This window comes from Triticum aestivum, chromosome 6D (genome assembly GCF_018294505.1).
Source record: "Triticum aestivum cultivar Chinese Spring chromosome 6D, IWGSC CS RefSeq v2.1, whole genome shotgun sequence".
Lineage (NCBI taxonomy): Eukaryota > Viridiplantae > Streptophyta > Magnoliopsida > Poales > Poaceae > Triticum > Triticum aestivum.
In genome coordinates, this window is record NC_057811.1 from 2,221,661 (window position 1) to 2,275,360 (window position 53,700).

Here is a 53,700-nt window from a genome sequence, read left to right on the forward strand (position 1 = left end):
TCCCCATTGGTCAGGTACCCTTCGTCTCGCTCTCGTTTGACCTCTCCAAGAAAGTTATATAGGTAGAGTAAGCTAATTGTGTTTTCCGGGTGTTGTATAGGATACTACGGTTAAAGATTGTTCTCATTTATGTTGATGTTGCTGATTATCAAATCAATGGCTGTTATCTAGAGTGCTTCTCCTTCAGATTTGATGTACTATGTGTTCCAGCTTATACTGTATATGATTTCTTTCCATGGTTTTAACTAATTATGGATATGTATCTAATTGGTATGTTATTTTGGTCAGTCCGCGTGTTATTTTGGCATCAACGAATTACTCACCTAGCATTTATTCTGCTATATGGAAACAATCGGTGCCTATTTCTTTTTGATCTGAACTCAGACATAATTCTTCTATATGTAAACAATCATTGGTTCTTTCTTTTCTATCTAAACTGAGAAATAACTCTAATCAGTTGTTTTTTTATTTACTGTCTAAGTATCATTCTTACCTAAAACTTGTGCCAAAACTGTTTTTTCTTTCATATGTGCCATAGATTATCCAACCCCCTCTGCTTCTGTACAATTTTGTCGACTTATCTGGCATTTTCTCGACAGTGTGGAACCAGCACATCTACCTGCGAATCTCCAGGCTATGGTACCAGCAGGGTGGCTTCGATGATGGCCCTATCAAGAGTATACATATGGTCATAACCGACGAAAAGGTGAGTGGTTATTTTGTTTCCTTTTTTCCTCTTAACAAAGCATATACTGTTTACACGAGGGGTGGATGGCTCTTCTATACATTGTTGTCTCCTTAGGAGATCCAAGAGCTTCTCTTGGTTGCGTATAATCTAAATAGGCTAAATTGTAGCTTTTTAATGCTGATGGACTGTATCTTTTGGCACTGCTCTCTAGGGTTATATGCTTCTTGCTGGTTGTTTAACATATTCTGCATGTGTGCTCTTCTATGGGGAAATCATGCCAACGAGACGGTGCCTAATGAGGTCATAGACATGTTTGTGGACAGCTTTGCATGAGAGAAATTTATACAAGTGTGCCAGGATCCATGTGAGGTTCCCTGTAACAATTTTGAGGGCAGTGGAAGGCACGTATACGTTATGGTTCACTAGATCAACAATTGTCCATCACCTTGAGGGTGTTCCATTTGGTCATGTCTGCTAACATGCTTAGTTGCTTCTTCTTTATTATGTTTCTGCTCCAATAACTTTCTCATATTATATCACTTTTGTTATTAACCATTGTATCGAATGGCTGCGCTTTTGATTTCAAGCTTCCTGTCGAGTGACCTTTTTTTAATCTAATGAACGAGTTGAGATCGATTATGCCTTATAGCTTCATGCTGGTACTGAGTGGTATTATGTCTTACTTCTATGACATTTGAATGTTTCTCTTTCGCTGTATGAATACATATGATATACATGTATTGCTACTGGCTAAGCATTCCCTAGTTGACCAAAAACGTTTGGACCGACACCCTCTCGTCAAGGCGCGATCCCGATCTAGTATATAATATAAAGTCATACGGCCAAACCGATACAGGGATATGAGAAGATCCTGGTACAAAGCAGATCAGACTTAGAAAAAACAATAGAACAGGAGAATTCACATCCTACCACAAAGTAACCTAGAGTACCGACAGAAGACGAAACAACGCCTCCAGAGGAGAAATCATCGGTCCTAGTTATGCAACACTAACAACCAAGTTGTCGCCAAGCCTGCCTGCCTACGGACATCGAGGAATAGGAGTGTGCCAATGAGGACCCGTGCAGAAGATAAGGAGGTAAGTGCAACCATTCCACGCCAGCGCCGAAGAAGCTTCAAGGCAGGGTCTGAAAATGTCCGTCGATGGCGGCGCGGCACGTCGGAGACAACCTGGGCTCCACTACAATGCTCCCGGGAGAGAAACGACAACAACGTGTCGCCGTTGCCGAGACCGAAGAAACGGTCGGGGGGTTTCACCTAGAGCCCTGGCCTAGAGAGATGGACCGCGGCAACGCCCCCAAGAGGGATACGACACCCCATGGGTATCGCCTGCCGCGCATCTTTAATCATCTTGGCATTGGTTGGGCCTGGCCCAGCAGAAGGAGTTGTTGGGTCACTCACGGGGTCCTCAACTCCTCATGTAAATGTGGTGGACTCTCCCCTCAAAAATTGAGTCTTGGCAAGTCCAGCCGGCGGATCCATTTCCATTCCCACCTCCACTCCCCCCACACGCTCTCCCACGCTCCTCGCCCGCCGGCCGGCCATGGCGGCGATGCCGATGCCCAGCCCCCGATCTCTCCTGCTGCTCCTCCTCCTCGCCACCCCCTTCCTCCTCCTCCCCCTCGCCGCCTCAGCCCCCACCTCCAACCCGGACATCGACCTGGAGTACCTCATCAAGAACGCCGGCCTCGACGACTCCACCCCTGCCACCACCGCCACCGACCCCGAGGACGACGGCGCTCCGGACTTCCCCGGCCTCGACGCCGACTACAAAGACGAGGACGAGGACCTCTTCGGCGACGACGACGGGCCGGAGGAGTCCTCCCACCCCTCGGCGGCCGACGAGGCCCACGTGCTCCTCCTCACCGCCGCCAACTTCACCGCCGTCCTCGCCGCCCGCCGCCACGTCATGGTCGAGTTCTACGCGCCCTGGTGCGGCCACTGCCGCGCGCTCGCCCCCCACTACTCCGCCGCCGCGACGCACCTCGCCGAGCAGGGGGTCGACGTCGCGCTGGCCAAGGTGGACGCCACCGAGGACCACGACCTGGCGCAGGCGCACGGCGTGCAGGGCTACCCCACCCTCCTCTTCTTCATCGACGGCGTGCCCAGGGACTACTCCGGCGAGAGGACCAAGTGAGCAATTTCTGCAGATCCCCAATTCCCTCCCTGTTCCAGCTCCGCAGCTGCTGAGAATTTTGTTTTTGCTTTGCTGCAGGGACGCCATTGTGGCTTGGATCGGCAAGAAGCTGGGCCCTGCGGTGCAGAACCTCACCACCGTCGACGAGGCCGAGAAGATCGTCACCGGCGACGACGTGGCCGTGCTCGCATTCCTCGACCACCTCTCGGTACGAAATGAATGCGCCTTCTCCAGTGGCAGCAAAGTCAACCAAACCCAAAATTGGTTCAATTGCAAACCCATGTTACCAACATTGACACAAAATTGGTTCAATTGCAACCCATGTGACCCAGATTGACCCAAGAATACAATGCTTGAATTGTGGCCAAACCGAGAACATGTGGCCATGTTACCCAGATTACAGTGCACCTAGTTTTCCCAATGCCTTGATTCTTCTGCTTGCTCACTACTAGATGAAATGTCAACCTGCATTTGTCTTTCCATGTTCTGAGAACATATCCGAGATGCGCTCGTATGTTTAGCTATCGGTACGCAAGGCACCTAGCACCTTCTCCAAGCACAGCAAAGTCAAGCAACCCAAACTGCTTCAGTTGCATCCCATGTTACCCAGATTGACCCAGAATACAATGCTTGAATCGCAACCGAGCCGCCCATGTGGTCATGTTACCCAAAATTACAATGCACCTATTTTTCCCAATGCCCCGATTCTCTTGCTTGCTCACTTCTAGTAGTAGATAAAATGTCAACCTGCATGCTCTGTTTCCATGTGCTGAGAACAAATCTGAGATGCGCTTGTATGTTTTAATGTTTACCTGAATTGGACACTACATAAAAACAGTATGGTGATGGATCTTAATTGCTCTGTCAACAAATGCTGTAGGGTGCGCACAGCGATGAGCTTGCTGCCGCCTCGAGGCTGGAAGATACAATCAGCTTCTACCAGACCACCAGCCCTGACGTAGCCAAGCTTTTCCACATTGACCCGGAGGCAAAGCGCCCATCAGTAGTCCTGCTCAAGAAAGAGGAGGAGAAGTTGACCGTTTTTGGTATCTTCGCCTCCAAGTTGCTTTAGCTTTCAGCACCAGCCTTTCCTTTCCATTTGTACACAGGGTTTGGTTTGACCATTCAATTGAATAATAATGTACTGTGTGTCATGCAGATGGCGAGTTCAGAGCTTCTGCGATTGCCGAGTTTGTTTCGGCCAACAAAATCCCATTGATCACCACACTCACACAGGAGACCGCCCCTGCGATTTTCGACAATCCGATCAAGAAGCAAGTATGTCCTACTGTCTGCCATGGGGTTTAATTTTCATCGTGTTGTCGGCCCATGTATTACTCCTTTGCTGATCTGCTGTCTTCTAATTTCAAAATCAGATTTTGCTATTTGCTGTTGCGAAGGAGTCCTCAAAATTTCTGCCCATCATTAAGGAAACAGCAAAGTCATTCAAGGGAAAGGTATTTTTTTCTGCTGATCGGACCGGTGTTTCATGAACTTCTTTCCTTGTCGTGTTCACGTTTTGTACTCAAATCCAAGCCATCACTTATTTCCTTTCTAACTCGTGTGTTTGCTGAGGTGGAGTCTCACTAAGCACTGACATGACCTGTGTCTCAAATGCAGCTTTTATTTGTCTTTGTGGAGCGTGACAACGAGGAGGTTGGTGAACCTGTCGCCAATTACTTTGGAATTACTGGAAACGAGACCACGGTAACACCTCTTTTCTTTTTGTCATGTTTGTCTATGCATTGATTTATTGCACAGAAACAGCATGCAGCAACTTGACTTCTGATTTTGTACATTCTGATTCGATTACTTTGCAGGTTCTTGCTTACACTGGGAATGAAGACGCTAAGAAGTTCTTCTTCAGTGGTGAAATATCACTGGACACCATTAAGGTAATTGCTGAAAATACTTTTGCAAATTCAGTACCAGATTGGAAGTAAAATCATAAGAATATGGTCAACAGTTGCAAGAGAATATAGTAGTATGTTAGCAATATAACGTGTTTTTGCTTTTTGTTATTTGATTTATGGTATATATAGTCTTTTGGTTAGCAATATATAGTCTTTTTTATACCACTGTATATTTCTAATGGTATCAAGTATCATTGTTCAAGAAAGTACAATGTTCCTTATAAAAATCTTTCTACTTCTTGTTAATACCCAGGAATTTGCTCAAGATTTCCTGGAGGACAAGCTCACACCATCCTACAAGTCTGACCCAGTACCTGAATCTGTGAGTCGAGAAGAATTATCTGATATCTACTTTCTTTATCATTATTTACACGAGAATGAGACATTCTTTGTGTTCCCATGCAGAATGATGAGGACGTCAAAGTTGTTGTTGGCAAGAGTCTAGATCAATTAGTTTTGGATGAGTCAAAGGATGTCCTTTTGGAGGTAAGTTCAGTTCTTGCCAGGTAGGCATTTGAGAAGATAAAAATTGTGTGTTGTCCTTAACGCCGCGGCATTTTGGACGCAGGTATATGCACCATGGTGTGGGCATTGTCAGTCGCTGGAGCCTATCTACAACAAGCTGGCCAAGTATCTCCGTGGCATCGACTCCCTTGTAATAGCCAAAATGGACGGCACAAACAATGAGCATCCTCGTGCCAAGGTCTGTGTCGCTGTCTGTTGACTTCTTCAAACTGGATATTACTTGCTAGACTAGTCTGAGTGCCGGGCCATCAACAGTCATAGAACCTCTACATACATTTTATATGAAACAATACTAGTTATAAAACGTGCAGAAGTTATTTTTAACACTTTCTTCACTTAAATGTGCAGTTGTGATTGTTTATGGTGCACAGAAAGTATAGGTCCATTATCTGTCTGCCGCCATCTAGTATATGTGCTGAATATATTTATTCATCACCTATTTATCCATATGCTACAGTATCATGGTACAGTCTGTCTAATGGGTTAAAGAGGTAACCCCGCCCGTGCGTAGCAAAGTGTTAATAGGCTATTGCCAGATTTGGTTAGGATGATAGAGATAGAGATAGAGCTCGAGTCTTGTGGAACAAGTCGAGTTGAGCCTCAGTGACGAACAGTGTCGCCAGGTTGTTGAAGGATAGTGCCATATCCCCCCTGGTTATCTCGCTGAGTTCAAGGTCCGTAACATCTTGAAATAGTGCAACAGTATTACGATCACGACTGTTACGCAAAGGATCTGATTCCCTGATACAGAAACTTTAAAGTTGCCTTTCATTTAGCCCTGTTTCCCTTTTGATGAACTTTTCTTAAATTTATACATGGAAAACTACCATGTAGACTTTTCCAGAATACGGATGGAACTGACACTTGCTTCCTGTTACATTACAGCCCGATGGATTCCCCACGATACTCTTCTATCCAGCTGGGAAGAAAAGCTTTGAGCCTGTAAGTTACTTGATTGACGTTTTGCTTTTTATTTAGCGACGCATCTGCTAGTATGTGTTGTCTTTCAGTTGGCAGCAATAACACTATCCTCAGCTATCTCCTTGACACGCTTTTGGCAGTGATACCATCTACGCTTCGTTAGAACTGTCTCTAGACTCCTTAATAAAACTCTTCAGTGATACCATCTACGCTTTGTAGATATGTAAGGAGAACTAGCTAAGCTCAGAGGTGCTGAAATTGGCATCCACTGATTCAGTTTCTTCGCTTTCATTTGGCTAAATAAAACTCTTGCAGATAACTTTCGAGGGGGACCGGACGGTGGTGGAGATGTACAAGTTCCTCAAGAAGCATGCCGCCATCCCTTTCAAGCTGAAGCGCCCGGACTCGTCAGCGGCACGGACCGACGGCCCAGGCTCGACGGCCGAGGGCGAGAAGAGCTCCGGTTCGAACCCGAAGGACGAGTTGTAGGGGGTTTACATACGCCATTGACAAGCACGAGGTGCTGCTGTCGAAAGCAGGAGGTGGATAACAAATAGCTAGGTATCAACTCGGGGAGTAGAATTCAAAGCACGGCAAGCTGGGGCGGAGTTAAGGGTGCGGCAGAATATATAGCTATGGCCAGCTGAGGGATAGTGGAGGTCTGAATCTGGAACAGCAAGACAGAAGCTGGCCCCGCACGCAGAGCGTCATCACTGGTGGATAACATAAAACTTGATCAGGGGTAAGAAATCGAAAATATAAACATCTACTCCCTCCGTTCCAAAATAGATAACTCAACTTTGTACGTATTAACTTGGGAGTATATCTGAATCTGCCCTTTAAGAGTTTAATAATAATTTCTTGATGCCCTGCTTGGCTGCAGCTACTCGAGATCATGGCGGAATTGGGCCTGAGTTTTTTATCCAATTGCAAGTCCAACATCAACTCGCAATTGGATCGAATCCTTTTACTTGCCCGAGTTACAAGTCCATCATTGACATGCAACTGGGCTCTTTGATCATTTTTTTTTCCATGTTTGTAAGTCCATCCTTTGACTCACAATCGGGCCTGGATTTTTTTGCCTAAGTTGCAGGTCCACCATCGAATCGTAAATAGGGATGGTTTTTTTTGCCTCTTAGGGCATGTACAACTGCATCTAATCAGCCGTCTATAACGTATGCCACCTCACAATTTTGATTACGTGGAGGAGAGAGAGCTAGGAGAGAGGAGGGTGTCGTTAATTTTGCAGACGGTGGATATCCCAACAATCTTGCTACCAATAGCCTCGTCCCCGTTGTATTAATTTGCGGTTTGCATGCAGCAGTCTGCCCATGTTCTGGCCAACAAGTACACGAGACGATCGACGTGCTACAGATAGCAAAAAAAGCAGACTATTGTAGATGATGTTTTTACTGCTATCCATAGATGCCGTGGACGATCATTACAGACTGCAAGTGTCTAAACTGATGTACATGCCCTTACGTGGCTAAAAACTACAATTCATTTTTTGAATGTGGAAGTATTTTGTTATGCGTAGGACACACAGGAAAGATGCCATCACACATGTACATGTATTAGTTGATCCTTAGATGAGCTTTGCATGTGCATGCATGTCAAGGTATGTACTGGAGTACATGCATATATGCACTGAGAAACTTAAATGGTTCACCACACACTAAAAAAGTTTAGTTTGTTAAAGGAAATGTTCATCGCATATTAAAATTAGTTCTTCCTACACTAAAAAGATCAGATTGTATAAACAAAATGCTTTGAATGTTCGAACATGTTTCTATTAAAAAAATGTTCATGTTCTCATTGAAAAGTTTAGGTTTTCAAAAAAAAATGTTTTGGAATTTCAAAAAAGATCTTTCCATTTCTGAAATTTGTTCGTGTTTTTGGGGAAGTGTTTTTCAGCAAATTTTCAGAATTTTCAAAAAATCGTTCACTTTTTGAAATAATCCAGAATTTCAAAAAATGTGTCGTAAAAAATGTGCAGTACAAATAGTGGTTCCCACTTTTCAAAAATTATTCAACATTTTCAAAATTATTCACAATTTTTCAATAAATGTTAAAAAATGTTTCGGATCTTACGCTGGTATTAAACATTCGCGTTTATCATTTGCCACTAACAGCCGATAGTAACATGCAGAGAACCAATTCAACTAGCAACACTACAGCAGCAAACAGAACAAGTAACCAATGCAAAGCACACCAAAAATCAGAATGCAAATAAGAATCGGGCAACACAAATCGCAGGCATAAAAAGCGTTCATTCATCAGCTGTAACGTCTTCTCCGCCAAATATATAAACACGGAACTGCCGCATCATCTCGGTAAAACCCTCAAGCATCCACAGACCATCAGCCACCGCAAAGTTCACTACCGCTACTTACTACCAACACATAATAAAAAGCCAGGCATGACATCCCCCATCCAACAAGCGTATCGTCTCTGCGCGCTAGTATCGCCAACCGACAACACACGCATGTCTCTCGATGCCAAAAAGACACTGCCAACACTTAACCAGAGTTTTTTTTGTCCTGCTGATCGCAAAAACCGTCGGTCACGAGGGCCCATGGGGCGATCACCGGTTCCCGTTCATCTTGGCCATCATCTTGGCTATGATGGGCCCCACCTTGGGGTTCGCCTGGTGCTTGGCCAAGTTGGCAGGGTTGCTCATCACTGCACCAAACAGAGGGTCAGGTCACTGCAAATGAAGTAATGAACAAGAACACAGGCTGCAAAACAACCCTAAAGCATCGGGCGTATAAGCAGAGATGCAAGATGATTCTGTCCTAATAATAACATTCATGCATTTACTATTTATAAGAGATTACAGTTCATGTCAAGCATTATAACCAAGTTTAGAGATTACAATTCGTATAAGCACTATATCCGAGTTTAAGAATACTGCAAGGTTCAAAGATTTAGTATAGCTCGTATAAAATGGTGCCTCCCATCTAAGTATTTGAGCCATGCAAACCTTGACCAGCAAGAAAGTACAGGACTAGAACAATGTACACACATATCCCTAAAGCAGCAAATACATGGTGGTACAAGCAAACAGCTCTGTCCTAACAATTAAAACCTCCATGTCTTGACAGAAAATTAGTCCGGCCTTCTCTAGACATGGACGCATACCAGGAATGTCAGAACCATGAGTACTAAGCTGAATTATTAGAATATATCTACTGATCTAGCAGCATAACAACAAGGATATCATGTCGAACGCATAACATAACATAGTGGCCTCTAGTGATAAAGAAATGATCTACGACACCAGATTTCAGGATTGAAAGTACATCACTAACATGCTTGCATGTTCAGGATATTCAATCAAACTAATCCACACCTTCCATAACTCACCAAATATGACCACTCTACTCTAGATACAGACTAAATACTTTGGAAAGAAATATGCTGCACCTATGACCACTGCTATTATTAAGAGAAAATCTATGTTCAGTCCGCTGTTTTCCAGCACCAGGACTTGGCCAGGAAGATCAATTACAACAGGCAACTGTACTATAAAGTAAATGGGGATTTGAGAACTAGTTGGGTAGAAAACTGTACCATCTTGAAGGGCCGCCATAACCTCTGGGTCACCAAATGCTGCCATCAGGTCAGGGTCCTGTTTCAAAGAGAAGAAAGAAGAACGTTGTGTAAATCAGGTTTCTCCAGTATCAAGAGTTATGGTTACAAGGAAGGCAGACACTGGCCAAGCACTTACATTCAAGATGTCACCCATATCAACATTACCAGGAGCACCTCCAGCTCCAGGCATACCACCCCCCATTCCAGGCATACCGCCTCCCATTCCTGCGGGCATACCGCCCCCCATTCCTGCGGGCATACCTCCACCCATTCCTGCAGGCATACCTCCACCCATTCCTCCAGGGAAACCACCCCCCATTCCTCCAGGGAAACCACCAGGCATTCCACCCATGCCTCCTGGGAATGGGAAGCCACCGGGCATTCCACCAGGCATGCCTCCTGATGAGCGGCTTGATGATTGCTCCTTCCTCTTGGCCTTTTCATAAGCAGCCTGCGAAAAACACAAGGCATTGAGCTTCAGTATGAATCCTAAACAGTATCCCTGGAAAGCTCGTACCGCAAGTGGAAAAATTAGTATGATGATGAATCCACCTGTGCCTCGGCACGGCGACGAAGCCTGTCACGCTCAGCTTTCTTCTCCGCCCTCTCTTTCCTCAGCCTGTCATACTTCCTGCGATGCTCCACTATCTTGTGTGCATTAGGCTCCACCTGCAAGGCCACCAGCATCAGGATCGTTGATATGAGCATGTGCGTTGTGTCCAAACATATATATAGAGAACATAGTTGATGTAGCAACATCCCACCTTCTTGAGCACAGCATTGATCTCATCATCGTAGTCAATGTTTGACGCGGCATGCAGATCACGAGCAGCTTCCTCCCACTTGCCAAGCATAGCATTAGCCATCCCACGGGTCTTGTAGCCCTTTGCAGAGTCTGGGTTGATCTGAAGGAAATACACAACAGAAGGATGGGTAATCAGATAAAGAGCATCATGTCCTGCTTGCGATCAACATAAATGCTGTATACTCAACCCATCATCCCTTTACACTCCAGGAAACTCTGCATCTAGGCCTCAGTTATGGTGCATGAGACAGAACAGGACAGTAAAATAAAGGGACAGAAGGGGAACAGAATCATCACCTCCAGAGCAGCATTCGCATCACGGATGGCAGCAGCAGGCTTCTTCATTTTGATAAACACAGATGCTGCACAAAACACAAGGATTCCACAACCCAGTCAGGTGCTGCTAGTCACACGGGCAGCGAGTAAATGTAGATCATCCATGAATGATTGCTGATAGTGGATTTAACCAACATAAGGAATGCTTCTGTACAGCAACAAGAGGAGAGAATGCATAAGTGGCAGCCATATCATTTATACCTCTGGTACCATACATGATTGCCGAGGTTGGATTCAGCAGTATAGCCTTGGTGAGATGCACAACGGCCTCTTCCAGTTTCCCTGACAAATTATAATAACACAGAGCAACAGATCAGAGACCGAAGGAACAGAGCTGATGCCAGCCAGACAGCTAGCACAGAGGCAAACAACAAGGCAAGAGTGAGTACTACCTTCTGACATTGCTTCCATTGCCTGGCCCTTTGCTTCCTGGGAGGCGTCACGGCTCTCCTCGGTCACCTCGACGGAAGAGTCTCCCATCTGTCAAACAAAATCAGCACATCGGTCAAGGGATGTGGTAAGGGCTGAGATACAGCTGTATTGAAGAAGTAATCGCGCACTAGAAGAAGCTACTGCATTATGTGACTGGATTACGCAGAACTGGACTAGAACAGGGCAGTTGAGCTTGACAAATTGCAAAGAAGAAAACGAAGGAACATCCTTGGTAATAATACAGTTAGACTAGGACAGGGAAGTGAAGCTTGACAAATTGTAAAGAAGGAAAAAAAAGGAACAGCCTTGGTAATAATAAAGCTAGACTAGAACAGGGCAGTGATGAAGTGTGATATAAATTATACAAAAAAGCGTCGTAATCCTGTGTTTGTCAGGTAACAACAAAGTAGAGCAAGGTGGGATGGTTATGAACAGCTAGACTAGAACACTAACAGGGCAGTGAAGCTTGATGAATTATTAAAGAAGAAGAAAAAGAACATCCTTGGTCGTAAGGTCATGATAAAAGAGCTAGACTAGAACAGGGCAGTGGATTGTGAGTAATTACAGAAGAAAACAGCATGATCCCGGGCTCTAATAATATAACAACAATCTAGGCATCTAGTGCAAGGCAGCAGGGTTTCGCCAGAGGAAGTTGGCACATTTCCTGCATCGGGTCAGTCCACCGTGATCCCGCGACGGGGCCAAGAACAGGAGCAATAACTAGTGCTTGCTGTGATGCGAGTTGACCGCGAATCTAGACTAGCAGAGCAGAGCGGCGATGGAAACAAGGGGACGGGGCAGAGGAGGGAGCAGGGGAAGGACCTTCTGTGGCGCGTCGTCGTGGTCGGGGTGGACGACGCCGTCGTTGTCGAGCTCGAGGTCGGACTCGACGATGTCCTCGTCGAGCTCGTCGGGCTCGGGGGTGGGGTCGCGCATGTCCTGGTCGTCCTCCCCCTCCTCCTCCTCGTCCTCGTCGTCGTCGTCGATGTCGTCCATGGACCTCGCCTGCCGGTCCAAATCCAACCCAAGAAAAGGGATCAGACAAGAAAAGAAAGGAAAGAGAGGATCGGGGCCGGGGAAGGGGAAACGGAAGGGACGCGGAAGATCGGACCTTGGGGGCGGGCTTGGCTCCGGCGGCGGCGGCGGCGGGGAGGGTGGCGCCGAGGGAGGCGAGGTAGTCGCGGAAGAAGGCGAGGGCGGGGTCGGCGAGGAGCGCCGGGTCCTTCTTGCACGCCTCCACGAAGGAGCGCAGCTCGCCCAGCTTGGACGGATCCATGGCCGGCCTGGAGCTCTAGGGTTTGGGTGGAGGGTTGTAGAACAAGTGGGAAGTGGGGAATGGGAAGGGGAGGGGAGCGCTCCGGTCTTATCACAAGGAGGGAGGGAGCGTGCGGTTAACTCCACATTTCCTCCCCGACGTTTCACGAAATTGGCAAGATGAGAGGGAGGCTGGATTCTCCATTACACATGGTAGCATATATATTGAATCCCAAATATAGTTATGCTGATTCAAGCATCTTCATAGATGCAGAGGTTGTGGTTGCGTTTATGGAAGTGATGGAGACATTTTATTATGATGATGACAAAAAGCAAAATGTAGTGCTTAACATGGACTTCACCAAGTTTAAGAAGAAAGATGGCATGTTTGGGAAGGTGACAGCCATGAAAGCAATTAGCAATGCCAATTTCGATGTTGGTAAGCTTGTTCTCAATGCAAAACTTTCCATTACAACATTTTTCAAGTTATTGGCTTAATGAACATTGTTTCTTTATTTCCAAACTACAGCTGAATGGTGGGGAACTTATGGACTACAAACTCCTGCATTGCAAGAAATGGCCATACGAATGCTCAACTTGACCACAAGTTCATCCGGATGTGAAAGAAACTGGAGCATTGATACGTCTCCGTCGTATCTATAATTTTTGATTGTTTCATGCCAATATTCTACAACTTTCATATACTTTTGGCAACTTTTTATACTATTTTTGGGACTAACATACTGATCCAGTGCCCAGTGCCAGTTCCTGTTTGTTGCATGTTTTTTGTTTCGCAGAAAATCCATATCAAACGGAGTCCAAACGGAATAAAAACTGACGGAGATTTTTTTTGGAATATATGTGATTTTTGGGAAGAAGAATCAACACGATACGATGCCCGAGGGGGCCACGAGGCAGGGGGGCGCGCCCCTGACCCTCATGGACACCCCGTAAGGCGGTTGGAGCCCTTCGTTCGCTGCAAGAAAGCTAATTTCCGGATAGATATCGTGTCCAAAATTCAGCCCAATCGGAGTTACGGATCTCCGGTTATAAAATAAACGGTGAAGGGCCAGATCTCAGAGCGCAGAAACAGAGAGAGACAGAGAGACAGATCCAATCTCGGAGGGGCTCTCGCCCCTCCCACGCCATGGAGACCATGGACCAGAGGGGAAACCCTTCTCCCATCTAGGAAGAAGGTCAAGGAAGAAGAAGAAGGAAGGGGGCTCTCTCCCCCTCGCTTGATGAATTACTATGATTGGTTTAATTTGCTTGTGGTTATGTTGATGTCCTTTGGTGCCCATCATATGAGCGCGCGCGTGGATTACACCATAGGGTTAGTTGTATGTTGATAGGACTATGTATTGGAGGGCAAGAGTGACAGAAGCTTCTACCTAGCATAGAAATTGATGCATACGGGATTGAAGGGGCACCAGTATATCTTAATGCTATGGTTGAGTTTTACCTTAATGAACGTTAGTAGTTGCGGATGCTTGCTAATAGTTCCAATCATAAGTGCATAGAATTCCAAGTCAAGGATGACATGCTAGCAATGGCCTCTCCCACATAAAACTTGCTATCGGTCTAGTAAAGTAGTCAATTGCTTAGGGACAATTTCGCAACTCCTACCACCACTTTTCCACACTCGCTATACTAACTTTACTGTGTCTTTATCTAAACAGCCCCTAGTTTTTATTTACGTGCTCTTTATTTTCTTGTAAACCTATCCAGAAACACCTACAAAGTACTTCTAGTTTCATACTTGTTCTAGGTAAAGCGAACGTCAAGCGTGCATAGAGTTGTATCGGTGGTCGATAGTACTTGAGAGAATATTTGTTCTACCTTTAGCTCCTCGTTGGGTTCGACACTCTTACTTATCGGAGGCTACAATTGATCCCCTATACTTGTGGGTTATCAAGCACTTATGAAATGGTAACACTTAGTCACTCTCAGTCAATCAAATCTGAACATTCTTGCTTCTTGCAAAAATTCTAACTATGCTCCCATTTGCACTTTATAGGCAGATGCAAAGAGGAGAAATAGACTAGATGTGGTCCGAAGGGACAACATGGTTTATGTCCAATTCAATGGAAGAATGATGGATAGAAGAAAAACAAGTTATCCTCTTGTAGTGATCCTCTTCTTGGTGAAGATGCATCACAGGCACAAGATTGGATATGCGAAGGTACATACGTTGATGAGGAGATTGATCCTGTGACGGGGCTGCCATACAATATTGATGATGAAGCAGAGGGTGCAACCGAAGCTATGGAGCCTCGTAGGGGTGCAAGAGTGAGAGAACTACATGAAGTTGAAGAATTTATTTCCGATGATGATGAATCTGATCTGGGGGTGTGGATATGGAGGAAGACATTGATTTCGAGTCTGATGATGATGGTGTGATGGCAACCAAAGATGATGATGAGGATGAGGACACCCAACAACCTTGAACCATTTATGATCCATAAGAATAAGACCTTATTTTGCTACTTTATTATGCACTTATGCAGTTATGTTTGTGATGCGACTATATGAGTTGTGAGAACTATTTGAGTATTTGTGGTCTGTGAACCTTATTACCTATTATGCTATTTGTGTTGAACCTTGTAGTGAATTATTCCATGTTCACATGTGTGGCTGCTAGTTATCTTGTTATGTGTGGCTGCATATTGTCAAGTTGTGTGGCTGTCATTTTAATTTATCTTATCATGTCTCATGTGTGGCTTCTTGTTGTCACATGTATGGCTGTCACTCATTTATCTTGACAAGTTTAGAGCATATACAAATGCATATCTTGTTGGAAATATGCCCTAGAGGCAATAATAAAATGGTTATTATTATATTTCCTTGTTCATGATAATTGTCTATTGTTCATGCTATAATTGTATTACCTGGAAACCGTAATACATGTGTGAATACATAGACCACAACATGTCCCTAGTAAGCCTCTAGTTGACTAGCTCGTTGATCAATAGATGGTTATGTTTCCTGACCATGGACATTGGATGTCATTGATAAAGGGATCACATCATTAGGAGAATGATGTGATGGACAAGACCCAATCCTAAGCATAGCACAAGATCGTGTAGTTCGTTTGCTAAGAGCTTTTCTAATGTCAAGTATCATTTCCTTAGACCATGAGATTGTGCAACTCCCGAATACCGTAGGAATGCTTTGGGTGTACCAAACGTCACAACGTAACTGGGTGGCTATAAAGGTACACTACAGGTATCTCCAAAAGTGTCTGTTGGGTTGGTACGAATCGAGACTGGGATTTGTCACTCCGTATGACGGAGAGGTATCTCTGGGCCCACTCGGTAATGCATCATCATAATGAGCTCAATGTGACTAAGTAGTTAGTCACGGGATCATGCATTACGGAACGAGTAAAGTGACTTGTCGGTAATGAGATTGAACGAGGTATTGGGATACCGGCGATCGAATCTCGGGCAAGTAACATACCGATAGACAAAGGGAATTGTATACGGGATTGATTGAATCCCCGACATCGTGGTTCATCCGATGAGATCATCGTGGAACATGTGGGAGCCAACATGGGTATCCAGATCCCGCTGTTGGTTATTGGACGGAGAACGTCTCGGTCATGTCTGCATGGTTCCCGAACCCGTAGAGTCTACACACTTAAGGTTCGATGACGCTAGGGTTATAGAGAATAGATATACGTGGTTACCGAATGTTGTTCGGAGTCCCGGATGAGATCCCGGACGTCACGGGGAGTTCCGGAATGGTCCGGAGGTAAAGATTTATATATGGGAAGTCCCGTTTTGGCCACCGGAAGAGTTTCGGGCGTCACCGGTAATGTACCGGGACCACCGGATGGTTCCGGGGTCCACCGGGAGGGGCCACCAACCCCGGAGGCCTGCGTGGGCCAAGTGTGGGAAGGGACCAGCCCCTAGGTGGGCTGGTGCACCTCCCACAAGAGGCCCAAGGCGCAGGGAAAGGGGAAAGGGGGAAACCCTAGGCTCAGATGGACCTAAGGCCCACCTAGGGTGTGCCCCCCTCTCTCCCCCTCTGGCCGCCCCCTTAGATGCATCTAGGGCTGGCCGCCACCCCTAGGGGGGAACCCTAGAGGGGGCGCACCCTCCTCCCCTTCCCCTATATATAGTGGGGGGTTTGGGGCTGCCATAGACACGAGTCTCCCTCTCTCTTGGCGCAGCCCTACCCCTCTCCCTCCTCGTCTCTCGCAGTGCTTGGCGAAGCCCTGCTGGAGTGTCACGCTCCTCCATCACCACCATGTCGTTGTGCTGCTGCTAGACGGAGTCTTCCCCAACCTCTCCCTCTCTCCTTGCTGGATCAAGGCGCGAGAGACGTCACCGGGCTGCATGTGTGTTGAACACGGAGGCACCGTTGTTCGGTGCTTAGATCGGATTCGGCCGCGATCTGAATCGCTTCGTGTACGACTCCACCGACCGCGTTCTTGCAACCTTCCGCATCGCGATCTTCAAGGGTATGAAGATGCACTCCCCTCTCTCTCGTTGCTAGTTAATCCATAGATTGATCTTGGTGATGCGTAGAAAATTTTGAATTTCTGCTACGTTCCCCAACAGTGGCATCATGAGCTAGGTCTATGCGTAGATTCAACGCACGAGTAGAACACAAGTTGTTGTGGGCGTTGATTTTGTTCAATTTGCTTACCGTTACTAGTCTTATCTTGATTCGGCGGCATTGTGGGATGAAGCGGCCCGGACCGACCTTACACGTACTCTTACGTGAGACAGGTTCCACCGACCGACATGCACTTGATGCATAAGGTGGCTAGAGGGTGTCTGTCTCTCCCACTTTAGTTGGATCGGATTCGATGAAAAGGGTCCTTATGAAGGGTAAATAGCAATTGGCATATCACCGTTGTGGCTTTTGCGTAGGTAAGAAACGTTCTTGCTAGAAACCCATAGCAGCCACGTAAAACATGCAACAACAATTAGAAGACGTCTAACTTGTTTTTGCAGGGTATGCTATGTGATGTGATATGGCCAAAAGGATGTGATGAGTTATATATATGTGATGTATGTGATGGGAACGTAGCAGAAATTCAAAATTTTCTACGCATCACCAAGATCAATCTATGGAGTAATCTAGCAATGAGGGGAAGGGGAGTGCATCTACATACCCTTGTAGATCGCGATGCGGAAGCGTTGCAAGAACGCGGATGAGGGAGTCGTACTCGTAGCGATTCAGATCGCGGTTGGTTCCGATCTAAGCACCGAAGAACGGTGCCTCCGCGTTCAACACACGTGCAGCCCGGTGACGTCTCCCACGCCTTGATCCAGCAAGGAGAGAGGGAGAGGTTGGGGAAGACTCCGTCCAGCAGCAACACAACGGCATGGTGGTGATGGAGGAGCGTGGCAATCCTGCAGGGCTTCGCCAAGCACCGCGGGAGAGGAGGAGGGAGAGGGGTAGGGCTGCGCCAAAAGAGAGGAAGTCTCATCTGTATGGCAGCCCCAAACCCCCCCCCCCCTATATATAGGGGAGGAGGAGGGGCTGCGCCCCCATCTAGGATTCCCCCCCCCAAGGGGTGCGGCCAGCCCTAGATGGGACTTGGGGGGCGGCCAAAGGGGGGAAGAGAGGGGGGCGCCCCACTAGATGGGCCTTAGGCCCATCTTAGCCTAGGGTTTCCCCCTTCCCCCCCTTCCTGCGCCCTGGGCCCCTTGTGGAGGCGCACCAGCCCACCTAGGGGCTGGTCCCTTCCCACACTTGGCCCACGCAGCCCTCTGGGGCCGGTGGGCCCACCTGGTGGGCCCCCGGGACCCTCCCGGTGGTCCCGGTACGTTACCGATAGCACCCGAAACTTTTCCGGTGACCAAAACAGGACTTCCATATATAAATCTTTACCTCCGGAGCATTCCGGAACTCCTCGTGACGTCCGGGATCTCACCTGGGACTCCGAACAACATTCGGTAACCACGTATATCTATTCCCTATAACCCTAGCGTCATCGAACCTTAAGTGCGTAGACCCTACGGGTTCGGGAACCATGCAGACATGACCGAGACGTTCTCCGGTCAATAACCAACAGCGGGATCTGGATACCCATGTTGGCTCCCACATGTTCCACGATGATCTCATCGGATGAACCACGATGTCGGGGATTCAATCAATCCCGTATACAATTCCCTTTGTCAATCGGTATGTTACTTGCCCGAGATTCGATCGTCGGTATCCCGATACCTTGTTCAATCTCATTACCGGCAAGTCTCTTTACTCGTGATCAACTCCTTGGTCACATTGTGCACATTATGATGATGTCCTACCGAGTGGGCCCAGAGATACCTCTCCGTTTACACGGAGTGACAAATCCCAGTCTCGATTCGTGCCAACCCAACAGACACTTTCGGAGATACCTGTAGTGCACCTTTATAGCCACCCAGTTATGTTGTGACGTTTGGTACACCCAAAGCATTCCTACGGTATCCGGGAGTTGCACAATCTCATGGTCTAAGGAAATGATACTTGACATTAGAAAAGCTCTTAGCAAACGAACTACACGATCTTGTGCTAGGCTTAGGATTGGGTCTTGTCCATCACATCATTCTCCTAATGATGTGATCCCGTTATCAACGACATCCAATGTCCATGGTCAGGAAACCGTAACCATCTATTGATCAACGAGCTAGTCAACTAGAGGCTTACTAGGGACATGGTGTTGTCTATGTATCCACACATGTATCTGAGTTTCCTATCAATACAATTCTAGCATGGATAATAAACGATTATCATGAACAAGGAAATATAATAATAATAACCAATTTATTATTGCCTCTAGGGCATATTTCCAACAGTATGAGATTGATCATGTTCTTGTAATAGGAATCACAACTTGCATGTCGATGAGTATGACAACCGGCAGGAGCCATAGGAGTTGTCTTAATTTATTGTATGACCTGCGTGTCAATGAATAACGCCATGTAATTACTTTACTTTATTGCTAACCGTTAGCCATAGTAGTAGAAGTAATAGTTGGTGAGACAACTTCATGAAGACACGATGATGGAGATCATGGTGTCATGCCGGTGACGAAGGTGATCATGCCGCGCCTCGAAGATGGAGATCAAAAGGCGCAAGATGATATTGGCCATATCATGTCACTTTATGATTTGCATGTGATGTTTGTCATGTTTACATCTTATTTGCTTAGAACGACGGTAGCATAAATAAGATGATCCCTCGCAATAATTTCAAGAAAGTGTTCCCCCTAACTGTGCACCATTGCGAAGTATCGTTGTTTCGAAGCACCACGTGATGATCGGGTGTGATAGATTCTAACGTTCGCATACAACGGGTGTAAGCCAGATTTACACATGCGAAACACTTAGGTTGACTTGACGAGCCTAGCATGTACAGACATGGCCTCGGAACACAAGAGACCGAAAGGTCGAACATGAGTCGTATAGAAGATACGATCAACATGGAGATGTTCACCGATGATGACTAGTCCGTCTCACGTGATGATCGGACACGGCCTAGTTGACTCGGATCATGTATCACTTAGATGACTAGAGGGATGTCTATCTGAGTGGGAGTTCATTAAATAATTTGATTAGATGAACTTAATTATCATGAACATAGTCAAAAGGTCTTTGCAAATTATGTCGTAGCTTACGCTGTAGTTCTACTAAGATATGTTCCTAGAGAAAATTTAGTTGAAAGTTGATAGTAGCAATTATGCGGACTAGGTCCGTAAACCGAGGACTGTCCTCATTGCTGCACAGAAGGCTTATGTCCTTAATGCACCGCTCAGTGTGCTGAACCTCGAGCGTCGTTTGTGGATGTTGCGAACATCTGACATACACGTTTTGATGACTACGTGATAGTTCAGTGCGTAATGTTAAACGGTTTAGAATTGAGGCACCGAAGACATTTTGAAATGTCGCGGAACATATGAGATGTTCCAAGAGCTGAAATTGGGATTTTAGGCTCGTGCCCACGTCAAGAGGTATGAGACCTCTGACAAGTTTCTTAAGCCTGCAAACTAAGGGAGAAAAGCTTAATCGTTGAGCATGTGCTCAGATTGTCTGAGTACTACAATCGCTTGAATCGAGTGGGAGTTGTCTCCCAGATGAGATAGTGATGGTTCTCCATAGTCACTGCCACCAAGCTATTAGAGCTTCGTGATGAACTATAACATATCAGGGATAGACATAATGATCCTTGAGCAACTCGCGATGTTTGACATCGCGAAAGTAGAAATCAAGTAGGATCATCAATTGTTGATGGTTGGTAAAACCACTAGTTTCAAGAAGGGTAAGGGCAAGAAAGGGATACTTCATGAAATGGCAAATCAGTTGCTGCTCTAGTGAAGAAACCCAAGGTTGAACCCAAACCCGAGACTAAGTGCTTCTGAAATGAGGGGAACGGTCACTGAAGCAGAACTACCCTAGATACTTCGTAGATGAGAAGGCTGGCAAGGTCGACATAAGTATATTGGATATACATTATATTAATGTGTACTTTACTAGTACTCCTAGTAGCACCAGGGTATTAGATACCGGTTCGGTTGCTAAGTGTTAGTAACTCGAAATAAAAGCTGCGGAATAAACGGAGACTAGCTAAAGGTGAGATGACGATATGTGTTGGAAGTGTTTCCAAGGTTGATGTGATCAAGCATCGCATGCTCCATCTACCATCGAGATTGGTGTTAAACCTAAATAATTGTTATTTGGTGTTTGTGTTGAGCATAGACATGATTGGATTATGTTTATCGCAATACGGTTATTCATTTAAGGAGAATAATGGTTACTCTGTTTATTTGAATAATACCTTCAATGGTCTTGCACCTAAAATGAATGGTTTATTGAATCTCGATCGTAGTGATACACATGTTCATGCCAAAAGATATAAGATAGTAATGATAGTACCACATAGTTGTGGCACTGCCATTTGAGTCATATTGGTATAAAACGCATGAAGAAGCTCCATGTTGATGGATCTTTGGACTCACTCGTGTTTGAAAAAATTGAGACATGTGAACCATGTCTATTGGTAGATATGCATGAAGAAACTCCATACAGATGGATCGTTTGGACTCACTTGATTTTGAATCACTTGAGACATGCAAATCATAACACATGGGCAAGATGACTGAAAGGCCTCGTTTTCAGTAAGATGGAACAAGAAAGCAACCTGTTGGAAGTAATACATTTTGATGTGTGCAGTCCAATGAGTGCCGAGGCATGCAGTGGATATCGTTCTGTTCTTACTTCACAGATGATTTGAGTAGATGCTGAGTATATTTACTTGATGAAACACAAGTCTGAATTATTGAAAGGTTCAAGTAATTTCAGAGTGAAGTTGAAGATCGTCGTGACAAGAGGATAAAATGTCTGTTATATGATCATAGAAATGAATATCTGAGTTACGAGTTTGGCACACAATTAAGACATTCTGGAAATTGTTTCACAACTAATACCGCCTGGAACACTATAGTGTGATGGTGCGTCCGAACATCATAACTGCACCCTATTGGATATGGTGCATACCATGATGTCTCTTATCGAATTACCACTATCGTCTGTGGGTTAGGCATTACAGACAACCGCATTCACTTTAAATAGGGCACCACGCAATTCCGTTGAGACAACACCGTATGAACTATGGTTTAGAGAAACCTAAGCTGTCATTTCTTAAGAGTTTGGGGCTGTGATGCTTATGTGAAAAGTTTCAGGCTGATAAGCTCGAACCCAAAGCGGATAAACGCATCTTCATAGGACACCCAAAAACAGTTGGGTATACCTCCTGTCTCAGATCCGGAAGCAAAAGGTCCTAGAATCGGGTCCTTTCTCGAGGAAAAGTTTCTCTCGAAAGAATTGAGTGGGAGGATGGTGGAGACTTGATGAGGTTATTGAACCATGACTTCAACTAGTGTGTAGCAGGGCACAGGAAGTTGTTCCTGTGGCACCTACACCAATTGAAGTGGAAGCTTATGATAGTCATCATGAAACTTCGGATCAAGTCACTACCAAACCTCGTAGGTCGACAAGGATGCGTACTACTTCAGAGTGGTACATAATCCTGTCTTGGAAGTCATGTTGCTAGACAACAATGAGCCTACGAGCTATGGAGAAGCGATGGTGGGCCCGGATTCCGACGAATGGCTTGAGGCCATAAAATCCGAGAGAGGATCCATATATAAAAACAAAGTATAGACTTTGGAAGAACTACTTGATGGTCGTAAGGCTGTTGGGTGCAGATGGATTTTAAAGGGAAAACGGACAATGATGGTAAGTATCACCATTAAGAAAGCTCGACTTGTCGTTAAGATGTTTTCCGACAAGTTCAAGGAGTTGACTACGATGAGATTTTCTCACTCGTAGCGATGCTAAGAGTCTGTTGGAATTATATTAGCAGTTACTGCATTATTTATGAAATCTTGCAGATAGGATGTCAAAAAACATTGTTTCCTCGACGATTTTCTTGAGGAAAGGTTGTATGTGATACAACCAGAAGGTTTTGTCAATCCTGAAAGATGCTAACAAGTATGCAAAGCTCCAGCAATCCTTCTAAGGACTGGAGTAAGCATCTCGGAGTTGGAATGTACGCTTTGATGAGATGATCAAAGATTTTTGGTTTATACAAAGTTTATGAGAAACTTGTATTTCCAAAGAAGTGAGTGGGAGCATTATAGAATTTTTGATGAGTATATGTTGTTAACATATTGTTGATCAGAAATGATGTACAATTTCTGGAAAGCATACATGGTTATTTGAAAAGTGTTTTTCAATGGAAAACCTGGATTAAGCTACTTGAACATTGAGCATCAAGATCTATAAGGATAGATCAAAAACGCTTAATAGTACTTTCAAATGAATACATACCGTGACAAGATTTTGAAGGAGTTCAAAATAGATCAGCAAAAAGGGAGTTCTTGGCTGTGTTACAAGGTGTGAGTATTGAGTAAGACTCAAGACCTGACCATGGCAGAAGAGAGAGCAAGGACGAAGGTCGTCCCCTATGCTTTAGACGTAGGCTCTGCAGTATGCTATGCTGTGTACCGCACCTGAAGTGTGCCTTGCCATGAATTAGTCAAAGGGGTACAAGAGTGATCCAGGAATGGATCACATGACAGCGGTCGAACTTATCCTTAGTAACTAGTGGACTAAGGAATTTTCTCGATTATGGAGGTGGTAAAAGAGTTCGTCGTAAGGGGTTACGCCGATGCAAACTTTGACACTAATCTGGATGACTCTGAGTAGTAGGCCGGTTTCGTATAGTAGAGCAGTTATTTGGAATAGCTCCAAGTAGCGCGTGGTAGCTGCATCTACAAGATGACATAGAGATTTGTAAAGCACACACGGATCTGAAAGGTTCAGACCCGTTGACTAATAACCTCTCTCACAAGCGAGATATGAACAGACCCCATGGGTGTTGGATTCTTTACAATTACATAGTGATGTGAACTAGATTATTGACTCTAGTGCAAGTGGGAGACTGTTGGAAATATGACCTAGAGGCAATAATAAAATGGTTATTATTATATTTCCTTGTTCATGATAATTGTCTATTGTTCATGCTATAATTGTATTACCTGGAAACCGTAATACATGTGTGAATACATAGACCACAACATGTCCCTAGTAAGCCTCTAGTTGACTAGCTCGTTGATCAATAGATGGTTATGGTTTCCTGACCATGGACATTAGATGTCATTGATAACGGGATCACATCATTAGGAGAATGATGTGATGGACAAGACCCAATCCTAAGCATAGCACAAGATCGTGTAGTTCGTTTGCTAAGAGCTTTTCTAATGTCAAGTATCATTTCCTTAGACCATGAGATTGTGCAACTCCCGGATACCGTAGGAATGCTTTGGGTGTACCAAACGTCACAACGTAACTGGGTGGCTATAAAGGTACACTACAGGTATCTCCGAAAGTGTCTGTTGGGTTGGTACGAATCGAGACTGGGATTTGTCACTCCGTATGACGGAGAGGTATCTCTGGGCCCACTCGGTAATGCATCATCATAATGAGCTCAATATGACTAAGTAGTTAGTCACGGGATCATGCATTACGGAACGAGTAAAGTGACTTGCCGGTAACGAGATTGAACGAGGTATTGGGATACCGGTGATCGAATCTCGGGCAAGTAACATACCGATAGACAAAGGGAATTTTATACGGGATTGATTGAATCCCCGACATCGTGGTTCATCCGATGAGATCATCGTGGAACATGTGGGAGCCAACATGGGTATCCAGATCCCGCTGTTGGTTATTGGCCGGAGAACGTCTCGGTCATGTCTGCATGGTTCCCGAACCCGTAGGGTCTACACACTTAAGGTTCGATGACGCTAGGGTTATAGGGAATAGATATACGTGGTTACCGAATGTTGTTCAGAGTCCCGGATGAGATCCCGGACGTCACGAGGAGTTCCGGAATGGTCCGGAGGTAAAGATTTATATATGGGAAGTCTCGTTTTGGCCACCGGAAGAGTTTCGGGCGTCACCGGTAATGTACCGGGACCACCGGATGGTTCCGGGGGTCCACCGGGAGGGGCCACCAACCCCGGAGGCCTGCGTGGGCCAAGTGTGGGTGTGGGAAGGGACCAGCCCCTAGGTGGGCTGGTGCGCCTCCCACAAGAGGCCCAAGGCGCAGGGGAAGGGGAAAGGGGAAAACCCTAGGCTCAGATGGGCCTAAGGCCCACCTAGGGTGCGCCCCCCTCTCCCCCCCTCTGGCCGCCCCCTTAGATGCATCTAGGGCTGGCCGCCACCCCTAGGGGGAACCCTAGAGGGGGCGCACCCTCCTCCCCTTCCCCTATATATAGTGGGGGTTTTGGGGCTGCCATAGACACGAGTCTCCCTCTCTCTTGGCGCAGCCCTACCCCTCTCCCTCCTCGTCTCTCGCAGTGCTTGGTGAAGTCCTGCTGGAGTGCCACGCTCCTCCATCACCATCATGCCGTTGTGCTGCTGCTGGACGGAGTCTTCCCCAACCTCTCCCTCTCTCCTTGTTGGATCAAGGCGCGGGAGACGTCACGGGGCTGCATGTGTGTTGAACGCGGAGGCACCGTTGTTCGGTGCTTAGATCGGATTCGGCTGCGATCTGAATCGCTTCGTGTACGACTCCACCGACCGCGTTCTTGCAACGCATCCGCATCGCGATCTTCAAGTGTATGAAGATGCACTCCCCTCTCTCTCGTTGCTAGTTAATCCATAGATTGATCTTGGTGATGCGTAGAAAATTTTGAATTTCTGCTACGTTCCCCAACATATCTATCATCAATTATGTAGGTTTGTTACCTTCCGGTTTGGATGCATCATGACCAAACCGTCCAGGTAACAATTCTACCTCTTGTCCATGCTTTTTATATGCCTACGACATTATATTTTAGTATAAATGTATAATACGTAGTTGTGAGCATTGGATTATGTGGTACAATTCGTGAAAAACTAGTTACATGTTGCCAATATATTCTCATGTGCAGCCGATTAATGATCGACCGATTAATTCAGTTAAATGGCCGATTAACTGAATAATCTAATCAGTAGTCGACCGAGTAGTTACCAGTTACCAAATTACCTTATAGGCAGCCTGTGGTTGAGTTTTTTTATCTCATGCTGGTGGGAGATGCAGTAGTTGACATTACGCAGAGCCATTGCTGCATGTTCCATCAGTTTAAAAATAACAATCCAATGCGTACTACACAAACTTCTTGATGTGTTCTTCTTGTACAACAACCTTATCATCAGAAGAATAGAAACACAACGATGGTGAGGCAATTTAATAGGCATCTCTCGATTCATCTCATGGTGTGCCCTTTTGTGTATGGATTAGACGACAAGAAGGCAGGGCCCTCGTGATAAGGCATGGAGCTCGACTCGTTATTGCCTTTTGTAGTCCATCTTTGCGAAAGATCTAACACGTGCACCAAAGATCTAACACGTGCACAGATACAAAAACAACTGAAGCGGGTGGCTTTTGCCAACATGACACGAGTCTCATGTCAACATGTGTGCGGGCAGCATGCGATAATACTCGTACAAATAGACCGACACATGTTTCATCTTGATCCGGACTGTACAACAACTTTCTCAAAAGAATAAAACCACAACTATTCGATCAGTGATGAGCTAATTTAATAGACATCGCCAGATTCGTTTTCTGGTACCCTTTGGTTCATGGGTTAGGCGCCGACCCCTCTTGATAAGGTGCGGAGCTCGGCTCGTCACCGCCCCGATAGTCTAGATCCCACGTGTGAGCGGACAATGGCGGGTGAATCGAGCACTGGCTCCAACATTTATTAGAGGTATATATATATAAATAAAAGACGTTAAAAAAAACCCAGACGAAGACACTCTCGACGGTGCGTCTTTCGCTCATGCGACACGAGTCGCCGGAGGGGAACTAAACCACCTCCCTCCCAAAGCTCCAGGGGCATTTTTGGGGCTGTTTTGTAGGGTTCAGGGGTGGCATTAGGTTATTTCCAGAGACCCTAGGGGGGTATCTGGACTTTTATCTGGGCTGCGCGTTCTAGCAGCTTCCGGCCCGGCGGCCCCACCGTCAGTGCCTTGCAGCGCACGCCGGACGACACGTGGGCCCCACCGATCAATCAGCGCCGTCGGATGTCGATCGGACGGCTCCGCGCGCGTCATCTTCCACCTCTCGTCGGCCTCGAGGCGACCCCCCCCTCTCTCTCTCCTCCCCTCGATGAGAGAGAAACCCTAATCCCCAAATCCCCAATCCACTCGCCCAAATCGATCCCCTTTCTTCCCCCACTCCGATCCGCCCCCCGCCCGCCGCCGCCAGCCGCAGATCCGCCCGGCCGCCGCCCCGATCTGGTCCCGCCTCGCCGCCTCCGTCGGCCCCGGTCCGTCCCACGATCTGGTCCTGCCGCCGGGCGCGATTCGGTCGGTTCTTGCGGAGGGAGGGAGGGAGGGGGCGGCGGAGGAGGATTCGACTCCGAGGAGGAGGATGGTCTGATGGGCGGCGGCGGGGCGTCGATGTTGGATGAGGACGCAGCGCGCCGGATCTGACCGCGTACCGCATCTCCCTCCGCCTCCACCGCCCATGCCGGCCGTCGGGGCGCGGCGCTCCACGCGCGTCTTCCTGCCCCGGGCGCACAAGCAGGCCCCGCGCCCGCCGGAGCCCGCCAGGGTCACGCGCTCCGCCAAGCGCCTCGCCGTCTCCTCCCACCGCCACTCCCACTCCCACTGGCTCGGGTGGGAGCGCGCCGCCGACATCAGCGACGACGACGACGGCGAGGATGACGAGGGCCCCAAGCCGCGCACGCCGTCGCCCGAGCCGCCCATGTCGCCGAGGTCCTTTGGGGCCGTATACAGACGCAAGCGCCGCGAGAGGCCGCCGCTGGCCAAGCCGGAGGACTTCGGCGACGCCGGCAGCGGCAGGAGGTTCGGGATAGTCTTCACCAGGAAGCACAAGCGGGCCAAGCTCGCCCCTTTTGGCCCCGGCGGCGGCGACATCGTGTGCTCCTCGTCCAGGGAGTTCGCTTCGAGGGCCGGGCTCCTGGAAGACGCGCATTTTCTGGATGGCGCTGCCGGCAGTCGCAGTGCCGTGCTCGTCGTCCTTGTGGACGCGTCTTCCCCCGGGAGCTCGGGCCGGTTCTCGCGCTTCCTCCTGCCCGTGCTGCTGTGGCTGCGCCGGCGCCAGCGGAGCCATGTCCGGAGCCTGGGCTCGTTTCTTCTGGCATCACCGGCTGTCAACACCACATTTGGGTCGCACGGGACGCACTTTATCAGGCTCCAGCGCCAGAGAGCCGTAAGCAGCTTCTCTTACAGTCTATAAAACTTCTGTTCATTCATGTTCCTCCATCATCTGTTACTTCCCTGTGCAGCCTGTTTGATTGATGCGGGTGCTTTCTTTCTGTATGTAGAGTGCACTGTTGCAGAGGCCTACGGTGAACTGCGGGTGGTGCGAGCTCCGCGGTGCCGACCCGTCCCGGCAGCCAGTGTTGTCGCTCAACTTCTCGGCGCTTCCTTCCTACTTCCAGGGCTTGCATTCCGTGATAGCTCTTCGTTTCATATATCTGCCAGCCGTGATTCGCCGGGCCATGGGTTTGGTTGGAGGAGCTGAAGAAGAATCGTGTTCTCGAGATCATCTGGAGGTGGACTCTGGTGGTTCTCCCAGCACCGGGGACGCCACACCTGCTGCTGGATCTTATGGAGCGGTTCAGGATTATGTGCCCCTTGAGCAAGCTCCGGGAGTAGTGCTGCATGGTCTGAGGCTGAAAAAGCACCAGAGGAAGCGAAGCTCGATGAGGCATCCCCTGAGCCGGCGCCGCCGTCTCACAGTGAGATTTTCTGACAAGGAATTTGGAGTGAAGGAGGGTACCATGACCTCTCAGACGGAACTGCAAAAGCCAGCATTGACTGGCGGCCCTGAGGTTTCCGAGGAACCTGTCCAGCCCAAGCCAGCAATGGAAATTTCTCTTGACCTGCTTGAGAACATGGATGACAGCGATGTCTCGACGCCCATGGGACCAGGTGGGAAGCAAAAGAGGTCTTTTTTCAAAAGCCCCGTTGATCGCACGAGTGAAAGGCTGGCTCTGTCCGAGGTTAGGCAGAATATAGACACCTTCCGCTGCAAAGCAAACCTCCTGATTATTCAGGCTGATAGGTGCTGGAGGGAAGAGGGAGCCGAGGTTATGCTGGAACTGTCAAACTCCAACGGGTGGTGCGTGGCTGTGAAGTTACATGGTGTCACCAGAGTCTCTCTCAAGCCTTCAGAGCAGAGGTTCTATGTGGTCAACCGGCACACGCATGCCTACGTCTGGGCAGTCGAAGATGGATGGAAGCTTGAGTTCCCTGACAAATGGGACTGGCTTTTGTTCAAAGAACTGCACATTGAGGGCCGGGAGCGCAATTCTCAGGGGAAGATTATCCCGATTCCAGGTGTGCATGAGGTTTCCGATGGCATGGGAGGGACTGTAGCAGATCCTTTCTCACGCCCTGTGCCAGACTACATCAGAACGGCGGATGATGAGGTTGCGCGGGCCCTCTCGAGAGACTCAGCTTATGACATGGACTCGGAGGATGAAGAGTGGCTCATTCAGCTGAAGCATGGGGCCTCCGATAGAAGACGCACCCGTCTGAGCCAGATTTCCTACGAAGATTTCGAGAAATTAATAACCTTGTTCGAGAAGGACGCCTACAATAACCCTGAGGAAGCTAATGATGTGGACCAGCTTCTCTCCAGGCATCCTGCTTTAGGCAAGGGTGACAATGTCCTTGCCATATATGAATACTGGATTAATAAGAGAGATAAGAAAGGCACACCACTGCTTAGGATATTTCAGGTAAATTAGATGTTTATCCCTTGCCTAATCCCCTTACGTGATCTTTATCGCAGATATCCTTTGTTTTTGTGCATTCTTTCATATCATCTAACCCAGCGAATTTGATTTCCCAAAGGGTGCACCTGCTGTGAGGCGAGGGCGGCTCTCGCAGAAATCTTCTGTAAAAAAGAAGAGATCTGTGAAGAGACCACAAAGAAGCCAACCTGGCCGAGGAAAGCCTGGGTTCTTCTTGCAAGGTATATTTAAAGCTCTGTAACATGCCTTGCTTTTGGATGCCACAAAAAGGTTTTTTGGATTCGCTGTACGCAAATCATGACGCTAGAAATCTTCTGTGACTGGAACCACCATGTCTTGTCCTTTTGCGTTTGCCATTTGACATAGTAACAATTAACCTCATTATGACCGAAAAGAGCGAACATTGTTGAGCTCAGAGATATAGCATGTCTGTTGGCATCCCCTTGGCTGTATATCTATTCTACCTCAGCCTTCAGTTGCTGAAGTTATGGAACAATCTAACCTGTAAGGTATTTAAAGCTCTTTAACAAGCCCTGCTGTTGGTTGCCACAAAATCATTTTTTGGCTTTGCTGTATTTAAGTTGTGATGCTAGAAATCTTTTGCTGGGAACCACCAATATGTAGTAACTTTATGCCTTGGCCTTTTCCATTTGCCATTGGAACATTGTAACAACCAGAGCTCATTATGCCCGAACGGAGTGAACATCATTGTGCCCAATATATAGTATAACAACCCCCTTGGTTGTACATCTACTCTACCTTAGCATTCAGTTGCCGAAGTTATTGACTTGTTAGGTATTTAAAACTCTGTAACAAGCCCGGCTGTTGGATGCCAACAAAATCTTTATTTGACTTTCCTGTATTCAGGTTGCGATGCTAGAAATTATTTGCGACAGGGAACCACCCATGACTTTATAATACGTGATGTGTATGTCTTGTCTTTTTGTGTTTGTCATTTATTTATCTGACAATAGTAACAAGTAAACTTGATTATGCCTGAACATAGTAAGCAGACAGCATCGTGCTCAAAATATAGTAAGCCTGTAATCATCCTCTTATTAGCTGTATATATCTATCATGCCCTATTTTATTCAGCTGCTGAAGTGATGTAAAACAGTCTTATCTAGCCTGTACTCATCATTCTCGTGCTGTGCATCCCGTTGTGTGCAGGGGGCGAAGGGGAGGCCTTGCAGAGGGTGGTGGAAGCCGACCGCGCGGCGAAACAGGCCGTGGAGAAGGCCGTTCAGCTGCGCAGCAGGGCCCAGGCCCTCATGGAGAGGGCCAACCTGGCGGCGTACAAGTCGGTGATGGCCGTGAGGATCGCGGAGGCCGCGAGCGTGTCTAACAAGTGCCGGGATTTCGTGTGGAGGAGCCTCGACTAGCCCTGTGAATTTTTTTGCTCCTTGATTGATCCGCCGCATTGTCGCCGTGTGTGATATAATTGGGCTAGGCTGTGTGAGGCTGTCGTTTTTTTGTACCCCCTCCTCTCCACTCCTCCGGTTGGTTGTAACTATGCGAAGAAGAAGAAGAAGAAGAAGAAGCGGAGTCGGAAGAAGTGTAATTCCTTGTGTAAATGATAGTTTGGTTAGCTAGATGATGATGGATGGATTCACAATGCCTGACAATTCTGTATGTTACATGTACCGCCCATGTTTTGACAGAGAAAAAAGGAAGAACAAAAAACCCCCCCAGGTATTGGTAGAGCAGAGAGGAGGGGAAACAGTTGAATGAATGGATCATCTGATGACAGTGGCTTGCCTTTTCCCCAGAAAAATCCCAGTATGAATGACCTGATGTGCTGTAGCTTGTACTACGTAATATAATACAACTAGCATCTTGTTGGTTGCTGTCTCCCTTTTGATCATTTCATATTGGCATATGTATATTTGGATGCGAGCTTGATTATCCTTTTGATTATCCTGTGGGGGCTTTTGATCATTTCATATTCGCATATGCATATTGGGCATGGCTCTACGTATTTCACAGCTTGATTATCCTGTTGCTGCCTTTTTGGTTATTTTATAAAATAAAAAAAAGGAGGAAAAGAGGAGTTTTGCAGATGCAAAGATGGTAACTTTTTTGAACAAGAAAACATGTGGCGAGAGGAGGAGCGAGCGATGGGATTGAGATTGAGATTGAGATTGAGATTGAGATGATCCTTCCAGAGTCCAGTCTCCAGACGACACACACAGAAATGGAGAGGTGTGTGAGGCGGAGGTGTTCCCCATCCTCCTCTCGCCTTATCCCTCTCCCCCCCTCCTCCTCCTCCTTTTCCCCTTCCCCGCTCGACCCACCCCACCGCGCCGGCGATGATGTCGATCACCTCCACCGCCGCCGCCGGGACCCCGGTCTGCCGGCCGTCCGTCTCCAGGGGTGGACGGCGGAGCAGGTGCGCCGTCCGAGCCCAAGGTATGAGTCCCCTGTCCCCCAATCCAAATCCAAATCCAAATCCCCTGCATCTGAAAAATCCATTCTTCCTTCCTTGATGTGCTTGGCAGCGGCCGGAGACGGTGGAGCCGCCGCCGACGGGGCGTCGTCGGAGCAGAAGTCTCTGGAGATAATGCGCAAGTTCTCGGAGCAGTACGCCCGCCGCTCCAGCACCTTCTTCTGCTCCGACAAGTCCGTCACCGCCGTCGTCATCAAGGTCCCGACCTCCCTCCCTTTCCTACCCCATCTCATCATTCCGGCTCCTAGTTATTGAGTTGCTGCCTCGATTGGTAGCTTTGATTGATTTCCCCGCACCATATCAGACCATGCTGTTGGTCTTGGCCCAAAATCAATCAGAACCGCACTCTGCCTACCAGCCGCTGCAAATGCAAGCTAATTAAGGTCAAACAGTGCGTTCATGGCGGTGGTACGCATCAACAGACTTCATTTATATGCCTGCTCTACTGATGTGATGTGCCTCCTTGATGACTTATTGATTGGTTCAAATTAAGGCCAAACAGTGTTCATGTTCATCGCGCTAGTGTAAATCAAGCAAGGGTTACCTACCGGCCACACCGATCATCTTATTGATTGTTAACTGAAAGCAAAACCCCTTTTTTGTGCAGGGCCTTGCTGACCACAAGGATCAACTCGGAGCACCTCTCTGCCCCTGCAGGTAGTACAGTACTTAATCATCTCCAGCCTTCTTACGAACGCATCGTCCGTTTTTTGTTTCTGACAGACATGTGTTACTTACATGCCTGCCTGAACCTGTCCCTTTGGGATTTAATCAACCCAGGCATTACGACGACAAGGCCGCCGAGGCCGCGCAAGGGTTCTGGAACTGCCCGTGCGTCCCCATGCGAGAAAGGTGAGGCTGCTGTTTCTAACATCTCCGCCTTCTGTTATCACTTGCTTACTACGGCGGCGTGCATAACAAGGATGGGGATGGGATGCTCTTTTTCTCATCATGTTTAAATGCCAGAGACATACCAGCGGGGTTCGGTTTCAGCCCTTTTGGCTTCTTATCATTGTCCGACATATGTTCCTTTCTGCTGCGTACCCATCTCACATTAACCGTGATTTTGCCACCGGAGCACAAGTTAGCCAGATGCGTGTCTCCTGTGATGCTGGCATCTATTGTTGATAAATGCTAGCATTACTTGTGTATGGTAAACAACCGTGACACGCAATTCGTGCTGATTTTCAACTGGAAAGGGATTTACTACAAGTGAAAGCTTGGTTAGAATCATCTGTTCTTCACCCACTTGTGCGTATCAGTAAACAACTGCCGTGGAATGTAAGGGATGTCAAGTGAAAGCTCGGTCAGAATAATTTGTTCCCCACCCACTCATGTTATTATAGTAAACAGCCATGAAACTTAGTTTAGTTTCTGCTGGTATGTTGTGACCTGGAAAGTATAAAAAGGGGAAACTTGGTCATAGCAATCTGTTTCTTCAACTTTGTGGTCTGCTTGTGCAGGAAGGAGTGCCATTGCATGCTTTTCCTTACGCCCGACAACGATTTTGCCGGAGAGGACCAGGCATGCCCTCTTTTTCTTTTCGTATTGCCGACACCACAGCTTAGATACTGCCTATTATCTGTTCCTTACACGCGCACGCATACCTGTTTCAGGCCATCAGCTTGGAGGAGATCAAGGAGGCGACGTCCAAGTACTAACCACATAACACTTGTTTTGCTCGAGAGGGGGCTATAGTCAGTCGTCGTTGTCGGGACCTGTGTATGTAGTATCTCTGTAACAACAGGAAATAAGAAATGTCTGTCTGGAATGATGTCTGTTGTCATCCATCTTGAGAGAAGTTAAGGCCTGATGGTTGCACTCCCGACTCGTCAATGTTACGATTTATTGCGTGTTTGGGCTGGCGTAAAGCGTACTCCATGAGAAGTGAAGGAAGGATGTTGTGTGAGACGTCGTCTCTGATGCTTCTTTTTCTTCCTGAATGAATGATGTGTGGGAGGGAAGCAACAGCAACGCGCCATTGCCCATGTCCATGGCACCCAACAACTCATCTTTTCAATGTTATTATTGTTATGTCTTTTTATTATGCATCTGTGTGTTGCTTTTGCAACCACACTTGTTATATACATGCGATTCGCCTCCACGTGACGTCGATGATGATTCGCTCCATGTGACGTCGATGATATGATGACCGAGCGTTTGATCGAAACCGAAAAACCAAGCTCAAGCTCATTTTCCAGTTAACCGATCAACAGTACTATTTGGTCTACAAGAATTGTGTTGTTTGTTATGCATCTCTGTGTTGCTTTTGCAACCACACTGTTATATATCCATGCGATTCGCTCAACGTGGGCGATGGAGCGGCGGCAGAAGGAACGGAGGAACCCTAGCTAGCCAGGCAATTACCAGTGGGTGATGGTGAGTGAGGACTGGGGAGGAGGAGTGGTTGCAGTTAGGCCAAGCTAGATAGGTAGTAGAAGTCCATCACTCACTATCAATGGAAGGGGAGGGCACCCACCAATTCAATCAATCAAGCTCACTCACTGACTTAAGTGTGTGTGTGTGTGTAGCTTGTGTGCTGCTTCTTCATCTTTTCTCCCTTTCCCACGGCTCCATCCATTATTATTCGTCACTGTCCGGGTTTTATTGCTGCAGCAGTACATAAACATTACAAATAATTGTTATCTCGTTGTTACAAATGCGATGCATCCTGCTGTGGCCTCTTGTTAATCATCCATCCATCCATCCTTTGGGGTGCTTGTTTGCCATGGCTCCTCATCTGGTAAAGCTTCTCCCCATCCTCATGCGTATTCAATGAAGAGTAGGGTGTGTCTTGAAGATGGTTCCTTGTGCAGGAGAAGAACAAGGACGACGCCGCGACCACGCCGACCATGGAGGAGGAAGAGGGGGAGCATCATTGTCATGGCGACCGGCCGCTGCTCTCGGCGTGTGAGCAGGAGCAGCAGCAGGAACAGGATGCCGACAAGCCATTGCCATTGCCGGCGAAGAGGAGGAGCAGCAGCCTGAGCAGATCGTCAAGATCAGGCGAGCAGGGGCGGGATGAGGAGGCGGTTGGGCCCGGCGGCGCCGCACGGTCGCTGTCCTTCTCCAGGCTCTTCAACAGCTTCAGGATGATGGCCACCTCCACCACCTCCACCACCTTGGACATTGACGAGCTAGCAGCCGCTGAAGACGGCTGCGCAGCTCTCAACCCTCAGCAGCAGCAGCAGTGGAAGCCGGTGTGCCGGACGCAGTCGATGCCGATGACGAGCATTTCCAGGAGGCTCCCCGCTCATGGCAGCAGGAAGCGGGTGGCGGACTCGAGCTCCCTGCGCCGGTTCCGGGTGTCGTCGCTGTCGTCGGCGGCGCCCGCGCCATTGCCGGAATCGTCGTCGCCGCCCTCTTCGCCATCACCGTCGGAAGAAGAGGAGGTGGGGGAGGAGGAGGCGGTGTGCCGGATCTGCATGGTGGCGCTGCTGGAGGAGGAGGAGGAGGAAGGAGGGGCAGCAGGGGCCGGCGACGGCGTGCTGAAGCTGGAGTGCCGGTGCAAGGGCGAGCTGGCGCTGGCGCACCGCCGCTGCGCGCTCAAGTGGTTCGGCATCAAGGGCAACCCCAACTGCGACGTCTGCGGCCACGACGTCCTCAACCTCCCCGTCACCCTCCGCCGCGTCGCCGCCCCTCCCCCTCCTCCTCCCGTCGCCGCCGGCGACAATGGCACCGGCAGCCAAGAAGAAGGAGGAACAGCACGGCGAGGATTCAACAGAGGGGTGTGGCGGCACGGCACGGTGATCCTGGTGACGGTCAGCATGCTGGCATACTTCTGCTTCCTGGAGCAGCTGCTGGTGGGCGACCACGGCAACGCGGCGGCGGCGCTGGCCGTCTCCGTGCCCTTCGCCGTCGTGCTCGGCACCTTCTCCGCGCTCACCACCGCCGGGATGGCCTCCTCCCGGTGCTACGTGTGGGCCTACTCGGCGCTGCAGTTCCTGCTCGTCGTCCTCTTCACCCACCTCTTCTACCGCTACGTCAACCTCCAGGCCGTCATCGCCATCATCCTCTCCGCCTTCGCCGGCTTCGGCGTCGCCATCTGCGCCAACGCCGTGCTGCTCCAGGCCGCCCGCTGGAGGGCCGCCCGCCGCCCCCCGTCGCCGTCGGACCTCGATATCCCTCAGCCATAGACAACATAGTACATATGTAACTCTGCTGCACTCTACTTTCTTACTGTACATATAAAAGATTTTGTGTATGAATATATGTAGAGAGTATGAAATATACGTATGTGTAGTAAGAAAAGGGCTTCTTGCTTTTATTTATCGAAATTCTAGTCAATATTTGTGTTCTCAGCATACACCTCCAACGGCCCAAGTTGATACCTAGCTTAGCTGTCCCTTCTGCATCCCCTGGTTTCGGCGTCGGCTCCTACTTGTTGTCAATGGTGTAAGTAATCCCCTACAACTCGTCCTTGGGGTTTGAACCGGAGCTCTTCTCGCCCTCGGTCGTCGAACCCGAGCCATCGGCGCCGTCGGTCCGTGCCGCTGACGAGTCCGGGCGCTTCAGCTTGAAAGGGATGGCGGCATGCTTCTTGAGGAACTTGTACATCTCCACCACCGTCCGGTCCCCCTCGAAAGTTATCTGCAAGAGTTTTATTTAGCCAAATGAAAGCGAAGAAACTGAATCAGTGGATGCCAATTTCAGCACCTCTGAGCTTAGCTAGTTCTCCTTACATATCTACAAAGCGTAGATGGTATCACTGAAGAGTTTTATTAAGGAGTCTAGAGACAGTTCTAACGAAGCGTAGATGGTATCACTGCCAAAAGCGTGTCAAGGAGATAGCTGAGGATAGTGTTATTGCTGCCAACTGAAAGACAACACATACTAGCAGATGCGTCGCTAAATAAAAAGCAAAACGTCAATCAAGTAACTTACAGGCTCAAAGCTTTTCTTCCCAGCTGGATAGAAGAGTATCGTGGGGAATCCATCGGGCTGTAATGTAACAGGAAGCAAGTGTCAGTTCCATCCGTATTCTGGAAAAGTCTACATGGTAGTTTTCCATGTATAATTTAAGAAAAGTTCATCAAAAGGGAAACAGGGCTAAATGAAAGGCAACTTTAAAGTTTCTGTATCAGGGAATCAGATCCTTTGCGTAACAGTCGTGATCGTAATACTGTTGCACTATTTCAAGATGTTACGGACCTTGAACTCAGCGAGATAACCAGGGGGGATATGGCACTATCCTTCAACAACCTGGCGACACTGTTCGTCACTGAGGCTCAACTCGACTTGTTCCACAAGACTCGAGCTCTATCTCTATCTCTATCATCCTAACCAAATCTGGCAATAGCCTATTAACACTTTGCTACGCACGGGCGGGGTTACCTCTTTAACCCATTAGACAGACTGTACCATGATACTGTAGCATATGGATAAATAGGTGATGAATAAATATATTCAGCACATATACTAGATGGCGGCAGACAGATAATGGACCTATACTTTCTGTGCACCATAAACAATCACAACTGCACATTTAAGTGAAGAAAGTGTTAAAAATAACTTCTGCACGTTTTATAACTAGTATTGTTTCATATAAAATGTATGTAGAGGTTCTATGACTGTTGATGGCCCGGCACTCAGACTAGTCTAGCAAGTAATATCCAGTTTGAAGAAGTCAACAGACAGCGACACAGACCTTGGCACGAGGATGCTCATTGTTTGTGCCGTCCATTTTGGCTATTACAAGGGAGTCGATGCCACGGAGATACTTGGCCAGCTTGTTGTAGATAGGCTCCAGCGACTGACAATGCCCACACCATGGCGCATATACCTGCGTCCGAAATGGCGCGGCGTTAAGGACAACACACAATTTTTATCTTCTCAAATGCCTACCTGGCAAGAACTGAACTTACCTCCAAAAGGACATCCTTTGACTCATCCAAAACTATTTGATCTAGACTCTTGCCAACAACAACTTTGACGTCCTCATCATTCTGCATGGGAACACAAAGAATGTCTCATTCTCGTGTAAATAATGATAAAGAAAGTAGATATCAGATAATTCTTCTCGACTCACAGATTCAGGTACTGGGTCAGACTTGTAGGATGGTGTGAGCTTGTCCTCCAGGAAATCTTGAGCAAATTCCTGGGTATTAACAAGAAGTAGAAAGATTTTATAAGGAACATTGTACTTTCTTGAACAATGATACTTGATACCATTAGAAATATACAGTGGTATAAAAAAGACTATATATTGCTAACCAAAAGACTATATATACCATAAATCAAATAACAAAAAGCAAAAACACGTTCGTCAGCTTATATATTGCTAACATACTATATTCTCTTGCAACTGTTGACCATATTCTTATGATTTTACTTCCAATCTGGTACTGAATTTGCAAAAGTATTTTCAGCAATTACCTTAATGGTGTCCAGTGATATTTCACCACTGAAGAAGAACTTCTTAGCGTCTTCATTCCCAGTGTAAGCAAGAACCTGCAAAGTAATCAAATCAGAATGTACAAAACAGAAAGAGCAGACACATTAAAATCAAAGTCAAGTTCCTGCATGCTGTTTCTGTGCAATAATAAATCAATACATAGACAAACATGACAAAAAATAAGAGGTGTTACCGTGGTCTCTTGTCCAGCAATTCCAAAGTAATTGGCAACAGGTTCGCCAACTTCCTCATTGTCACGCTCCACAAAGACAAATAAAAGCTGCGTTTGAGACACAGGTCACGTCAGTGCTTAGTGAGACTCCACCTCAGCAAACACACGAGTTAGAAAGGAAATAAGTGATGGCTTGGATTTGAGTATAAAATGTGGAACACGACAGAGGAAAAAGTTCATGAAACACCGGTCCGATCAGCAGAAAAAAAATACCTTTCCCTTGAATGACTTTGCTGTTTCCTTAATGATGGGCAGAAATTGTGGGGACTCCTTCGCAACAGCAAATAGCAAAATCTGATTTCGAAATTAGAAGACAGCACATCAGCAAAGGAAGTGATACATGGGCCGACAGCATGATGAAAATAAAACCCCATGGCACACAGCATGACATACTTGCTTCTTGATCGGGTTATCGAAAATCGCAGGGGCGGTCTCCTGTGTGAGGGTGGTGATCAATGGGATTTTGTTTGCCGACACAAACTCGGCAATCGCAGACGCTCTGAACTCGCCATCTGCAAGACACACGGTACATTATTATCCAATTTAACGGTCAAACCAAATTGTGTGTACAAATGGAAAGGCTGGTGCTGAAAGCTAAAGCAGCTTGGAGGTGAAGATACCAAAAACGGTCAACTTCTCCTCCTCTTTCTTCAGCAGGACTACTGAAGGGCGCTTTGCCTCCGGGTCAATGTGGAAAAGCTTGGCTACATCAGGGCTGGTGGTCTGGTAGAAGCTGATGGTATCTTCCAGCCTTGAAGCAGCAGCAAGCTCATCACTGTGAGCACCCTATATCATTTGATGACACAGTAATTTAATGATTCATCACCATAGTGTATATGTGCAGCGCAGAATAGCTAAAAATACAAGCGCATCTCGGATTTGTTTTCAGTACATGGTAACAGATCATGCAGGTTGACATTTCATCTAGTACGTAGTGAGCAAAGGAACCATGGCATAACAGGTGCATTGTAATTTTGGATCAATCTGGGGTAACATGGCCACATGGATGGTTGTCGCAATTCAAGCGTTGAAGCAGCAACAAGCTTATCACTATGAGCACCCGATAACATTCAATTATAGAGTAATTAAGGATTTTATCAGTATGTAAGTAAACATACGAGCGCATCTGGGAACCGTTCTCAACACAGGTTGACATTTGATCTACTACTGTAGTAGTGAGCAAGCAAAAGAACAAGGCCATTCAGAAAAATAGGTGCATTGTATTTGTGGTCAACTAAATTTGGGGTAACATGGCCACATATGAGTGTTTTGGCTGGAATTCAGGCATTGTATTCTTGGGTCAATCTGGGTAACATGGGCTGCAATTGAAGCAATTTGGGTTGCTTGACTTTGCTGCGCTTGGAGAAGGTGCATTGTGTACCGATAGCTAAACATCAGGGGGAGGATCTCAGATTTGTTTTCAGTACATGGAAACAGAGCATGCAGGTTGACATTTTATCTAGTACTCCTCCGTCCCAAAATAAGTGTCTCAACTTTGTACTAACTTTAGTACAAAGCTGTACTAGAGTTGAAACACTTATTTTGGGACGGAGGGAGTAGAAGTGAGCAAGCAAAAGAATCAGGGCATTGGGGAAAATAGGTGGGTGCATTGTAATTTTGGGTCAATTTGGGGTAACATGGACGGTTTGGGTGCAGTTCAAGCTCATCGCTGTGAGCACCCTATATCATTAGATGACAGAGTAATTCATGATTTATGACCATGTTATATGTAGGGTCCAATAAGGTAAACATAGGAGCACATCTCAGATTTGTTCTCAGCAAGCACATGCAAACAGAGCATGCAGGTTGACATCTCATCTACTGTAGTAGAAGAATCATGGCATTGGGAAAAATAGGTGCATTGTATTTTGGGGTGAATTTGGGGTAACATGGCCACATGTTGTCGGTTTGGCCACAATTCAAGCATTGTATTTTGGGTCAATCTGGGTAACATGGGTAGCAATCAAAGAAATTCTGGGTTTGGTTGACTTTGCTGCCACTGGAGAAGGTGCATTGCATTGCGTACCGAGAGGTGGTCGAGGTAGGCGAGCACGGCCACGTCGTCGCCGGTGACGATCTTCTCGGCCTCGTCGGCGGTGGTGAGGTTCTGCACCGCAGGGCCCAGCTTCTTGCTGATCCAAGCTACGATGGCGTCCCTGCAGCAAAGCAAATCGCAACGAATGATACAGCAGCTAGAGCAGGGAATTGGGGATCTGGGAGGCGGTAGACTGCTCACTTGGTCCTCTCGCCGGCGTAGTCCCTGGGCACGCCGTCGATGAAGAAGAGGAGGGTGGGATAGCCCTGCACGCCGTGCGCCTGCGCCAGGTCGTGGTCCTCGGTGGCGTCCACCTTGGCCAGCGCCACGTCGACGCCCTGCTCGGCGAGGGCGGAGGCGGCGGCGGCGTAGTGGGGCGCGAGCGCGCGGCAGTGGCCGCACCAGGGCGCGTAGAACTCGACCATGACGTGGCGCCGGGCCGCGAGGACGGAGGTGAAGTTGGCGGCGGTGAGGAGGAGCACGTGGGCCTCGTCGGCCGCCGAGGGGTGGGAGGAGTCCTCCTCCGGCCCGTCGTCGTCGCCGAAGAGGTCCTCGTCGTCGTAGTCGGCGTCGAGGCCGGGGAAGTCCGGAGCGCCGTCGTCCTCGGGGTCGGTGGCGGTGGTGGCAGGGGTGGGGTCGTCGAGGCCGGCGTTCTTGATGAGGTACTCGAGGTCGATGTCCGGGTTGGAGGTGGGGACTGCGGCGGCGGCGAGGGGGAGGATGAGTAAGGGGGTGGCCAGGAGGAGGATCAGCAGGAGAGACCGGGGCATCGGCATCGCCGCCATGGCCGGCCGGCGGGCGAGGAGCGTGGGAGCGTTGGGGGAAGTGGGAGTGGAAATGGATCCGCCGGCCGGACTTGCCAAGACTCAATTTTTGAGGGGAGAGTCCACCACGACACATGAGGAGCGTGTGAGTGAGTGAGTGGCCGCGGTGTGGGACGCGTGAGGGCCCAACGGCCCCTCCAGCTAATGGGCCAGGCAGGCCCAACCAATGCCCACAATGATGAGTATCTAGGTTCTCCTAATTCTCAAGAACCCCTAAAAAAACAGGTTATGATTTTATTTTAAAACCATTCGACCAACATTCGTCCATGCTTCTAAGTTTGCGTCGAGGTTGGTTTTAGCGGATCAGTTGATCCAGACAAATCAGACTGGACTGGATGGGGCGGCGAGCGCGCAGGGAGATGGGTCATGGGTGTGCGGGGTGGAAGGGAAGGAGGAACGGCGGGGACGTGGCCACACGCGGGGGAGGAAGGGATCCGCCGGAGAGAAAAGGGAAGAAGGAGACGGCGGACGGGGTCTGACCTGCTGGACCCACCGAGAGCTCCGCGTCGCCGCTGTGCTCGCCTCCTCTCACGCTCGAGTGCGCCTCTTTCCCTATCTGGAGCGGTCGGAGCGGCAAGTCGCGGGCTGCTTCCCGAATATCAGCGAAAATCGAGCCCCCCCCCCTCGGAATTCGGGGATAGAGGCGCGGGCTTTCGGAGCGGGCCATCGGATATTTCAGCCCAGTTCCTTGTACTGATTCCTTGTCCATCCAAACAGCGGAATTCGGGATATCCAATGCCATGCCAATATCAATATCTAGGCCTGAATATATATCAACATTCAAACGAAGTTTTCTCTCGCAAATGGGAACTGTTTTTAGATACACGACTAGGATATGGTCACGGGAACTGCTATATCTGAACACGTGTTTAGTTCTATTAGACATGGCTTAAGACGTAGTGCAGTCAGAGATCTTTTCAATTTTATTTGAGTGAGCTAGGAATAAATGTTCTCTAGAATAAGTCTATAAATATAGCTCACTTCACCTATCCTTCCTGAAGCCCAAATACTAGAAACGAGACGAAGCAGAAGTTTCTTCTTTATCTTATGGGGGAGAAAACTTTTCTGCTTTGCCTTATGGTGCTTGTGCTGCTAGGAAATTCCGCCTGCGCTGGTACAAAATCAAGCTCCCTGTTCCTCTGTGTGTGTGTGTGTGTTTCCTTCTTCCTTCCAACCAGAGTAGAAAAAACCGTCATGAATATTGTCAACTCAACAGCACGAATTTAATTTGGAGTTCTTTTACTAACGAATGTATGTTGTCTACAGAGTATTGCGTGGAGAAGAATACACCTATCGAGGACATACTGTGCCTGGATTTCAAATGCTATTTTGTTTGCGCGCGTCACTGGGACAATGTCAGGAAAGCCAAATGCGCCGGCACTTTTTTTTTCCGCCATTGTCATTGCATCATGCCAAAGAATAGACAATGATGTCCAGTAATAAAATCTTCTTGTGACTTGCATGCAAGAACCTTGAGCACCAAGTTTTGGTGTTCTATTTGATTTCATTTTTGCTTGTGCGGCTTGGTGTTTGCCTTGCCTAGCGGTTAGTAAGTTCGGAAATAACCATATCCAAAATGGACCAGGCTCTAATTGCACTTGCATACTTTGCCGTGGAGGTCCAAGGACATGGTTGTGCCGTAGACAACGCCAACGCCAGAGCCAATTAATTGCTGGCACCATTTGATTTTATAGGCTGATGAATCATGCATTCCATAGAGCAAGTTATTTTTTTTACAAGGAGTAAATCAAGAGTGATACTTGGGCAGAATCACTGGGGCAATTTCTCATAAAAACGACGTTAATCCATCGAGTCTGTCTAGGACACATCTAACCTTGTGTGAACTATGTTTGTGGTCTATTTTTTTTTGTCCCAGTTCTTTTTTTTGGTCCTTGTTGCTGCGTTATTTGTAAGAGCTTAGATGTGACATCCTTAGAAAACATCTAGTAGATGTGAATTAGACAAACTGTAATCCATCAGTCGTGGTCAATAGCCCAACCAACAATTACACAGACGATACTAATATATAGCAACACAAGTTGCTTTGGAGTAGTAATTAATAATATATAGATAGATAGACGAACATGGATGGTTGAGTAACATATATAGATAACACAGGTGGCCATAGACCATTCGGCATGATTAGTGTGCTATCTCAAAGAAATAAATAAACAATGAACAACATAGGTGGCCATAGCTTAATTAGCTACAACAAAGTAACATAGTTGGTTTAGATAGATGGACCAACTGTGTTACTTTGTTTCTTTGCTGGACGTTTGTATGGATCTTCGTGTCCAACAAGGAAGAGTTTGTGCAGTGTCCTTACATTTTCACACAAATATGTGCATATATGAAACGAAGCAAGGCAGAGCTGCAAATAAGGAACGAACAAATGACTTCTTTTGCACTGAACATGTCGTATGATATATCGACGCTATACTAAAATAGTTCGGTTCTGCGCAAGATGGAAGAGAGAACAAATACGGTATAACATCTCAGCCACCAATTTAATGTAATCCAGTAGTGCAAAATGCATGCCAGTTAGCAACCGGAGGGAGGTTCAAGTGATGTATGTAACCCTATCCTGCATGGCCATAGCGACGCATTCATGTAAGGGCATCAACCGTTACACACGAGAACCAGTGAGCTGTGAGCTACTCCCTGCGTAAACTAGTGATCTAAAAGATCTTATATTAGATTACAAAGGTAGTACATGTGAATGGTCGCAAAGGAACGGGTAACAGCGAGGGGATGGTTGCACTTTGGGTTCCCCATCTGCAGTGCTTCATTCACATCAGAGAAACCCTTCCATTGGGAGAGAATATCAGACGGATACATGCTGATCGAGGTGCAACATTTCTAACACTCGGGAATCGGCCAACCCATCGCCTATAACCTACCTGCAACCGGTGCAGAAAGAAAGTTAGACAATGTATTTCAGACCAAATGAGGGCCATTTTCTCTTCCTCGCCATTTGTAAAATCAACAGGTTATTGGGTTTTACCTGATGCGATGATTTGCTTTTGGATAAGCTGTTCACTATCATCGTCGGGGATGTCATGTAGGACATTATAGAAAGCCAACGTCAAGAAAACACATCCATACCTTTTGTTTTAAAGAAAGAAGCAAACACATGCCTTGGGATAACAAGTCCATTTTCATGGTACTGCCACCGAAATCGTTGCCTTGGTTTTGGATTTCATGGTTGGTGCCTGTTAGAATAAAACGCTAATGCAAGATCATAGATGACACATCGAGGCACGGTATTTGTTAACGAGGTTCACCGATATGGCTACATCCCCGGGGCATTAACGAGGTTCAGTACCGAAAATATACGAGTTGTTTGGCATTGCCAATGTTGGTAGGAAGTTATTTATCGAGGTTGTTGAATGATTGATCTATTCCAATCATTGATGGGAGTCTGAAGATCTCCATTGGAACCGTGCCATGAAGATTATTATTGGAAATGTCCAAATATTGAAGCATTGGAAAGTTTCCAAAGTTTGGTGGTATGTGGCCGATGAACTGGTTTGAGTATAGAGAGAGCGATCCCAATTGAGACAAGTTTGAGAAGGATGACGGAATGACCCCTGTAAAGAAGTTTGCAGCTAAACCTATTTGCTGCAATGTGTTAGAGTGTTCCAATCCACTCCGGAACCACACCTGTAAAGTGATTCCCCGACAATGCTACACCAATCAAGTTGGGAAGGTTTGCTATGACAGAAGGAAAATTTCCAGATTCTTTGCCAAGTACAGACGCTGGAGTTGATTGGAAAGGTTACCTAATGAACTCGGTACATGCACAGATAGATGATTCATAGTCATGGAGAATATCTGTAGTTTCGTGCAGTTGCCTAAGCTATCCAAAAACTCCCAGTCTTCCCTGCTATGTGCTTGGAGTTTATTCTCTTCAAGATTCAACAACGACAGTTTGGTAAGTTTGCCAATCATGGTGGGCACCAATCCGGTGAAGTTGTTACCGGACAAATCGATGTTGTATAGATTGGAAGAATTAGTGAGTGAACTAGGAATGTTCCCTACAAAGAAGTTGCCACCCAATACAAGTATCTGGAGATTGGGAAGAGAGGTACAGAGAATTGGTGGTAGCTCTCCACTTAGACCATTGAGAAAAAGGCCAAGGCCGGTGAGTGTAGAAATATTCAAGATGGTTTGCGGAAACCTACCTGCCAATTGATTGGCACCTACATACAGGTACTGCAAGCTGGATAAATGTGCAAACTCACTTGGGATATTTCCCTTGATGTGATTATATCTGCAATCAATGGCAACTAATGTTGTGATATTGGCAAGAGAAGTTGGGATGATGCCAGTAAGGTTATTATGTGACAGAAGTAGCTTGTGAAGGTGAGCGGGCAAATCAACAGAAATTTGGCCGACTAGGTTGTTAGACGAAACATCGAGCACCCTGAGCTTTGTGCAGTTTGCAAAACTCGGCATCGCTCCTTGCAATGTGTTATTATTCAAGCCCAGGGTTTGGAGGCGATGCAAGTGACCAAGGGAGGGTGGGGTCTCTCCTGTGAGTGTGGTATCCGTTAGATCTAGATAATGGAGGAATGTGAGGTTCCCAAGTGAAGGAGAGATGTGTCCTACCAAACCTCGACTGAATTATAATTCCCACGGTGAACTGTAAAGGTGTCCTCCCGCACCTCGCGTCGCCCCCGCGGGCGACCCGAGGGGAAACCCTAGCCGCCGCTTCTCGCACCTCCTCCGCCCCTCTTCCTCCTCGCCGCCGTCTGCAACGCCGCCGGGCGGCGGCGGGGCTTCTCCCCATCCTTTTCGTCCAGGCTGGCGCGGGACAGCGGGGTCGAGAGGAGCGCCGGGCGAACGTGGGCTTAGGCGGTGCGGCGGGTGGGTCTCCCGACTGCGTCGTGCACGGCGTGGTGGTGGCGGCCTGCGTGAGATCCCATCTTGCCGCAAGATGGGACTCACGGGTACAAAAGGAGTCCTATATATATAAGATAAGATATGTACTCAACAATAAATAAATATTGAATAAATACACCATGGTGCATGATACGTCTCCAACGTATCTATAATTTTATATTGTTCCATGTTATTATATATTCTGTTTTGGATATTTAATGGGCTTTACTATATACTTTTATATTATTTTTGGGACTAACCTACTAACCCAAGACCCAGTGCAAATTGCTGTTTTTTTTGCCTATTTCAGTGTTTCGCAGAAAAGGAATATCAAACGGAGTCCAAACGGAATGAAACCTTCGGGAGAGTTTATTTTTGAACAAACGTGATCCAGAGGACTTGGAGTGGACGTCAAGAAATCAACGAGGAGACCACGAGGCAGGGAGGCGCGCCTGCCCCCCCGGGCACGCCCCCACCCTCGTGGGCCCCTCGTGGCTCCACTGACCTACTTCTTCCTCCTATATATACCTACGTACCCCGAAACCATCCAGGAGCACCACGAAACCCTATTTCCACCGCCGCTGTTGGAAATATGCCCTAGAGGCAATAATAAATGGTTATTATTATATTTCTTTGTTCATGATAATAGTCTATTATTCATGCTATAATTGTATTGTCCGGAAATCGTAATACATGTGTGAATGCATAGACCACAACGTGTCCCTAGTAAGCCTCTAGTTGACTAGCTCGTTGATCAACAGATAGTCATGGTTTCCTGACTATGGACATTGGATGTCATTGATAACGGGATCACATCATTAGGAGAATGATGTGATGGACAAGACCCAATCCTAAGCATAGCATAAAAGATCGTGTAGTTTCGTTTGCTAGAGCTTTTCCAATGTCAAGTATCTTTTCCTTAGACCATGAGATCGTGCAACTCCCGGATACCGTAGGAGTGCTTTGGGTGAGCATAAAAGATCGTGTAGTTTCGTAACTGGGTGACTATAAAGGTGCACTACGGGTATCTCCGAAAGTGTCTGTTGGGTTGGCACGGATCGAGACTGGGATTTGTCACTCCGTGTGACGGAGAGGTATCTCTGGGCCCACTCGGTAATGCATCATCATAATGAGCTCAATGTGACTAAGGCGTTAGTCACGGGATCATGCATTGCGGTACGAGTAAAGAGACTTGCCGGTAACGAGATTGAACAAGGTATTGGGATACCGACGATCGAATCTCGGGCAAGTAACATACCGATTAACAAAGGGAATTGCATACGGGATTGATTGAATCCTCGACACCGTGGTTCATCCGATGAGATCATCGTGGAATATGTGGGAGCCAACATGGGTATCCAGATCCCGCTGTTGGTTATTGACCGGAGAGGCGTCTCGGTCATGTCTGCATGTCTCCCGAACCCGTAGGGTCTACACACTTAAGGTTCGGTGACGCTAGGGTTGTAGAGATATATGTATGCGGAAACCCGAAAGTTGTTCGGAGTCCCGGATGAGATCCCGGACGTCACGAGAGGTTCCGGAATGGTCCGGAGGTGAAGAATTATATATAGGAAGTCAAGTTTCGGCCACCGGGAAAGTTTCGGGGGTTACCGGTATTGTACCGGGACCACCGGAAGGGTCCCGGGGGTCCACTGGGTGGGGCCACCTATCCCGGAGGGCCCCGTGGGCTGAAAGTGGAAGGGAACCAGCCCTTAGTGGGCTGGGGCGCCCCCCTTGGGCCTCCCCCCATGCGCCTAGGGTTGGGAACCCTAGGGGGGGGGGAGCTTCCCCCTTGCCTTGGGGGGCAAGGCAACCCCTTCCCCCCACTTGGCCGCCACCCCCCTTGGAGATCTGATCTCCCAAGGGCTGGCGCCCCCCCAGGGGTCCTATAAATAGTGGGGGGGAGGGAGGGCAGCAAACTACAGCCTTGGGCGCCTCCCTCTCCCCCTGCAACACCTCTCTCTCTCTCGCAGAAGCTCGGCGAAGCCCTGCCGGAGACCCGCTACATCCACCACCACGCCGTCGTGCTGCTGGATCTCCATCAACCTCTCCTTCCCCCTTGCTGGATCAAGAAGGAGGAGACGTCGCTGCACCGTACGTGTGTTGAACGCGGAGGTGCCGTCCGTTCGGCACTCGGTCATCGGTGATTTGGATCACGACGAGTACGACTCCGTCATCCACGTTCATTGGAACGCTTCCGCTCGCGATCTACAAGGGTATGTAGATGCACTCCTTTCCCCTCGTTGCTAGTAGACTCCATAGATGCATCTTGGTGAGCGTAGGAAAATTTTAAATTATGCTACGATTCCCAACAGCCGCAACCTTCTGTACCCGTGAGATCCCATCTTGCGGCCTTTTCCGGAGCTCCGCCGGAGGGGGCATCGATCACGGAGGGCTTCTACATCAACACCTTGGCCTCTCCGATGATGTGTGAGTAGTTTACCATAGACCTTCGGGTCCATAGTTATTAGCTAGATGGCTTCTTCTCTCTCTTTGAATCTCAATACAAAGTTCTCCTCGATCTTCTTGGAGATCTATTCGATGTAACTCTTTTTGCGGTGTGTTTGTCGAGATCCGATGAATTGTGGGTTTATGATCAAGATTATCTATGAACAATATTTGAATATTCTCTGAATTCTTTTATGTATGATTGGTTATCTTTGCAAGTCTCTTTGAATTATCAGTTTGGTTTGGCCTACTAGATTGATCTTTCTTGCAATGGGAGAAGTGCTTAGCTTTGGGTTCAATCTTGCGTTGCTCGATCCCAGTGACAGTAGGGGAAACGACACATATTGTATTGTTGCCATCGAGGATAAAAAGATGGGGTTTATATCATATTGCTTGAGTTTATCCCTCTATAGCATGTCATCTTGCCTAATGCGTTACTCTGTTCTTATGAACTTAATACTCTAGATGCATGCTGGATAGCGATCGATGTGTGGAGTAATAGTAGTAGATGCAGGCAGGAGTCGGTCTACTTGTTGCAGATGTGATACCTATATACATGATCATGCCTAGATATTCTTAGTACTATGCTCAATTCTATCAATTGCTCGACAGTAATTTGTTCACCCACCGTAATACTTATACTATCTTGAGAGAAGCCACTAGTGAAACATATGCCCCCCGGGTCTATTTTCCATCATATTAATCTTCCGTCAACTAGCTATTTCTATCTTCGTTTATTTTGCAATCTTTACTTTTAATCTTTATCATAAAAATACCAAAAATATTATCTTATCATCTCTATCAGATCTCACTTTTGCAAGTGGCCGTAAAGGGATTGACAACCCCTTTATCGCGTTGGTTGCAAGGTTCTTATTTGTTTGTGTAGGTACGAGGGACTTGCGTGTGGCCTCCTACTGGATTGATACCTTGGTTCTCAAAAACTGAGGGAAATACTTACACTACTTTGCTGCATCACCATTTCCTCTTCAAGGGAAAACCAATGCATGCTCAAGAGGTAGCAGTGCAGTGCTTGGGGGGGGGGGGGGGGGGGGGGAGCAAATGTCTCCTGTCTACCTGTAATAGTGTTGACGTCATGTTCTGCAAATTAGTTTTTTCCTGTGTGAACCTTCGCACCGTGATAGATTGGGTTGACAAAGTTACGATGCTGGCCTCTCTTGAGGTCCCCAGGTTATCCGCATGTTTGCTACATAACACATGCCACATTGCGTCCCCTTCGAACCTCACCAGGGACTCAAGATCCTCTACGTCCGGGCAATTCAATTCAAATGCAGTTGGATGCTAACAGCTGGGTTTGGGGCTCAATGAGCCTCAAATATCTCAACCATGAGTAGAGATCCTTTGTAGCCTAAGAATATTTGAGCTCACGCGAAGTTGGCAAGTTTCCTGCACAATTAGGAAACTTGAGCTCACTTGAAGTCCTTCAGCTGAGGGGTAACTATCTAAGGGGAAGGATACCAGATACAGTGATGAGCCTTTGTAGCCTGAGAACATTTGAGCTGACACGAAATGAAGTTCAAGGAAACCTGACAAAATTCATTGAGAGGTTACCGAAATGTTCATGGTGTCACAATAACATAACTGGCTCCTTGCAGATTTGATCAGCCACATGTAATACTCCGTAATTGGGATTCAGGCCAGCCCCTTTCAGGATGAAAATGAGCAAAAAGTAAAGTTCAACAACTTCAATTCAACTGATACGTATTAAGCAAAAATGAACTCTGAACATCATGTATTGATCAATAAAATATAAATAGTTTTCTTGGTAATGTGGGTACATGAGAAATTCACATATGCTTACTGTGCACTAGTAGGATTGCAGCAGTAACACCGAGATGGTTCAGATTTGTAAATCCAGGTCATTGCATACACGCTATCCGATAAATGTCAATTATACAACACTTATTCAGGTAGCTAATACTATACTGAAGAAACATAAGTGCTTATTCAATGTCCTCTGAGATATGCATCCCTGATCCTAGGAAAAACACATCTAGCGCACCCGTGTTGTCCCATCGGGCGACTCCGGTGGCTCGCCATCAACGCCACTCTAGCCCCCCCTCCCTCGCCATCTCTCTTCCTCACCGCCACTGGCAGGTGCCGTCCAGGAAAAGCTCCGGGCGGTGGTCGGCAGCGGCAGGACTCTTGCTTCCTGTGTTGGATCTAGATGCGAACAAGAAGATCATGGTCATGGCAGTGGATCCCATCGTTGCTTGCTTCAGCGAGCTTGCTTCCCATCGAACTACAGCGGGCTAGTGGTGGAGCAATGCTCTGTGTCTCGTTCTGGGCGCCTTACCAGGCGGGCGTGCAGACGGTGGGTTTTACTGGTCCACGACTAGATCCGACCACCATGGAGGGTTACTCGTCCCCATGGCACTCTTTTCTCTGAAGGTGCGGTTGCGGCTCATGCCGAGTCCAGAGCAGGCGGAGATAGGTGGTGTAGGATTGGGACCGGAGGAAACTTTGGCGAATGGCTCGGCCCGACAGGGGCGGCGTGTTTCAGCGTCGTTTTCCTCCTTGAGGGCACAACACAGGTCCCTCCTACCTATCCACACCCGACTCCCCTACTGGACGAAAATCCAAAATCCACCTTGTATTTGGGGGTCGGTGGCGCCATGCATGTCGTACCCTCCATGGATATGCCGCCTTGGGAGACTTGGGTTCCCGGGGGTGGCTGTGGGAAGTGGGCTCCGCAAGGGCTCGAGCGACGATGGCGATGTGTAGGTCTGCAGGTGGAGCGGTGTGCATCTACCGCTTCGATGACTGTGGGCTTGGCGGCGTGTTGTAGTTGAGTCTCAGCGTCGGATGCGTCTAGGTGGACGAGCGCAGGGCGGCGGTGGGGTCTGGCGCCATGGTAGCATCGACAACAAAATGACCAGGCAAGGTGAATGTGTTGATCGCTCCTGAAGGCGAGACAACAGAAAAATGGCGGCAACTGGTTATAGAGCGTGCGATGCGCAGATGGTCGGCTAGACCGGTTGGTGCTCTCGGCTCGACGTTGGGCGGCTTGACGAGGCCACCAGATTAGATAATGTGTTGATACACGGTGAGGGAACATTATCAAACTTGTAGGTGTAGCCATAATGATTACCGGGCGGGTTGCTTTGCGTTGATCCATATATTTGTTTTATCATGTTCTGTTAAATAATATAATAAAATAATTATGTGCATCGCTTGATGTCGCTTGACACCCACCTCCTGCATATTGATACGCTCACTAGGAGATGGCTTGGTGCAGCAAAGGCCAACGTTTAGGATAGACATAAGAGAACGTACGCCTTTTTCCTTAATGGCCACTGAGTTTCTTGGCAAATCTCCAACTCCAACTCCGTAACAGCTGGGAATCAACAATATACAATATTCTATCAGGGAAGCTGGTTATGTACTTCACAATGTTCAGTCTATCCTTGAATATGTCATCAGTCGGCATTCTTCGAATGAATATATCGAGGAGAACAACACCAAAGCTGTAATCATCCCGGGCGGGCAAAACTTGACCACCCCCTGCATATTCTAAGGAATGAATAAAAAAGGAGTTAATTTCACTTTCACTGCTTAACATAGATGTTGAAAAAAATGTGGTGACCATATCCAATGGTTCCAATTAGAGCATCTACAGCCCGACATAGCAAATATGACCTCTTAAACACCCGCGGACGCGCCTTGTCAGTGATCGGGCGTGTCCGTTTTGAGCCCCTATTTATCCGTCCGCGCAGCCACACTTTTCATTTTTCTTCTCATATGTCCGGTCACTAGCACGCGATTGGTAGAGATGAACAGAGATAAATAAAAGAATGAACAAAGAAAAAGAAAAGGTGGTCCGGGTGGGGCCGCGTCCTACGTACCGGAATGCCCGGGCATGCCCGGACGCGTCCGTGAGCCCTCATATCCTCCCCATATTTGAGATGGATATGAGGGCTCGCGGACAGACCAGGCATATAGGAATGATATGAGGGGTTCAGTTGGGTCACATTTTTCCTTCTCTCCTGTCCGGTCACTCACCGGGCACGTCCATGGACATATGAGGGATGGTTTGAGGCGTTCGGCTGTAAATGCTCTTAGTGCAGTCGGAGAAGAGTTTGAGTTACCAAGAGATGACGTTGTGAAACCAACCGTGAGTCTTGCTAGGCCAAAGTCTCAGACATGACCTGGCATATTGTCATCCAAAAGAATGTTACTAGAATCAGATATCAGTGAACCATTGTTCCTTGGTTGTTATGGTGCACGTGCTCCCCCGCAAAAAAATGGTGCACGTGCTCCAATGCGTCCAGGATATCCATCACATGCTTATCCTTTGAGACATTGTAACAAGATTTATATTTGAAGAGCCTTCATAGCCTCGGGTTGAGTATAGTAGTTTATGCAAGTCTTCTCGTGGCACGAAAACTCATATGCTAGGGCCTTGAAATCAGTACCATTAGAATCAATTCTTGAGCATGCAATTAGGATAGGGACTAGATTATGGTGCCGCACATTTCTCAAAGCATTATATTCTGAAATGAAGCACTTCTGTGCTC

General features: G+C 47.5%; 7 protein-coding genes across 8 annotated transcripts; 5 read left to right on the forward strand and 2 right to left on the reverse strand.

Annotated features, from left to right (window-relative positions):
- The first annotated feature begins 2,186 nt into the window (after window positions 1–2,186).
- On the forward strand, window positions 2,187–7,403 carry LOC123142901 (protein disulfide isomerase-like 1-4). 2 transcript variants are annotated; one of them, XR_006470631.1, is made up of 13 exons: window positions 2,187–2,840; window positions 2,923–3,052; window positions 3,725–3,890; window positions 4,004–4,122; window positions 4,221–4,301; window positions 4,465–4,551; window positions 4,665–4,739; window positions 5,011–5,079; window positions 5,163–5,243; window positions 5,326–5,460; window positions 6,168–6,224; window positions 6,519–6,945; window positions 7,087–7,403. XR_006470631.1 is itself a non-coding variant. In XM_044561606.1 (12 exons), exons 1-12 carry the CDS (start codon window positions 2,251–2,253, stop codon window positions 6,690–6,692), a joined length of 1,764 nt encoding a protein of 587 aa, XP_044417541.1. In that variant the 5' UTR covers window positions 2,187–2,250; the 3' UTR covers window positions 6,693–7,054. The 2 variants fall into 2 exon arrangements, 1 of the variants encoding a protein (XP_044417541.1); XM_044561606.1 differs by lacking the exon at window positions 7,087–7,403 and having other exon boundaries at window positions 6,519–7,054.
- A 1,055-nt stretch (window positions 7,404–8,458) lies between these two features.
- LOC123142902 (FAM10 family protein At4g22670) lies at window positions 8,459–12,789 on the reverse strand. The gene is made up of 10 exons (XM_044561607.1): window positions 12,482–12,789; window positions 12,193–12,375; window positions 11,331–11,418; window positions 11,140–11,220; window positions 10,900–10,964; window positions 10,562–10,702; window positions 10,350–10,466; window positions 9,934–10,248; window positions 9,777–9,834; window positions 8,459–8,885 (listed from the first exon to the last, which is right to left on the reverse strand). The coding sequence occupies exons 1-10, from the start codon at window positions 12,644–12,646 to the stop codon at window positions 8,788–8,790; spliced, it is 1,311 nt and encodes a 436-aa protein (XP_044417542.1). The 5' UTR covers window positions 12,647–12,789; the 3' UTR covers window positions 8,459–8,787.
- LOC123142903 (uncharacterized) lies at window positions 12,691–13,358 on the forward strand. The gene is made up of 2 exons (XM_044561608.1): window positions 12,691–13,063; window positions 13,154–13,358. Exons 1-2 carry the CDS (start codon window positions 12,805–12,807, stop codon window positions 13,285–13,287), a joined length of 393 nt encoding a protein of 130 aa, XP_044417543.1. The 5' UTR covers window positions 12,691–12,804; the 3' UTR covers window positions 13,288–13,358.
- A 13,863-nt stretch (window positions 13,359–27,221) lies between these two features.
- Window positions 27,222–31,766, forward strand: LOC123142904 (uncharacterized). Its single transcript, XM_044561609.1, has 4 exons — window positions 27,222–28,350; window positions 28,466–29,887; window positions 30,003–30,123; window positions 31,073–31,766. The coding sequence occupies exons 1-4, from the start codon at window positions 27,583–27,585 to the stop codon at window positions 31,282–31,284; spliced, it is 2,523 nt and encodes an 840-aa protein (XP_044417544.1). The 5' UTR covers window positions 27,222–27,582; the 3' UTR covers window positions 31,285–31,766.
- Window positions 31,767–32,026: 260 nt separating this feature from the next.
- LOC123142907 (ferredoxin-thioredoxin reductase catalytic chain, chloroplastic) lies at window positions 32,027–34,395 on the forward strand. Its single transcript, XM_044561612.1, has 6 exons — window positions 32,027–32,311; window positions 32,401–32,546; window positions 32,956–33,005; window positions 33,129–33,200; window positions 33,812–33,872; window positions 33,965–34,395. The coding sequence occupies exons 1-6, from the start codon at window positions 32,212–32,214 to the stop codon at window positions 34,007–34,009; spliced, it is 474 nt and encodes a 157-aa protein (XP_044417547.1). The 5' UTR covers window positions 32,027–32,211; the 3' UTR covers window positions 34,010–34,395.
- Window positions 34,396–34,639: 244 nt separating this feature from the next.
- LOC123142905 (uncharacterized) lies at window positions 34,640–36,635 on the forward strand. The gene is made up of 2 exons (XM_044561611.1): window positions 34,640–35,091; window positions 35,165–36,635. The coding sequence occupies exons 1-2, from the start codon at window positions 35,008–35,010 to the stop codon at window positions 36,482–36,484; spliced, it is 1,404 nt and encodes a 467-aa protein (XP_044417546.1). The 5' UTR covers window positions 34,640–35,007; the 3' UTR covers window positions 36,485–36,635.
- On the reverse strand, window positions 36,587–41,889 carry LOC100682509 (protein disulfide isomerase-like 1-4). The gene is made up of 12 exons (XM_044561610.1): window positions 41,211–41,889; window positions 41,001–41,130; window positions 39,595–39,760; window positions 39,368–39,486; window positions 39,188–39,268; window positions 38,936–39,022; window positions 38,724–38,798; window positions 38,377–38,445; window positions 38,213–38,293; window positions 37,996–38,130; window positions 37,233–37,289; window positions 36,587–36,938 (listed from the first exon to the last, which is right to left on the reverse strand). The coding sequence occupies exons 1-12, from the start codon at window positions 41,792–41,794 to the stop codon at window positions 36,756–36,758; spliced, it is 1,767 nt and encodes a 588-aa protein (XP_044417545.1). The 5' UTR covers window positions 41,795–41,889; the 3' UTR covers window positions 36,587–36,755.
- Window positions 41,890–53,700: the final 11,811 nt, after the last annotated feature.

Excerpts from the sequence above, each read along its gene's own strand:
- LOC123142901 (XM_044561606.1), top strand. The coding sequence starts at position 2,251 with ATGGCGGCGATGCCGATGCCCAGCCCCCGATCTCTCCTGCTGCTCCTC. Across the intron at positions 3,053-3,724 it reads CATTCCTCGACCACCTCTCG|GGTGCGCACAGCGATGAGCT; the intron begins GTACGAAATGAA and ends CAAATGCTGTAG. Across the intron at positions 5,244-5,325 it reads CAAAGGATGTCCTTTTGGAG|GTATATGCACCATGGTGTGG; the intron begins GTAAGTTCAGTT and ends TTTTGGACGCAG.
- LOC123142902 (XM_044561607.1), bottom strand. The coding sequence starts at position 12,646 with ATGGATCCGTCCAAGCTGGGCGAGCTGCGCTCCTTCGTGGAGGCGTGC. Across the intron at positions 11,221-11,330 it reads AATGGAAGCAATGTCAGAAG|GGAAACTGGAAGAGGCCGTT; the intron begins GTAGTACTCACT and ends ATAATTTGTCAG. Across the intron at positions 10,703-10,899 it reads ATGCGAATGCTGCTCTGGAG|ATCAACCCAGACTCTGCAAA; the intron begins GTGATGATTCTG and ends TATTTCCTTCAG.
- LOC123142903 (XM_044561608.1), top strand. The coding sequence starts at position 12,805 with ATGAGAGGGAGGCTGGATTCTCCATTACACATGGTAGCATATATATTG. Across the intron at positions 13,064-13,153 it reads CAATGCCAATTTCGATGTTG|CTGAATGGTGGGGAACTTAT; the intron begins GTAAGCTTGTTC and ends TCCAAACTACAG.
- LOC123142904 (XM_044561609.1), top strand. The coding sequence starts at position 27,583 with ATGAGGACGCAGCGCGCCGGATCTGACCGCGTACCGCATCTCCCTCCG. Across the intron at positions 28,351-28,465 it reads GGCTCCAGCGCCAGAGAGCC|AGTGCACTGTTGCAGAGGCC; the intron begins GTAAGCAGCTTC and ends TTCTGTATGTAG. Across the intron at positions 29,888-30,002 it reads CACTGCTTAGGATATTTCAG|GGTGCACCTGCTGTGAGGCG; the intron begins GTAAATTAGATG and ends GATTTCCCAAAG.
- LOC123142907 (XM_044561612.1), top strand. The coding sequence starts at position 32,212 with ATGATGTCGATCACCTCCACCGCCGCCGCCGGGACCCCGGTCTGCCGG. Across the intron at positions 32,312-32,400 it reads GTGCGCCGTCCGAGCCCAAG|CGGCCGGAGACGGTGGAGCC; the intron begins GTATGAGTCCCC and ends TGTGCTTGGCAG. Across the intron at positions 33,201-33,811 it reads TGCGTCCCCATGCGAGAAAG|GAAGGAGTGCCATTGCATGC; the intron begins GTGAGGCTGCTG and ends CTGCTTGTGCAG.
- LOC123142905 (XM_044561611.1), top strand. The coding sequence starts at position 35,008 with ATGCGATGCATCCTGCTGTGGCCTCTTGTTAATCATCCATCCATCCAT. Across the intron at positions 35,092-35,164 it reads TTGCCATGGCTCCTCATCTG|GAGAAGAACAAGGACGACGC; the intron begins GTAAAGCTTCTC and ends TTCCTTGTGCAG.
- LOC100682509 (XM_044561610.1), bottom strand. The coding sequence starts at position 41,794 with ATGGCGGCGATGCCGATGCCCCGGTCTCTCCTGCTGATCCTCCTCCTG. Across the intron at positions 41,131-41,210 it reads TACGCCGGCGAGAGGACCAA|GGACGCCATCGTAGCTTGGA; the intron begins GTGAGCAGTCTA and ends GCTTTGCTGCAG. Across the intron at positions 38,799-38,935 it reads TTGCTGGACAAGAGACCACG|GTTCTTGCTTACACTGGGAA; the intron begins GTAACACCTCTT and ends ATTACTTTGCAG.